The sequence below is a fragment of the Microtus pennsylvanicus genome, chromosome 13 (assembly GCF_037038515.1).
Source record: "Microtus pennsylvanicus isolate mMicPen1 chromosome 13, mMicPen1.hap1, whole genome shotgun sequence".
Taxonomy (NCBI): Eukaryota; Metazoa; Chordata; class Mammalia; order Rodentia; family Cricetidae; genus Microtus; species Microtus pennsylvanicus.
Window position 1 is genome coordinate 43342096 of NC_134591.1, and position 70992 is coordinate 43413087.

General features: G+C 43.2%; 2 protein-coding genes across 5 annotated transcripts in view; both read left to right on the forward strand.

The window, feature by feature from the left end:
• Positions 1-212: 212 nt before the first annotated feature.
• Positions 213-51206, forward strand: Ndc1 (NDC1 transmembrane nucleoporin). 4 transcript variants are annotated; one of them, XM_075945149.1, is made up of 19 exons: positions 448-546; positions 1458-1578; positions 4613-4714; positions 5824-5900; positions 7246-7420; positions 8117-8255; positions 11221-11329; positions 12235-12286; positions 15620-15755; positions 17288-17380; positions 19545-19626; positions 23381-23536; positions 24339-24578; positions 24667-24782; positions 27401-27451; positions 29288-29351; positions 30187-30287; positions 45523-45683; positions 48811-51206. In XM_075945149.1, exons 4-19 carry the CDS (start codon positions 5837-5839, stop codon positions 48872-48874), a joined length of 1803 nt encoding a protein of 600 aa, XP_075801264.1. In that variant the 5' UTR covers positions 448-546; positions 1458-1578; positions 4613-4714; positions 5824-5836; the 3' UTR covers positions 48875-51206. The 4 variants fall into 4 exon arrangements, with proteins under 4 accessions (XP_075801262.1, XP_075801263.1, XP_075801264.1 ...); XM_075945147.1 differs by lacking the exon at positions 5824-5900 and having other exon boundaries at positions 213-546; XM_075945148.1 differs by lacking the exon at positions 5824-5900 and having other exon boundaries at positions 366-546; positions 24342-24578.
• Positions 51207-67898: 16692 nt separating this feature from the next.
• Positions 67899-70992, forward strand: part of Glis1 (GLIS family zinc finger 1) — a 196868-nt gene continuing 193774 nt past the window's right edge. Inside the window, exons 1-2 of the mRNA XM_075945012.1 lie at positions 67899-68009; positions 68877-69174. Coding sequence (XP_075801127.1) covers positions 68919-69174 — 256 coding nt within the window. The 5' untranslated portion in view covers positions 67899-68009; positions 68877-68918. The remainder of the gene's footprint in view (positions 68010-68876; positions 69175-70992) is intronic.

Genomic DNA, 70992 nt, shown 5'->3' on the forward strand with positions numbered 1-70992 from the left:
AAACAAATAAATCTTAAAAAAAAGAAAGAAAAAGAAAAGAATAAGGAGAAAAAGAAAAAGGACTACAGTTCCCAGCATGCTTCACGTTACATCTCGAGCCTATACTTTGGAACTCCAAGTTCCAGAATGCAACGCTCCTCCCTTTGCGTTGCAGGGGTTGTGGAGACTACAGTTCCCAGAATGCAGCATCGCCGTCCCTTGCTTTTGGCGCCCCGATGGACCCTGCTTCGTAAGGACGTTTTGAACTCCAGAGTACGGTTCCTCGAGTCACAACCCCCCGGGGGACATGTGACTAAAAGACAGTTCTGGCCGGTCGAGCCTATTCAGAAGACGCCGCGGAGAGATGGTCTGGCGGCTGTGGAGGTCTCTGCTCAGGCAGTGTTTCGGGCAGCCCCAGCTGGGTCCTCACGGGGCCTTCCTGTCTTTGAACACTGGTGGCGGGCGTGCACTCAGTCCCCGGCACGCTTGAGAGCAGGGGCCGCCATCTCCATGGCCACGGCTCCGAGTGGGCCCTGCGTCGGCGGGGCGCGGGACATCCTTTGGCGCGTGAGTTAGCGCGCGGCGACGCTCACTGCCTCCCTGTGGTTGGGCGGGCAGGCAGGCTCCGGCCGTGTGGCGCGCCTGGCTGGAAGTGGCCTGTCTTCGGGATTGGGCGCAAGGCTGTGGGGGTGTCTTCAGTGGAAGTTAGGTTTGGGGTGTTGATCTGGAGTCCGAAGTGGAAGTTGGTCAGCGCGGGTGGGATGAGTCGAATGGGAATTTGGACAGGGTAGGAAAGATGTATTACAAAATGATAGTGATTCGAGCTGCTGCATAATAAATGCCTTGATTCCCGGGGTTGCGAAATGGGAGTTTGTGCCCTGTGCAAAAACAATGTGGTGTGGCGCCTTAGCTGACGGTGGGGCTGGGAAGAACCCAACCGAGCATATATTCTTGGTTTAAGACTGTCCCTGCATCGATTCTGTGTATGGGCGGAAAGAGAATAGTATTATTCTTTTCCAATAGTGTTTCTTTCTTCTTTTTTTAAAATCTGGAATGAACTACAATCCGATAGTGTTTCTACCTGGATGTACTGTAATCTATCCCAGGCTAAAAATAAAAGGATATTTGGGTCTGTTTGTTAACCACTTGTATCACCAGTCACACTAAATCCTGTAGAATTTATTCCCGTGTTTTCTTTTTCCGTGGACATGTGTGTGTTAGTGAGCACGTGTGTGCACCCAGAAAACCAGAAAAAAAAAAAGATGATTTCACCCTCACCTTAAATGCACTTGGTGTTACACTTGTCTCTGTCCCTGACAGTCCACGGTTCGGTAGTGGTATGTGACATTACAGAGAGTGAACTATGATTTGGATATAAATAGTAGTGGTTAATGTTAGTAGCCTATATGAAAAGGCAGGCTTTGCATAGCTAATTAATGTAACGGACTTCATGATTGAGGAGTTCTGTTCAATTGTAGGTTTTGGGTTGGAGGATAGTTAGAAGTATCATTTGGTCGGTGTTGCTTCTGCCCGTCTGTACCACAGCCTTTATAATCTTCAGCAGCGTTGATGTGTTCCATCCTATACAGTGGCTGTCAGGTAAGCGGGGAACTCTGGTTACTGCCTATATATTGTTGATCCATCAAGACGGTCACTTTTAGGTAAGGTAAAGGCACGCCCTGCATAACATAAACTGCATTTTGTTATATAAAAATCAGTAAGTGTGTCAGATTTTGTGTGATGACCGAACAAAGCTCAGTAGAAGACTACATAAATAGCTAGGTATGGTAGTATACACCTGTAGGCCCAGTGTCACTGGGGAGGCAGAGGCAGGATGATATAAATTCACTGGGACATATAGTGAGAAAAAGAAAAAGACTACACACAAATAAAGACTTGTCCGTTGTCTTTTCCTTTAAAAAGATGTATTTTTATTTTTTATGTATATAAGTATTTTACCTGCATTTATCTGTGTTCATCACATGTACGCCTAGTGCCTATGGATCTTCTGAAGCTGGAGTAGCAGATGGTTGTGAGCCACCATGTGGGTTCTGGGAACTGAACCCAGGTCCTTTGGCAGAACAGCAAGTGCTCTTAACTGCTGAGCTCTCTCCAGCCCCATTCCCCCTTCCTTATTTTTTGTTTGTCTTTTCTTTTGACAGATTCATTGATTTTTTTTTTTACCTTTTAGAGAAAGAGTACTGTCCCTGTCATCTTTTTAAAATTGTAGATAGAAACTGTGACCTATAGTCTTAAAAAAATGCCCTAACAAACTAGTTAGTGGCACATTCTTTGTTTGTTTGTTTTGTTTTTTTGAGACGAGATTTCTCTGTGTAGCTATAGCTTTGGAGTCTGTCCTGGAACTAGCTCTTGTAGACCAGGCTGGCCTCAAACTCACAGAGATCCACCTATCTCTGCCTCCTGAGTGATGGGCTTAAAGGTGTGTGCCACCACCGCCTGGCTTAGTGGCACATTCTTATAACTCAATTCTTAGAAGGCTGTAGCAGGAGGCACTGAGTTCCAGGTCAGCCTGGGATTCATATGGAGGAACTATTTCAGAAGCAGTGAGTGACAAAACAGAAGCTATATAAATATTGAAGGAATACTGCCTTCTTATTGTGGTCAACAAAGATAGAGGGGCCCAAAATAAAGAATGAGACGTAGGGGGAAAGGTAGAAGCAGGCTGAAATGTTTGTTGGGGTCTTTGAATATAAAATGAAATTAGAACATTCAGGAGCCGGAAAGATGGCTGAGAGGATAAAGTGCTTGCTGCTCAAGCGTGAGGACCTGAATTTAGATGCCCAGCACACACATAAAGCCAGGTGTGCGTCATGCATCATAACCCCAGCGTTGTGGTGGAGCTCACTGGCCAGCCTAGCAAGCTGCGGAGCTCTGGGTTCCGTGAGAGAGGTTCAGGTCAAAACATAGGGTGGAAGGCAGCAGAGGAAGAGGCCTGGTGTCACCTCTGGCCTTCAGGTGTGCACACGTGAGCAAGCATGCCCACACAAAAATAAGCTAAAGCAATCAGTGAGTTTATTGAAATGTGGTTATTGACTTATATCAGTCGTAGCCATTACTGTGTGCCAGACCCTAAATACCTTATGTTTGTTATCTCTTTCCTATATTGCTGCTTAATGAGGTGGTGTTGTATGTGCTTTGTGAATTCAAAACTAACGTTCAGGCTAACGTGATCTGTTCAATATCCAGCTAGCAAATGACTGAAGTCTCTGACTTCAAATTTGTTTTCTTACTGTGTGACATAAGAGACAGTTTTCAAAAATATTTAATTTGGGCAGTGTTAGCACACACTTTTAATCCCAGCACTCAGGAGGCAGAGGCAGGCAGATCTCTGCATTCGAGGCCAGCCTGGTCTACAAAGTGAGTTCTAGGACAGCCAGAGCTGTTACGTAGAGAAACCTTGCCTTGAAAAACAAAACAAAAAAGTTAAAAGACATAAATATTGTCAGACTAGGTTTTGAAATCTTGAAAGTATTCTTCTCTAATATTAAAAAACACAAATTCACAAATTACTTTGAGAATTTTTTTTCCAGAATATGTTCCTTTCTTTTTCTTCTCTTCTAAGAAACTGCCAGCCATCAAGGAGTTAGAATTTTGTGTTGTTTGGCCTTTGGAAGTATTGCTATTAATCAGTAGAGCCATGCTTTTGTTGATGTGTGTCAGCCTTTGCTAAGGCACACCGGACTGACGAAACTAACCCGTGAGCTAGTGCATGGCAGCTGATTAATTGTGGAGGCCTAAGAAATGCTGCAGTTAATCTTGGTCTCTGAATTCTACTTTGAAAAGTAATTGCTTTCATTATTAAGTGAGTCTGCTCAGCAAACATGTCCCATGTCTCTTTCTTTTGTTCATATTTTTAGACAGTAACATGCATAGTTTGAACTTGGAAGCACGTTGGTTGCTGGGTTACTCTGAAATGCAAGTGTTTTGGTTTTCACGGGGACATCGCTGGTCTTTGTTATTTAGCCCTTTAGATGACTTTTAAATTACACTGTTCCCATGTTACTTTGACTTTAGCTGTAGGCACTAATTGCATTTACTAAGTAGAGTTTAAAAATTCTGTTTATGTTTTGAAAAGAAACTTGGTATGTTGCTGTGTAGTTCTTCGTGGTGAGATGTTTGCATATGGTTGTATTTTCTCTGTTACTGACATCTGTGTTATTTAAAAGAAATTCTAATACCATTTTTTTCCAGTACCCAGAACAAAGTCTAAATAACTCCCTTTGGAGTTTTTGTGTCCTATTGGACATGTCAGCAGTGTACAAATAAATGCTTAAAAAAAAACAAAAAAAAAGGCAGACTTTTAATGTTAGGACTATAGTTGGGGATTCTGCTGAGATGGCTCAGTGGTGAAGGGTGCTTGCTATGTAATCATGGGGACCAGGGTGGTGTCTCATAGATGCCTGTAACCCCAGCTCTGAGGGATTCATGCTCTCTGTCCTGTGCTGTGTGCACAGGTACACAAGCATCACAGGTACACATACATTCACACAGACTTCTGCACACACAAAGTTAAAGTTAAAAGCGCTGGTTGTACTTTGAGCTCTTGTATTGCCGTGCACTGACAGAACTGTAAGACCTAATGGGCTGCACTAATTCGTTTCTTGTCTTCTAGATTCGTTCAATGACTTATATAGTTCCCGTGTCATCTTCTACCTCCTGCTGCTGTCAGTGGTAATTATAATAATAAGTATTTTCAATGTGGAGTTCTATACAGGTAGGTTCCTGAATTTTAATATTTTTAAAAGTTTGAACATCAGGGGTATGGCATGTGCTTGCAGTCCTAGTGCTAAGGAGGTTTGAAGGAGGGTCACTACAAGTTTGAGGCCAGCTGTAGCCATGTGCTGGGTTAGACAGTTGTCTAGGTTAGATGCCAAGACATTGTCTCAAAACAAAACAAAAATAATTTATTCTACCCAGGGCAGAATTTTAACAATGTGTTCCTAGTCATGTCCTGTTATTTCTTCAGTGTGACACTTACTATTATCTTGGTGTTTCTCTTTTGAAGATACATTTAGGGCTTTTATGAGAGACATTGTGTGAGTCTGCTTACAGAAGTTGGGTATAGACACTGGGCAGTCATAAAGACAGAGTGGAGTAGTGGCACCAGGGGCCGCAGGCCATAGGTCATTGGCCACTGGGTAAGGTTTGTTGGGAGGATGGAAGGGTCAGGAGGTGGTGCTGGACTGCTTGCCAGCAGAGTGAGTGTCCTCATGTCTCAAAACTGGGTATTTATAAAGGATTTAAATCATCGATTTTACTTTTAACCACATTGAAAAAATAGATGTAACCCCTTTAATGGTTCACAATTAGTCTTAAAGCTCTGAGTTAGCAAATGAATTATGAAATAATTCCTTATGGGGTACAGAACCAAATCTGGGCTGAACTCAAATTTGTAATCCTCCTGCCTCAGCCTCCTGGATACTAGAATTACAAGCTTATGTCACTGGCTTTGTGAGGTTCTTCTTCCACCCCCCACCAAATAACAAAGTCTGTAGTTTTATAATATTTAATTTTAAAAAAAATGGGCTTTGCCTTGGTAGAATCCTGGATTCCAGGGCATTTTTTACTCAGTTTATTCCTTTCTTACCTTTTTAGACTCCTGAATTTGTCACTTAAGGTTATTCAGATTATTTATTTATTTGTTTGTTTTCCATGACGTCTTTCCTCTCCTTTTAGCTTTTAGTATTAAAAAGAAAGTTCTATATTTAAAAAAAGCAGAATGTAAAATTTGAAGTCCTGACTGGATGTTGCACCATACTGTTTTTCTTTGCTTTCGTAGTGTTTCTTGCTGACTGGGTCTCTGTCCATTCTAATCTTGTTCAGAGCTCCCTTGCAGATGGGCCGTGTCCTCACACTCTCTCCTATGCTCCTGGGTCATCTTCTGTGTGTAGGTGGGCCAGGTGAGGGCGCTCAAGTTAGTATTTTTATTTTATTTTATTTATTTTTTGGTGTTTTTTGACACCAGGATTCTCTGTGTAGCCTTGGCTGTCCTGGAACTTGCTCTGTACACTAGGCTGGCTATAAACTCAGAGATCTGCCTGCCTGTGCTGGGTTAAAGGTGTGCACCATGTTTTCAAGGCCTCACTGGTTGTGTTGGCGTGTGCTGTAGGAGTAGGCTTATGCTTGTACTGTGTGTTAAGCATCATGTGCTCCCAGCTTGCTCCAGAGGGTCTGTGAAGTGTATTTGCTCACAGGTACACTGGGCAGGTACGACAGAGTCCAGGGGGCCATCTTTGACCCAGTGTGGGAGCGGCCTAGAAGAGCCAATGGCTGGACCAGATTTTGAAGGAGGAGTTGTATTAAGCAGATGACTAAGAAGAAAAATGATTTTCTAGGGAGAAGATGGAACTTGAAAGAATGTTGAGTGTCATGGCAGTGTTTGTCACAGTAGGAAGTCGGTCACATAGTTGGCTCTGGGCAGTTTTAGTGGGGAGAGGAGATGATGGCAGCTCCCTTCCATTACACTTGGTTCTTGAGCACACAGCATCTGCAGCACCTCTTTTCTCCGTGTCTGTGTCAGGCAGCCTAGATATTTCCACAGTTGTCCTCCAGGGCACTTCAGAGAACTTCTTGAAATATCCATATAGAAGCTCGTCAGCAGGCTTAGTGGGGAAAAGAGAGGGCCGGCTCTAACCTCTACATAGACCCCTTGCAAATAAATAATTTGTAATAACTATAAGCATTTGATATTCATTATTGTGATTTTTGTCTTTGTGGCTTATTTTTCAGAGATGAACTCTATAGTGAGTTTCAAATGCTGAAATAAAGGCAGTTTGGAGCTATCTTCTAAATTATTTATTTTATAGCACTTAGGAAAATGTCAGAATTAGCACTATATTAGTTACTTGGGAATATTAATTTAAAGAAGTGAAAAGGCCATATGTATGGGTGCACATCAGTAATCAGGAGATAGGCAAGGGTGGATATCAGTAGTTCAGATACATCCTCCACTCTACAGGTGGTGTGAGGCCAGTCTGGGCTACACGAGACCCCCATCTATACAACAACAAAAACAAGAAAAATGGAAAATGTTAATTATGTCCCTTTAAGTCCTCATCTCTAGATTCCCTGGTTTTTCTTGTATGTGTGCCTCTTTTTATTTCAATATTTTAAAAGCTAGAGTTGTTAGCATAAGAGCTTCCTGTACTGGATTTTCATTGGTTGGGTGTTCGCAGTGAGAGGGAAGTGAAGCTCACCAGCTTCAGGTTGCGGTCACAAAGCCACGGTGCTGTGCTTTCTCTGCAGTTGTGCCCACCATCCCCGGCTCCCGACTGGCCCTGATAGGGAGGATCCTTCACCCTCAGCAGCTCATGCACTCCTTCATCCATGCTGCCATGGGAATGGTGGTGGCGTGGTGTGCGGCCATCATCACCAAGGGCCAGTACAGTTTTCTCGTGGTTCCCTGTACTGTGACTGAGAGGTATAGTAAGTGTTTTTTCTTCTTTCTAGGAACCGTGTTTGCTTACCAAGTCAAAGGAGCCCTGTGGAGATCAGTAGTATAACGCTCTGCCTTCTAGGCTCTCACAGAAGTTCCTGTTTCTGTGGATGAGTGTTAGTGATAGTTTATGTTTCGGGAAATTAGCGAATTTTAAAGACATTCGTATGTGGAAGGGGCTGTGAGGTGCTGTGGGGTCTCTGGGAGTGATTCAGGGACAGTGTCAGCTGCTTGAGCGTTGCGAATGATAGCCATGGATGCAGATAGAGATATAATGGGAGAAGGTCCAGTGTGGTGCTCCCTGATTTCATATCTTCCCGGGAACTTTAAGGACACTGTCCAGAGGCCCAGAAAGGGATGCCCAGTTAGAGCCATGAGAAGCCCAGAGCTCCAACACCTCCACTAGGTGCATGCAGATGAAGTCAACTTGCCTTGGAAGTAACATGACTGTTGTGCACATTCTTACCTCAGATTTCCAAGGAAACAGCAATAGTCAGGATCTCGTGCGTCAAGGGAAAATGCTTTGTTAATCTTTTGCTTCTGTTTACCTAAAGTGAGTCATTTTGTTAGAATTGAGGCATTTCTTAAGTGATTAACTTGGAATCTTGCCTTCTGGCAAGTAGCCTTAAAACAGTAATGTGTTTTTGACTGTTGAATTAATAGCTTAACTTTTCCCCTCAGCTTAGATAGCCCTGCTGCCCAAACCTGCATGAATGAACATCACCTGTTTTTCCTCCTGGCTGGAGCATTCATGGGCTATAGCTACAGTCTTCTGTATTTCATTAACAACATGAATTATCTTCCGTTTCCCATTATACAGGTAAGATATAATTTGAGCATTTCCTTACCTATTGTACTAATATGTCTATACATATTGCCAACTTTATCTGATTAAGTCAAGATTTGATCAGTAAAACTGGAATTTGTCAATAAAACTCTGTGGATAAAACTGCCTGACTGCGAGTTCAGATCCCATGAGAGTGCAGTAGCATAGGTGTCTGATCCCAGTTTGCCTGGAGGACTCCTGAAGCTCAGAGGTCAGCTACCCCGGGGTGCAGGGTGAGCAGTACAGCACACAGAGGTGGTCCTCTGACTCCACAAATACCTGTTCCCACCCAGATTTGTCTGTCTTCTTTCTGTCTCTCTCTGTCGCTGTCTCTCTCTGTCGCTGTCTCTCTCTCTCTCTCTCTCTCTCTCTCTCTCTCTCTCTCTCTCTCTCTCTCTCTCTCTCTCTCTCTCACACACACACACACACACACACACACACACACACACACACTCTTTAGCACCAAAATCTTCAAAAGGCAGTTTGGAAGACCTTTGTGTCCATGAGACTTCGGTGTGTTTTGAGAGTTCCAGCCACCCTTTCCTGCTGCCACTGTGAGCATGCTGCTCCTGCTCTTGCCTTTCCTGGTAGTGGTAACGCTTGCTGTGGTCCAGCAGGCTAGAGGAGGATGACAACATTCATGTGAAGGGCGTGGGGTATCCATCTGCTTAGGGATGTGCAAGTGATTTAAGACCCTTTTAGAATAAGGCATGGATGTGTAAATACAACTCTTTCCTCTGGTTTGAGTGGTGTAGTAAGGTGTAGTTTCAGTTAGGGTGTGAGTGTTGCACAAATGCATACATGTGTATGCTTGCTCACTTGCATGTGTTGAGGCTAGAGATTGAAGATGGATGTCTTCCTCAATTGATTTTCACTTTAGATTTCAAGACAAGATCCCCTACTTAATCCAGAATTTATTTCCTGGCAGAGTAGCTGCTCCTGAGCTCCAGGGACCCTCCTGTCTTGGCCTGTGTAATGCTAAGCCCATAGGCATACACTGCCACTTCTGACTCTAGATGATGAGTGTGGGGGATCTGAACCCAGGCCCTTAGGCTTGGATGACACACAAGTGACTCACTAGGCCATTTTTCCTGCTCATTCACTAAGTTTTTTAAAAAATTTAATCTGAAGCAGGTGAGATACTCGGCAGGCAAAAGTACTTGGAGCACAAATCTTATGATCTGCACTGACTCTGGATCCCACAGTGGACCATCTTGCAAAAGTCATCTTCTAACCTCCAAATGTGCGTTTTGACACATGGCTGCTTGCAGACAGATGGACAAACTGACAGACACATACACAGAGGTTTTAAAAAACAAAAGCCACACCTATAGGAATACAGCCTGGAGCTGAGGCATGTGTTTCCGCTATTTCTGCTTGTGTTTTTATGCACTTCATTTTGGGCCTGGCTGTGAGGCCTGAGCACTGGAATTAGCTTTCGACCCAGTCTCTTCCCACTGGCTCCCTCACTGGTGGAAAAGAAGTGAGGTGTAAAGCAATCATGTGCTAAAGTGAATTTCGTCCTTGAGAACCGCGTACGAGGGTTCTCTCAGCTAACGTGTCACATGCCTGTTGCATCGGTGATCAGGAACTGCTGAGAACACATCTGTGAGAAGATCTGTCCCTCAGAGGATCTGATCCTTACCTTCCTGAGGTTGTGTGTGAAAAAGAGCTTCCTTTTTAGGAACTCTTTACGTTCGTGAAGATGGATTTTAAAAGTAGGGGTGCATCCAGAACATCTTGAAAATTCCATACAGGAACACTCTGTTGTACATGACCGTAAGTCCAAATATAGCAAATTCAGAGAAAGAGAAAAAAATTAAGCGTCAGAGAAAACTCTTTTGATCGTCTTGCTGGACCTCCAGGTGAAGTCGACCGTCTACTTAACCTCACAGATGTGCAGTGCACACAGGAGCTAATAGTTGACAATGCTGAAAATGATTGTTTCTACCATATAATGCTAAATTTTAGGACTTTTTGTAATTTCTTTTGATCAAAAGTTTATTCTGAAATAATAAACTCTCACTTCACAGTAACTTTGTAAGAATATATATATATTTAGACAGGGTTTCACTGCATAGCCCAGGCTAGTCCTGAGCTCTGGCTCTTCCTGCTTCAGCTCCCCAAGTGCTAGTGACAGGCATGTGCTACTACCATACCTAGCTTTAAAATCTTAATATTTAGCCACAATGTATATTTGGGACATCTCTTGCAGCTACAAATGTATAGCTGTCTGCCTGGGTGGGCACCGTTTTTTGAGGGTGGCAGGACGGTGGGGTCAGAGAGGCGAAGATAGGGTGATAACAGTTGAAATGATGGATCTGGGTGACTGGAGCTGTCTTCCTCCTGAAAGGCTGAGGCGAAGGAGCACGCTGGCTTAGGCTTTCCACTGTCTGAGAACATTGCACATGCATAGTGGTCTTGTCTTGTGCGTGTTGAGTTGGTGATCAGAGCAGGGTGAACTGATAAGAAACAAGAGAAGACAGGCCCATTCCTTTTCCTCTCTGCCTCTAAAGAGTGGTGAGATTCTTTAGTCATTTACTTGATATTGTCAGTGTTTTTACTTCTGATCTTAGTTATGGAGTATAAAAATTAACTATTTAAACACTAGAATAGTTTGTCTTATTGCACAATTATTGTGGGTTTTTAAGTTCTAAATTACATTTTTATTTCTGTGTGTGTGTATACAACTTGTACCATATGGGTCTCCTGTGGCCTAAAATGCAGATCATCAGGCTTGGCAGGAGGCGGCTTTATTCACTGAATTATCTCATGGGCTCCCAGTTAGAGTTTGTTTTGTTGAGGTTTAACTCTTTCTGGTGGTAGTACAGGCATGCTCCTGTACCGTCTAGCTGCAAACCTCACTCTTACTGATTGTGTTTCAGCTTCTGCCTCTGCTGGAGTGTCCATCCCAGAATGATACTGAATGTGTCCTTTACTTTTTTCTTGTTTTCCACAGCAGTATAAATTTTTGCGCTTCAGAAGATCGCTCCTCTTACTAATTAAACATAGCTGTGTGGAGTCCCTGTTTGTGGTCAGAAATTTCTGCATTGTGTATTATTTTTTTGGTAAGAATTTCTACCTTCTAATATAGTATATTATTATATATATAAAATGTCAGTTGCAAAGTTACTCTTTAATGAATTAATATTTTTTATAGTTGTGCTTGATCAATTAAGGGAATTTTAAGGAAATGTGATATATGCATGTAAAATATTCGTTAAACAGAGAAATCTCTTATGTTGCAAAACAACATAAGCTGTTCACTATTGTGTTCATCTCAGAAAACCAGATGCTGCACAAGGCAGCCAGGATGGAACAGTGGTTCTGAAGGCTGAAAGCTGGGGGAAGGGGAGGGGCTGTTAAGGGTGAAGTGTTCAGGCGTGCATGCGGTGAGACAGTTCTAGAGATCTGTTGCACAGTGTTCAGTCAACAGCTCTGCTGCACGGCTAAAGATAGTAAACATGGCAGGGTCAGAGGACCGCTTGCAAGAGTTGGTTGTCTCCTGTCGTGTGGGTTCTGGTGCCGAGCTCTTCCCTGCTGAGCCACTCACCAGCTCAGAAGCAACACAGCTACACAGTTTGCTCTGTGTGAGTGAGAGACTGACGAGTGACTGCTCACCTGTGGATCTGAGATGGGGTGATGGAATTGGTCGCAGTGCATGGCGTGCATCTGTTAGCCACATGTATCGTGTACTGAAGAGTTGGAAGTGCTACATATAGTTCGTCACAGTTGTCTTGCCTTTCTTTGTTTTTAATAACCATGGTGACTAAGACTTGAATATCTTACAGTTGTACAGTGGAAGGACTTCCAGTGTTTAGGAATTAATTCTCTTTAACTCTCCATCTCTAATCAGACAGCCTAACATTTTAACTGAGGGTCTCCTTGTATACTTGAACCTTGTAGTCTAAAGCACGCTGAAGAGTTGTTACTCTGACTTCTCATGTTCCTGTCTTGGTGTTGTTCTCTGCAGGCCATATTCCCAAAGCTTGGATTAGCACCGCTATGGACCTTCACATAGATGAGTAAGCCAAGTCTAATTTTACATCTCTTTCCTTTTAAATTTTGCTACTTTCTAGATGCTTTGTTTAGGTTTTTCCTTTAATTTTTTCTTTAAATTGAAATAAGAAATGGCAGAAAAGAGGTAGGTGCTTGGTGTAACAAGGTGCTGACTCATGTCCTGTCCTGTATGGAGGCTGGAAACTCCACATTACTGCTCCCACCCCTTAGCAGCCACTGTGGGGTCAGGTGAAGTCTGAGCTTACCTTGATGCTGCCCCCTTCCTGGCTTCCCCACCAGTCTCTCCTAAGCTAGATGTCTCAGCTCCTTATACTTAAGTGTGGGTGTTTAGTGCCATATATTGTGCCCCAGTGGGCTTATCTGCTTCACTATAACCCCCTAAAGATGCTAGAAGTTACCTAATCTTTCCAATGTAGGCTTGAAAATTAAATCATTAATTTTCATAAAATTTCTGAGTCATGCACCCATATCAACACAGTGAGACTACTGCCCATCATATCTATAATTTATTAAAAAATAAATGCATTTTTTAGCCAGGCAGTGATGGCGCACACCTTTAATCCCAGCACTTCAGAGGCAGAGGCAGGCAGATCTCTGTGAGTTCCAGGCCAGCTTATTACACAGAGCAAGATTCATGAATTTACACATGCATACAGTTCTCATATAAAAAAAAGTGCAGGGCTGGAGAGATGGCTCAGAGGTTAAGTGCACTGGCTGTTGTTCCAGAGGTCCCGAGTTCAATTCCCAGCAACCACATGGTGGCTCACAACCATCTGTGAGATCTGGTGCCCGCTTCTGGCGGGCAGGCATACATCCAGACAGAACATTGTATACATAATAAATAAATTTTTTAAAAAAAAAAAAGAAAAAAAAGTGCATTTATTTTTCAATGCATGTGGTTCCCATAGTTTAAGGATATAACCCATAGCTTTAATCCCAGCACTCTGGAGCAGAGGCAAGCAGATCTCTATGAATTTGAGGCCAGTCTGGTCTACATAGAGAGTGTAAGGCCAGCCAAGGCTACATAGTGACATCTTGTCTCAAGATCCTAAAACCAAAAGAATACTCCTATCCTTCTTTGTCCTAAGAAATAGCCATCCATTTTGTTGCTGCTGCTGTTAGGAATCTTTCATACTAAAGGAAAGTGGGCTTTCTGAGTTGTGTAGCCAATGTCTGTCGTTGTCATTTATTATATGTCATAAAATTTACCCTGTTCATCTTGTTTATGATTTATTTAAAAAATAAATGGATTTATTTTTTTAAACTGGGCAGTGGTGGTGCTTGCCTTTAATCCCAGTTTTTCAGAGCAGAGGCAGGTGAATCTCTGTGAGTTTGAGACCAGCCTGATATACAGAGCAAGTGTCAGGTCAGCCAGGGCTACACAGAGAAATCCTGTCTCAAAAAACCACAAATAAGTAAATAAATAAACAAATAAATGCAATTTTTTTCCTCATAGAATTTTTTTTTTTATTTTTTTATTTATTTTTTTAACATTTATTTATTTACTTAATGTGAGTATGTGTGCCCATCAGAGGCATCTTCTGGGAGTTCTGTCCTTCCACAATGTTCTCTTACCATGTGGGGTCTGGGGATGAAACTTGGGTGTCAGACTTGGTAGTGATGCCTTTACCCACTGAGCCCTACCACCGGCTCTCTCAGAACTTTTAATGATAGTTTAATTGTCAAATAAATATGGAAAAAAGTTAGACACTAGTAATGTGTCATTCTTTCACTTTGCCTATGACACGACCGTAACTGAGCAAGGCGTCAGCTGACGGAGCGCTGGAGTGCACTGTTTTAGTTACCTCACGCATGCTTTGCCCACAGCCGAAGGGTTCATCTGTGGGTGGAGGGGCGTACCTGTGACCCCAGGTCTATCGGGGCTGAGGCAGGAGGACCATGAGTTTGAGGTCAGACTGGGGTATACAGAGAGATCCTGTTTCAAATAAACAGACCATAAAGGGTTTACCCTGTCATTGCTGGATAAAATCAGCTTCTCTGTGCGTCCTTTTGATTTTGGTTATTTCACTGTGAGACTTGTATCATATGTGGAATTCACTAGGTTCGAGTTTAGAGAGTTGGGATTTTGACATATCTTGAAACTTTAGAGGTACTGTACATTTCAATTTTTAAAAAATAATTTTTAAAATTTTTTATTTTTTTATAATTTATGTATGAGTGCTCTGCACACCAGAAGAGGGCATCAGATCCTATTGTAGATGGCTGTGAGCCACCATGTGGGTGCTGGAACCTAAACTCAGGACCTTTTCTAGAAGAGCAGCCAGTATTCTTAACCATTGAGCTATCTCTCCATCCCCAGATTTTAATTAGTTTTAAAGTTCCTAGGTAAAATTTAGTTTTGTCCTCTGCTTAGTTACTAGATGAAAAACCAAATGCACAGGCCGTGTATTCGGTTAGCCTTCTGTGCAGCCTGAGTCAACTGGAAAGAGAAAAACAATATTTAATAGAAATTTAAGTTTTTGTTCTTTCACTCAAAAAAAACTTATAATATGGTCAATTATTCTCCTAATATTCTTCTTTCATGCAAGTCAGACCCTCCTCAGTCAGTATTTACTTAGACGCTAAACATAGTTCTGTCATGTATTGGCCTTCCACACAAATACCAAGCACAGGGTGGTCAATCCTGTTGTAAGGTGATGAAATCTTGTGAGCGCCTGAAGAGTCTGAATGAAGACATTAGACTCTGTTCTATGGATAAGGAAAATGAAGATGAACATATGGTTATAGGTGGCAGTTTATCTAACAGCAGTGTGTAGGTTGTGGTCAGATTCAAATCCTGTTTTTGTACAATTGCTAGTTTTGTGATTATAGGATTTATAGAAGTACTAACTAAATCACTTAAGGATTTGTAGCATTCTAATAGTTTCTAAAGTCGTTTAAAAAGCAGAGATCATTGTTTTTGTAACGTGTGCAATACTCTGAAACTGTTTATATGCCATATACACAGAGCTGATATCTGATCCACAAGTTTCTGAGACTATGACGGCCTTAACCTTCAAATCCTCTTGTCATACCTGCTCCCCAGACATGTAATGGTTTAAAGAATCAAGCCATGAATTAGCATTAATAAGTTTCTGCCTGTGCTAAACAGGCTTATAGACATGGCTCTGACTTCCATAGTAAATGGTACTGCAGATTTAGAACTCAGGGACCTGCAAGGCCAGTTCCTGCCAGCATTTTCCCTATGGCTCCCCTGCATACCTCTGAGGAAATGTTTGGGAAATAGCTCTAGAAGGGTACCGACAAATAGGGTGTGTTTCTCAGTATGGAGTCCTTGTCTTTGCCGTGGGAATTAATGGTACTTACTGTCTTTATAGGCAGGCTCACAGGCCTCTTGACACGATAGGCGGCCTCCTTAATGTCTCGTTACTCTACCATGTTTGGCTCTGTGGTGTCTTCCTCTTGATGACTTGGTACATCTCATGGATACTCTTCAAAATCTATGCCACAGAGGTCAGTATTTGTTTTTTGTTAATGTTGTGTTTCAGAGTATAGGAAGTTGTGCTTCCAGCAGATGACTGCTCAGAGCCGTGTTCCTTAGCTGGTTTCAGTTTCGTCATTGACTCTCTGTTTCTAAGGAACAGAGTTGGTGCTCACAGAGTAACTGGGCTTAAACAGGATAGTATTTGCTATGCTCTACTTAAAGCCTGGCTTTCTTCCTGGTTATTTTGAGTACAAGTTGGGACTAGATTTTAAATTAATTTTACGTGCTATTGAAATAGATACTATCAAAGTTTAAGTATGCAGTTATATAATATTTGCTTTTTGAAAAACATCTTGAAATTTATTAAGAAATTCTGAAAATTGAATTAATCTGGACAATTCTCACAAAAATACTTTTAAAAGATTTATTTTATGTGTATGGGTATTTTGCCTGCATTCATTTATGTGTACCACATGCGTGTCTGTTGCTATGGATACCATGAAACTGGGATTACAGATAGTTGTGGGTTGCCATGTGGAGGCTGAGAATTGAACCTGGTTCTCCAGAGGAGCAGCCATTGCTTCCAACCGCTGAGCCATTCCTCCAGCTTCACAAAAATTTTTGTTTTAAATTAATTTATTTTTATTTCATGTGTATTAGAGTTTTGTCTGTGTGAGGATATCAGATCACCTAGAACTGGTGTTGCAGACAGTTGTGAGCTTGCCTTATGGGTGCTGTGAATTGAACCTGGGTCCTCTGTAAGAGCATCCAGTTCTCTTAACTATTGAGCCATCTCTAGCTCCACAAAAATCTTTTTAAGTGAAGGATTGCCATTTTTAAAAAAAATCATCTATGTATCTGTTACAGAAAAGAAGTGTTCTATTTGATCTTACCATCTCTGGTCATTTTCAGTGACTTCACAGAGTTTTTGTTCCTGGAATTTATTTCTGTTAATAGATGTCAGTTTGATAAGATCGGGACAGTGATACTTTAGAAAATATATTTATTTTTTATCTTTATTTTGTTTTATTTGTTTTGATTTTTTGAGACAGTGTTTCTTTGTAGCTTTGGAACTCACTCCCTAGAACACGTTGGCCTTGAACTCACAGAGATCCGCCTGCCTCTGCCTCCTGGATGCTGGGATTAAAGGCATGTGCCACTACTGTCCAGTGAAAATATATTTTTTATTTAAAACTTTTTGTACATATGAGTGTGTTTTGCATGCATGTATACCTGCATTCCATATGAGTGCCTGGGGTCTGTGGAGGCCAGAAGAGGGTATTTGGTCCCCTGGGACTGGTGTTAAGGACACTTACATCCATGCAGTATGCCTGCTGAGAATCAAACCAAGATCCTCTGAAGAGCAGCCAGTGCTTTAACTGTGAGCCATCTCTCAGCTCCTACAGTAACATTTCTTGAACAGTGCCTTTGTTTGCAAGGAACACTGAAGATGTTGATTTGACTGTATTTGTCTCTGTAATCTCAGTCAGCGCTCTCTGATTATAACAAGGTCATGAAAAGAATTCCTTTCACATTCTTTGTATCTGATTGTATCCAATAGGCTTACGTGTTCCCTGTTCAGCCTCCATTTGCAGAGGAATCGGATGACTGCCTCCCGAAAGTCCTGAACAGCAGTCCTCCTCTCATCATAAAGGTACCAGAAGTGTGCAGCTTCAGTTTCCTTTGCCTTACCTAGAGAGTTTGAGGCAATAGTTAGCACAGCTAAGCCTTTAGATAGACTTTTTGAGCACCTTGAACGGGTTCTCAACCTGTGGTTGAATGACAGGGATCACCTAAGACTGTTGGAAAGCATAGATTTTTTTAATGTTAGGATTCATAATAGCAAGGTTACCGTTATGAAATAGCAACAAAAATAATTTTGTGGTTGGGTCATCATAACATGAGGAACTGTATTCAAGTGTCTCAGCATTAGGAAGGTTGAGAACCACTGGTCTAGAATATTCTAGTGTTGGTATTGTAAACATTACCTACTTGCTAATGGCGTTTTTAAAAAAAATTTATTTCAAGTGATTAAATACAAGAGTAAAGTGCCCTATGTATGCACCAACTATGTGCGTATGTTTCCCAGGACAGCTTTGAACTCCTGGATTTATCCTGTACTCCTGTCTCGGCTTCCTGAGTAATCGAGACCACCAGCCTGCTCCACCACACTCAGCTGAGCTAGCTAACTTTTTATAAAACACGTACAATTCTCTCAAGCATAATATGCAGTGGTAGCCAGCTAAATACATAATCTTCACAAACCATTCCTGGCCATAACACAAAAACACTGGTGAGTCTTTACATTGCAGGACCAAGACACACTTACTCCTGCGGTGTTTGTTGTCTCCAAGATAGTGTGCTTAGTTGTATATTGACATTTGAATTACTGATAATTCTGAAACAAATCATAATCATAAAAGTTAAGGAAATTTATAAATCAAACTAAATGAGAAAAATTTAACAGTATATATCTTATCCTGCTAAAAGATCATTGGGCCTTATTTATTGTATTATTTTGGTTATTTTTGAGACAGGATCATGCTATGTAGGCCAGGTTAGACTTGACTTTTCAATTGTCTTGCCTAAGCAACCTTCTAAATGCTAAGACCCAGGCACGTATCAACATGCCCAGCTAGCTTACTAATTTACAAATATTTTTAAAAAAATGGTTGAAACCCATTGTTTTTGTCATTGCTTAGAGAAGCTATAGACAAATAAGAAGATGATTCTTTGAGGCACTAATTGTAAGCGTTAGCTACTCATTTGGCTACTCACTAAATCTTTATTAGTAGGCAAGTGTCAGGCACTGCTGGTTGCATTGGGTAGAGCGATGACTAAGACATAGCATAACCTAATGGAAAAGGCAGACACACAGCACTGCTAAATTAATACTGGCAAATGCAATGGTGCCACTTACTCCCTGTGGTTCCAATCCTAGGCTGCTTCTTAGAAGGAACAATGCTTTGGAATACTTTAGTAAAGAAGCTTGCCAGGGACAAGGTAGATTTTCAGTAAAAAGCAATAGCTAATGTGTTTTATGTGTTAGGCTCTGCCTTTGTGTTTGGCAGTGAGCAAGATAATGTCCCTGTGGGTCTCATAGTGGGGTGAGTAGGTGCAGAAGAAGCAACAGGTGGAAGTGCCACAGATGAGAGCTGTGAGTATGTGTGGGAGGACAGAGAAAATTCCAGAAGTGCTGTGGAAACTGCTCTTGTACACTGTAAAGATTTGTCAATCATATTGGGTTAATAAAATACTGATTGGTTAATAGCCAGGCAGGAAGTATAGGTGGAGCAACCAGACTAAGAGAATTCTGGGACGAGGAAAAATAGAGTCAGTCACCAGCCAGACACAAGAAGAAGCAAGCCTCTCTGATAAAAGCTACCAAGACAGTTGGCTCAACATAGACAAGAATTATGGGTTAATTTAAGTTGTAAGAGCTAGTTAATAATAAGCCTGAGTTAATAGGCCAAACAGTTTATAATCATTTAAGCCCCCCTATGTTTCTTTGGGACTGAATGGCTGCACAATCAGGCAGGATAGAAACTCGGTTTATTACAGAAGGAAATGATATCAGAGTTTTCCATTACAGAGTATAAAATTATAGAGCTTTGTAGTTCTTGTATGTAGCTGGAGCTTACAGTGTATAGGGACGTAGAGGCAAGAGAGTTCCAGGGATCCAGAAAAGAAGGTTGTGGTTCTGTAATATTTCTTTTTTTAAAAAGTCCATCTGATTTCTCCTTGGTTATGTAATGAGTCTAGTTCTTACGTATGATTTTGTTAAAGTTTCAACATCTTTCTTTCTTTTTTCCTTTTAGTATTTGGCCTTACAAGACCTGATGTTACTTTCTCAATATTCTCCTTCTCGAAGGCAAGAAGTTTTTAGCCTCAGTCAACCAGGTATTGCTGAGAGTAGTAGACTTAAATGGGTGCACAGGTGTGTGTGTGTGTGTGTGTGTGTAGTGTGTGTGTGTGTGTGTGTGTAGTGTGTGTGTATGTAGTGTGAATTCTAATTGGTCTTAATAATAAAACCTGGAGTCAAATATTAGGGTGTGTAAGTTGAAAGATCAGAGAAGCAGAGCAGTTCTTATTCCCTACCGAATCCTAAGGCCAAATGGACGATCTTATCTAGGAATCCTCAGACTGAGTGTACTGAGCTCCTATCTTCTCCCACCTTATATTCCTCTCTCCACCCAGCCATATCCCTTCCTGTCTTCACCTTCCTCGTACTAGGATTAAAGGTGTAAGCCATCCTCACCTGGCTTTGTTTCTCTTTTAGTCTGGATCAATCTCACGTAGCCCAGACTGGCCTTGAACTCATAGAGATCTGTCTGTTTCTGCCTCCTTAGTGCTTGGATTCAAAGGTGTGTGCCACCACTGCCTGGCCTCTGACTGACTAGTGGCTTAGCTCCGCACTCTGATCTTCAAGCAAGTTTTATTTGTTAAACCACAAACAAAATATCATTGCGCACGCGTGTGTGTGTGTGTGTGTGTGTGTGTGTGTGTGTGAGTGTGAGTGTTAGTGTATTGTGTGTGTGAGTGAGAGAGCACTAAGAGTACTCCAAACTTTTGGAAGAGAAATGTAGTTCATCCACACCACACATCCTGAGTCCTTAGAAGAAGAATGAGTGAAATCTTACATGAATTATATGCTATAGGTAGAATTTATGTCACCAGGAAAAGTGTTTATTTATTTGTGGATATTCATTTCTTTCAGCTTTTTAAATACCTGAACCTGAGGAAATTATGTATTAAGTGTCTTAGCAGAAAAGTGAGCTAAGAATCTCAGCTGTTTTAATGCTGTTGAGGACCTTAAGAACCAGATGGCTTCCTTCCTAGATGGGAGTAAGAACTGGAGTAAGATTTTTGTTATTTGGTTCCATGGACAGAGCTCTCTGCTCCTGCTAGGTTACTCTGCCTCCCTTAGAAGAAAAGGTAGACAGACTGGCTCTCATAGTGGCAAGTGACTCTCTCCTGTACTTGCCAGGCAACTTAAGACTGACTCTGCTAGAGCTCTTGCTGTGTTCTTGGCAGGGAAGTAGTCCAGCCCCAATGGGAAAGAGCCTGGGTAACCTTCATCTGCTTTCTAACTAGCTCTCCATTATTTTGCTTAACTCGCCAATTCCCAGATTGTAAAAGAGTTATATAAAAATATAGTTGGTTAGAGCTGCTCTCTTTTTAGTGATGAGAAATCCAGAGCTGCTGTTGTGGAGACCAGGCGGCTGCTGTGCTTTTCTGTCACACTTGGGTTCGTCTTCCGTATGTTATTTTTCCAGAGATCCAAGTGACTGACAAAATAGCATGTGTTCTGCTGAGAACTGTTCTGGGGCATGTGATCAAAATCTGTTTAGAATATTATACAGCTCCCAGCTGTCCTGAGTTACCAGTGCAGTGCATCAGTCTACTGATGACAATGTCATGTGTGCCTGCTGCTTAGGTGATGGTCCCCTTACAGGATACGAAAGGAGCATAAGAGTAATCCACGTGACAAGGGAAGGAATGACATGAGATGGGAGAAGTTTACATTGCTTTTGCTGTTCTTAACACGTAATGGACCATGCTTGGTCTTTATGTGATAGCTGAAGTAGACAAAGGTCTTGGAAAATCAAAGACAGATAGATGAGAAGATATTTTTATTTTTTAAATAATGAGAATTGTTAGTTCATGTTAAATAGCATTATAGCACATCCGTAAACTATAAGTACACAGAATTGAGTTGTAGAGTCTGGGTCTGCTTGTTCTTGGTGTATGATTTTTTTGGCCTCTTTTTAATATAATAAAGTTTAAAATCAATTTTAAAAATTCAAAAAAGATCATTATCAAATAGCCAAGTCACTCCTAGAGATATAATAGCAAATGCTGGTTCTTTCTCCCTTTTCTTTTTAATATTTGAAACATTGGTCCCTTTCTAGTCCTGGCTGTCCTGGAACTAGCTCTGTAGGCCAGGCTGATGTTGAACTCAGAGATCTGCCTGCTACACCACCATACCTGGTGCAAATACTCGCTCTTATACATGGTCTCTCTCTTATCAATGGTACATGTTCCAAGGCTCCCAGTGGTACCTAAAACCATGGATGGTGCTGAGCCCTCTGTACCATGTGCTTCCCAATGTATATATACTTGTATACCTATGATAAAATGTATAAATTATGCACTTTAAGGTATGAACACCAATAAGAAAAGAGAATAATTTTACTAATATACTATGGTAAAATTGGTACTGTTGCTACTCCTGTACCATGGGGCCGTTATTAAATAAAGTAGGGGTATTTGAACACAGCATTTTGATACTATGACACTCAGTCAGATTATCTGGATGATTACTTATTGACTGCCTAGCAGGTGGTGTATGCAGCATGAATGTGTGATGTGGGAGGGTCTTCTGTTTTGTGTTGATTTCATTGGTTAATAAAGAAACTGCCTTGGCCATTTGATAGGCCAGCCCTTAGGTGGGTGGAGTAGACAGAACAGAATGCTGGGAGGAAGAGGGAAGTGAGGCAATCGCCATGCCTCTCCTCTCTGAGTCAGGCAGACGCCATGAAGCCAGCCTCCAGGTCAGACATGCTGAATCTTTCCCAGTAAGCCACCACCTCATGGTGCTACACAGATTACTAAATATGGGTTAATAAGATGTGAGAATTAGCCAATAAGAGGCTGAAACTAATGGTGGGAGCTGCGGGCCGCTTCCCGCCTCCCAGCTCCCGGCCCCCAGCTAGCTTTACCCAAAATAATTACACGGAAACTGTATTCTTTTAAACACTGCCTGGCCCATTATCTCTAGCCTCTTACTGGCTAACTCTCATATCTTGACTAACCCATTTCTAATAATCTGTGTAGCACCATGAGGTGGTGGCTTACCGGGAAAGATTCAGCATGTCTGACCTGGAGGCTGGCTTCATGGCGTCTGCCTGACTCAGAGAGGAGAGGCATGGCAATTGCCTCACTTCCCTCTTCCTCCCAGCATTCTGTTCTGTCTATTCCACCCACCTAAGGGCTGGCCTATCAAATGGCCAAGGCAGTTTCTTTATTAACCAATGAAATCAACACAAAACAGAAGACCCTCCCACATCATTTCCCCTTTTTCTGGTAGCAGGTGTGAGCTGGGTTAATGTCCCAGGCAGTTAGTTATCATTAATGGCACTAGATTAAAAAATGTTATTCAGAATACCTGATTTAAAAACCTAAAAATTATTTTTGAGCTTTTCTATTTTTGGGTTGTGGTTGACTGGGGAAACACATGGTACAACTGTGGATGAGGAAGAACGCCTATGAATGAAAACGTAAGGAAGCAGCAAACAGCCAGCCAGTGGAGCAACCACTGGAGTATTTTGCATCCTAGCTTTCATTGCCTTAGTTCGTTTTTCACAGACTTAGCAGTTTTCAGCATTTCTAGTGAAGTAACTCTGGTCTTTGAAAAAACCATGGCCTAGTACTTGACTTAGTTTTGGCAGCCAATTTGGGAGCTTTTAAGAGTAAAATCCAAATTCTTGTTTGCAGACTTCTGAGCAAATCAATTGAACCAAGCAGTTGTTAAGCTGCTGTGTATAGATGTCATGACTACCAATAATAGCTTAACTGAGGAAAGTGGGTCCGAGCTTTGAGAAGTGAGTACAGTGTGTTTTACATTTTAAAAGCTGTTGTTTGGCTATCCTAGGTGGACATCCTCATAACTGGACTGCCATTTCGAGGGAGTGTTTGAGTCTATTAAATGATATGACTCAGAAGCTGGTTCTCTACCAAGAGGCTGCTGCTACAAATGGGAGGATGTCTTCATCATACTCAGTGGAGCCCAAGAAACTGACTTCCCCAGGTGACTCCTAGTTCTAAACGGGAGGAGAAAAACGTATCTATTTCCTAGGAAAGTGCAGTAGTTAATTCCTGGTTATTTGCATGCATGAGGTTTATATGTTTAGCTGAGATTGATCCAACATGACAGCAAATCCCGGATGTCATACGGGACTAAAAGACATAGACCTTTGATATTGTAGATTGAAAAGCAGCAAGTCATTGAGCATTAAAAAAGATACAGTTTTTCATTTTCCAGTTAATAAAATGCTTTGAATTATGTGGCTATAGGCTAGTGAGGTGATTCAGCAGGTAGAGGTGCTTGCTGCGCAAGCCTGATAACCTGGCTTTGACCCTGGAGCCCATGGTGAAAGGAAAGAACTAACTCTCAAAAGTTGTTGCTTGACCTCTCCACATGTGGCTGTTCTTAAACACACATACACACAATAATAATGCATAAAACAAATCTGCTGGGCGATGGTGGCGCACGCCTTTAATCCCAGCACTTGGGAGGCAGAGACAGACGGATCTCTGTGAGTTCTAGACCAGCCTGGTCTACAAGAGCTAGTTCCAGGACAGGCTCCAAAGCCACAGAGAAACCCTGTCTCGAAAAACCAAAAAAAAAAAAAAAAAAACAAATCTAAAAATCGTGCAGTGGTTCCTGGATCACAAAAATAAAATCTGGACATTGGGACTTAAATCCAAACAGAAGCCGTCCACTGTGCTTTGGTTTAATGCTTTAAAGGGGGCAGGGTGTGTAATTGAGACCCTCTGCTGGCCTGCCTGGGCCGTGTTGCCTCGTCTGCATTGCATCTGTTCTTTTACAGAAGAAACCACTTTTCAGACACCAAGATCTAGCCAGATGCCTTCAGTGCCACCGTTAGTTAAAACATCACTGTTTTCTCCAAAATTATCCACGCCCGATGCTTCAAATCCTTTTGGAACCCCATTTGGCTCCAGTGTAGTGAATCGAATGGCTGGAATCTTTGATGTGAACACCTGCTATGGGTCTCCCCAAGGTCCTCAGCTGATAAGAAGAGGGCCGCGGTTGTGGACTCACGCTTCTGGTGAGAGTTGTTTATTTTCTAAAATGTGAAGTCTCACAGTTGCAGGGTCATCAGCCTAAGTTTTCATCTTAACTTTTCTTTTTAATAGATCAGCAAATGTCTGACTTTTCTAATCCTTCTCCTTGTACCTCTGTCACTGCTGAGCGTAAGACAGTGAGACAGCCCAGTGTGGTTTACTCATGGATTCAGAACAAACGTGAACAGGTAGGATGATAGATTTATAGGTTTCATAGTTGCATCACTGTAAGATTAAGGATCTCACAGCTGTAATAGCTTTTTGTTTGTTTGTTTTATGCTTCAAGTGTCAGATTGACTCGTGAAAGCACCAGTGTTTGAGTGTTTTAAGTTATAATGCATTTCACATGACTTAATTCTTTAAGAGATAGTTGGGTTTTAGGGTCCGGGTTAAACAGCAATTAAAGTCCTTCCCATATGTTTATATCTTAGTAAAGGAAATAGATGAGTAAGAAAATATATTACTCTATATTTCTTTTAATGTAGAATGCCACTAATTGGGTTAATGTAAGAGCCGTTCTGGGATCTATTAAGGGCAAACATTGCTTCATACTGTGACATGCTGTTAACACTAAGCTGCATCCTAATAGAGCAGGACCAAGATAGGAAAAGTATACTTGAAAAGAATTTTGATGTCTTAAGTATTATATAGAAAAAAGTAGAGCAGGTAAGACAGTACTTAAAGGAGGGGGTACTGTTTTATGTGGTCTGGTTAGAGAAGTCTCATTGAAAAGGTGACACTATGAGAGCAGAAGGGAGGATCAGAAGACTCACAGACCCAAGGGAGGAAGTGTGCTTGGCTTGTGTGAGGAGCAGCGGGAACTAGTGTGCCTGGAGCAGGGTGAGGGACAGTTGTCAGTACGCAGGTGAACTCAGAGAGGTGGCAGGCTCCAGAGTAGCGTTTGATGGTGCTGAAACTGTCCTTTTCTCTCAGTGAGATGGAAAACCGCCATACTGTTTTGTTCATAGGATGTTATAATGCCACTTTCATTGTGAAGGAGCTATTACATAGTGGGTTGAGGTGAGATTATCCTTGTCTGGACTTTGACTGCCAAGCAGGCATGGAAGCTGAGAGCCAGTGCAAAAGCCGCTGCAGTCATCTAGTGGGAATGGTGGTGTGTGTTCATGGGGTTATAATGGCAGCTGTAAGGTATGATCAAGGTCTGGATACATGTTTTAATAGAACCTGCCCATAATGTGCTTTTGGTATGCAGGAGAAAGTGTCAGTATTCACTCCAAGGCTTTTGGCTGAGGCACTAGATTTTCATAGTAGCAGATGACTGGGGCAGTTTACCACTGCAGGAAGAGATAACAGAGGTGAAGTGGAGACCTTAGGGGTTTGGTTTTGGATGTGGCAACTTTGAGATACCTGTTTAGAAAAGCAAGTGGAAATTAGATGTGTATCTGGAACATAGAAAATTCTGGGGTGATAATGTGCTTTTGGAAGTCATCAGGGTACAGACAGCATTCAGAGCCTCAAGATTCAGTGCTATTGAGTGTGGCCACTAAGGAAAGAGCTCTAAGCTGGACCCTTGACTGATAAAGGGTCAAAGAGATGAGGGAATAGCAAAAGACTCTTAAGGAGCAGCAACTGAGGTGAGAAAAGCACATTTCTCAGAGTAGCCTCAGCATGGGGTAGGAGAGATGGGGTAATGGGGAGCAAGGGAGTGGGTCACCAGGTCCATTGTTGGGAACAGAACCCAGTGAGCTACATCCCAGCCCATTTTTATTTTTTTTAATTATTATTTTTATTATTTATTTATTTATTTATTTATTTATTTATTTTTCATTTTCGAGACAGGGTTTCTCCGTAGCTTTTTGGTTCCTGTCCTGGAACTAGCTCTTCTAGACCAGGCTGGCCTTGAACTCACAGAGATCCGCCTGCCTCTGCCTCTGCTGGGATTAAAGGGTGTGCGCCACCACTGCCCGGCCGTTTTTATTTCATTTGGGACAAGTTCTCCTAAGTTGCCCAAGTTGGCCTCAAATATTCTCTGTAGCCCAGTCAGGCAGTCTTTGAACCTCAGTTTCTGAGACTTATAGGTCTGAAGCATCTTGCTGAGTTTTGACTGGAGCTCTTAGGTAGAAAAGGGTGGGCCAGGAGAGATTAGGGGAGAATACCTCCTAAGAAGCCAGTCTTTCAAGGACTTTTGCCTTAAATGGAGAGAAAATGTCTAGTAACTGGAAGGAGTTGAAGGGTCAAGGACTTGAAAGAATCTACTTTTTTAAATGGGAGACATAGAAACATGTTTGCTGATGAGATGATGAGGTTATGTCGAGTAAAGGAACTGATGAGACACAGTACAGTCCTGCTAGTTAGTATAGTAACTGGACAAGTTCTGCCTCACACATCCCTGTGGCTTAGTGTGGCTTTGGGTGAGAGTATAACAAGGCATAGATTGATTTTCAACTCGGTGATTTAGAGTCTGATATAAGAGAACTTACTTTCTGTAAATGTCACCTTTAGAAAAATGTCTTGGAGGGGGTGTTAAAAAGATAGCAGTTATATTGAACTAAGAAAAGAAATAGGTTTTAAAAAGTTCTACCCAAACATCTTAGATTTCCTCCTATTACGACAAGGCTGTAATTGGGTATTCAGTGCATGTACATGGAAACACAGTTGAGGTTAGGTGGCCCTCATGTTTATCCAGTCCATAGCACAGAGTTATTACTTACATAGGGCATTGTAAATATTGCTCACTGCTACATTTCCATTTAGAAAACTCTTCTGCAGGAAGAACTTAGAAATGTATATGATGCTTGAGTAGACTTGAAAGAATAACCATTTAATTCTTTTTTTTCCAACTCAGATTAAGAATTTCTTGTCAAAACGGGTGCTGATAATGTATTTTTTTAGCAAGGTAAGAATAGAAAATGACAGAGTTGAATGGGTTGAGGAAATGAAGTGGGAGGTAGCAGGGAGGATCTGCCTTGTAGTATTTCATAGACACAGTCTCAGCAAGCCGTGCTGAGAACACTGCTCTGTATTTGGACAGCCCTCTCCCTAGGCACACATGTCACACCACGATTCTGGGGCTTGACTTGATAGTTGTTTCCCTGAAACTTTGTGGCTGCTGGCAGCATTGAGCCTTCCGTGCTTACTGGTGAGCAATTGAGCTTTCTGGTGCCTCATGACTCATTTTCCCGTTCACATCTTTGTGGTCTATTTGGTATTTGAAGAGAGGAGACTGAATTAGATGACTTAGGTTGAATTTTTGGTGGATTAAAACATTACCTTTCAGGCCACGAAGTTGCATTCTGTGCTAGCATTGTGGCTTACATTTGTAATCCCAGCACTCCAGATGCTGAGGCAGGAGGATTGAGAGTTTGAAGTGAGACCTGGCAATTTGGGAAACCCTATCCAAAAAAGTCCAAACACCAAAAAAAAGAAAAAAAAAAAACCTAAAAATTTCCAAAGAAGTAAACAGCCCTTTCAACTGTCCTGCCACTTATTTTTGCTGTCCCTGGGTAGTAAATCTCAGTTGCAGAAACCAGGTGTAGCGGTTTTGTGTCAATCCTTAAACCAAACCTTTGTCCACATAGAGGACTGAGTACTTTTGCTTTTAGTGTTCAAGTCTTACCTCTCTCTCTGTATGTACTGCAGGATTAGTGAACGGGCTGATGGAGCCTGCAGCACATATAAGCAAAAGTTTTCATCACCCACTTGTACTCTCTGCAGCCACATGATGATGGCAACAGAGCTGAGCAGCCCTGATGCAGAAGCCATTTCAGCCTCTTCACTACAAGCGAAGGGGAGATCTGCCTAATGGTCAATTACCTTTCCAAAAACAGTCTACCTAGGACTATCTTTTAGCAACAAGTGTCTTACCCTTCATGAAGGGATGAGAGTTCTCTGGAGTTTTACTGTTCTTGGTCTCCAGAGGGGAAAGCAAACTTACTTTGAGTGTCTTATGTGTGACATGCACTTTCTTAAACTCCCTCCTGTAATTCTAACCGTGGTCCACTGGCCTCATTTTATGGAGAAGAAAGTTTCTGCTCTGGGCAGAGTCTTTTCCTCTGTGAGTGAGTATCTGTTCCATTCTAGTTCTGTAAGAGCTGTTGTGAAACACTGTGGGCGGTGCCGTATAGTGAAGATGCCGACAATTGAGAGTCGTTGTAATGAGCCCAGGCTCCACTGGGAACTTTCGTAAAGCCAGCGTGCTTGTTTTTACTTTGGGTTTTGAGATGGTCTCAATAAGTTGTGGTTGGTCTTGAACCACATGTAGGCTTTTGACCTCTGCCTTTGCCTCCCTAGTAGCTAGGATTAGAGCTCTTGCAGCACAGCCCTGCTAGCATTATTTAGCTAGGCCGGTTGTTGTTCCATGCTGCCTATGCAGAGCATAATAAAGGAAGTCTCATAGGTTTTCTTTGTATTGGGTTGAGAGGAATAGACAGTCTAAGAGAAGTAACCCATGGTTCCGAGGTTCTTTTGTTTTAAAAAGAGCTTTAGCAGCTCTCCTTGAGTGATCACTGTGCTGATCGTCTGGGGTGGACCGGATCGATCATAGGAGACACTGAGGCTTGGGGTTGCACAGTAAGTTTGGATGCTCTGTTGTACTTAAAATTTATATAAGAAATTATTTCAGTTTTTAAATTTTGGGAGCAGCTGTGAGTCTTACTGTTACAGATCATACAACTGGTAAAATGGCAGTTTTTGCACAGGGAACTTTACTTAAATATTTTTGTTTTATTTGTAGCACCCAGAGGCCTCCATTCAGGCTGTTTTTTCAGATGCCCAAATGCATATTTGGGCTTTAGAAGGTAAGAAGCATCTTTGAACTATAATCTATAACTGACTTTAATCAGTTAATTTTGAAGTCTGGTTCATGAGTGATTACTTCTGGGATTTGACTCTCAATCCTTGAATTTTCAGATATATATTTATCTTTTTATATGGATAGTTTTCTTCCTCCCTGGCTTGCCAGTTTTGGGGCAGAACCCAAAGCTTCATACCTGCTAGGCCAGTGCTCCCACCGAGCCGCGACTACAAGCCTAGATGGGGTTTGATTTGGGTAGAATTTTTCCTGTATGTAAATAACGATGTCTTTCTATACTTAAAGTGCAACCAGTAGATAGTGTTTACCTTATGGTCGCTTACATTGAAATATGAAAACTTAGCTGTTAAAGAACTAGTTCACCTTATAGACACTACCTTCTCAGTGCTTCAAGGAGCCAGGCAGACCTGTCTAGATCACTCCATGGGAAGTGTCCTAAGGGCTGTCAGGCCTTGATTTTTTTGTATGTTTTGTTCTTTGATGCTAAGGCAATTGAATACTTTTTAGGGCTTGTTCATCTTTTTTCCAGTTTTGTTTTGTTTGGTTTTGGTTTTTGAGATAGGGTTTCTCTGTATAACAGTCCTGGCTGTCCTGGAACTCACTCTGTAGACCAGGCAGGCCTTGAACTCACAGAGATCTGCCTGCCTCTGCCTCCCAAGTGCTAGGATTAAAGGCGTGTGCCACCACTGCCTGACCTGTCCAGTTTTGTGTTACAGCTCTTATTTGTAGTTCTCTTTATATCTAGACTATCAGCGTCTTCTCAAATAGACATAGTCAGGTGGGTTTGTCTAATTTTGCTTCCGTTTTCTCCTCCCCTTGAGGTCTGTCTCACTTAGTAGCAGCATCGTTTACAGAAGATAGATTTGGAGTTGTTCAGACTACACTTCCAGCTATCCTTAATACTTTGTTGACCCTGCAGGAGGTAAGTGATATGTCTCCATGTTGGGTATGGGTGCAGGCTCTCCTCCAGTGTCCTGTGTTTCTGTTTGTTTCTCCAGTCCAGTAACAAAGTGTCTTAGAAAGTAAGATCCTGGTTCTGTTTTCACCCTTAGGAAATTACAATCTAAAAGAGAGAACAAGAAGAACAACTTCATTTGCTTAAAACTTAAAAAGAAACTGGAAACTTTTAAAGAACCTTACTCTGTGGTAGGCTGCTGGAATCTGGTAGATAGGCTATTTTGTACAAGTTGGGTTCTGTCTTGGCTTTTGAGACAAGATCTCATATATCTCAGATTAGCCTTAATTAAACTCACTATATGCCAAGGATGACATTGAACTTCTGATCCTCTGCCTCTACCTCCCAAATGCTGGAGTACTAAGTGTAAGCCGTCATACTCCACTCCACACTCAGTTTTATGTGGTGCTGGGAATCAAACCCAGGGCTTCATATATGATCAGCCAGCATTTTGCCAGTGGAAGTACATTCCCCAGGCCAAGAGCTGCTGAAAGTGGCATGTGACTTCGTCATCCAATCAGTTAAGTTCCCTGTTGACCACTGGCTCAACAGCTAAGGCCACTGGGTGTCCATCTCAAGGTGTGGTAGTTGGTTTTCACCACAGGCCTTTTTAGTCCTGTACTTATAGGAAGGCAGAAACAACAAAACCATATTTCCTGATTTCCAGCAGGCTTCCTCCCCTCTTCCCTCCTTCCCATTCTTCCTTCTTACTTCTTTTTCTTGCTATGTAGCCTTGAATTTCCTGGCCTCAAACTTTGCTTCTGAGAGCTGTGCCCAGAAGGCTTCCTTTCTTTTTTGTTCTATTTTACATTTTTTGTTTTGTTTTGGTTTTGAGGCAGGATCTCACTCTGTGTTCCTGGCAACCAGTACTCATAGAGATCCACCTCTCTGCCTCCTCAGTGCTGGGATTAAAGTCAAGCGCCACCACAGCTAGCCTTTTCTTTCTTAATCTAAATGATTTGTTTTATGCTACCTTTTGTTATTGTGGCCATGGGAATAAACAGAGAGCTTGGGGCTTTTAGAAATAGTGTTTGGGTGCAGTAGGCTCTTTGTAGGAGCTGCTTAGCTGGGCCTGAAGAGTAACAACTGTTGGCATTTTTCCGTCTTGGGAACCTTTTAGGAAAGGAGGGAAAATCTTGCTCCACAGTGTATTGTTTAAAATGTAGTTCATATCACCACTTAAGAAGTCATAATAAAACCATTGATTTTTTTCCCCCTTTTTATTACTGTTGTTGCTTTGAATATTTTGTTTGAGTTTTTTTGGGGTGTGGTGTGGGGGCTTTTGAGATAGGGTCTCATTAGGTAGCACACATGTCCCGATAAAGTCCTAATCCTGCTGCCCTTGCCATCCAAGTTATGCACCACCCACTCTTAGTCCAGCAGTGCTTAAATGTACAGCAGGGCAGCAGAGACTCGGGCATGTTTTCTGTCCTCAGACATCTTCATTTCTATCTTGTGAAGTCAGTGATAGCTCTGAACAGATATGGGAGACTCACTAGTACAGTGACGCACGTCTGAGTTTACACACAAACTTCAGGGATGGCAGAGCTAGATCCTGAACGCAGGCTAACTGCATGGTATTGACAGTGCAGAGGCCTCAAGGAGAGTAGCAGATTCACATCCCTCGTCTTTGACCCTGTCTGGCATCGTGTCCTGGGAATCCCACTTAGGATTCTTGAGAGAATGATTCTCTTCTTGAAACTTTTTGGCTCATGATCTATAGTATGTTATGTTCAACTTATATGTGTATGTGTGTAATAGGAACAAGATTCTTGGCACAGTACTTAACTTTAAGTATGCAACGTATCTTAATATTTTTTTTGTTTAATTTCCTTAGAACGTGCCAACTGGAACCCATTGTAATTGAGTAAATGCTGCCACAAGTGCGCTAGATGACCTCACTGACTGCACAGATCTCTCACTGCCCACCAGTGTTCTGTGCTGCAGCTACACTGCTCACCCCTCCCCCACTGTCAGAATCCCTACTCTTCAGAGTTTACTAGGAGACCAGTCTATTTATGTGGGTTGCAGTTACTCGTATATTTGGGTGGGAGGATGAAAATCTCAGATTTGTCAAATCTCAGTCCTTTCTTTGAAAACAAAGGAGTTGAGATGGAAAATACTGTTGAAAGGTGGAACAGGAAGAGGCAAAGAAGCCTGTGCTGTGCAGTTGAGAATCAGAGGACACTTCCTTTGTGAGTGTCGTGTATTACAGACAGTCTTTCTGTCGTACTCACGATAGTCTCCGCCTGCACCCAAACACTCCTGCCTGCTGAGCCATCTGACCAGTCCAAGAATGTCCTCAAAGTTCATAGGGTTAGAAAGGAAAGAATTATATTGCGTTGTAATTATCAAGATAGGAGTTTATGCTGTAGTGCTGTGTGCTTTCTGATTGTTTCATTGAGTAGGAGGTTCTGTCCGTGAGCTAGCGTTTTGTCATCATTTGAAGCGGTAATAAGATGAATGGTATTTCAGGAATACTGCAACAGCGGGACTCAGATTTGGAGACGGTGCTGACTTCTTTGATACAGAAACTGCGAGTTACTGTGATTTGATGTCCCTATAATTAAAGCCAATGCTAAATTTTAATTTAGAGCTTTGGGAGGGAGCCCTTACTCTGAGCATAGCCCTCTTCCTCTGGTTCCTTGCCCTCTCGTTGCCTTTCAGCTTCTTTTCCTTTCTAGTTAGGCCTAGTTTGATGCTTTATCTGCTTTAGTACTAGATCTTTGAGTCCTTTATCTTTGTATTTTTAAGTCCTTTCCCACACTGCAAAATTCCTATGTCTGCTACCCATCAATTCTTTAACCATCATTCCTGACCCAACTTTTCTTCAGGCCCTGAATTATTACTTCAGCTTCTCACCTGGGATCCCTCTCATTTTGACACTAGATTCTGCCCTTCCACCTTGAGCCATCTGCTATAGAACGACCGTTCTTCAAGGATGACTTCCTTTCTTACATGACTGTTATTTTCTGTTATATTTATTTATTTATTTTTGTCTAAAACACGCTTTTCTTATTTCTTCTGTCTCCACTTTGTAATTCCCATGCCAAGACGCAGTTAGTCAGAATAAAGGCTGGGATTGATGTTGTCTTGTTTTCATACTCCTAGCATGTGATACCTGGCAAATGACAGGTGCTTATTATTAGAATACTCGTTGAATGCCTGTTGATTTGCTTGTTTGCTGGCTAAATGAGTGACGTCATCTCTTCAGGGCCTTGAATTGAGTGGCACTTCTGTTGCAGTGGGCTGATTATAATGACTGCTTCTTTATTTTGAGGAGGCAGAGATGTTATGTGAGTCATCTTAGTTCTATTTTATGTTCTGTGATCTTGAAGGGATAGTTGTTCATACTAAAGAGCAATTTCTAAGTGTCTCTAATGTAAGGCAAGTTGTGTAGTATCAGCTTCTGGCTCTTACTAAGGGAGGTATGTGTGACATTGTTAACTTCTCACAGTCAATAGTATCAGTCATTTAGCTATGAATCATTAAAGGCCAAATGAAAAGGATGGGGAGGCTCTCACTCTTCCAGCTATCCAGAGGGCAAGGAGTGGAGAGATGGGTACCCAGCATCCTGCTGGTGGCCACACCATCCTTCTAGGTTGCGGTTACTTCAAGTGACTCACAAGTTCATACACATCCTTGCCATCTGAATTAGTTAACATGTACCCTAACATACTCAGTTGTTTCCCAGAGGTTTTTGTATGCAGTTTTGGTTAGTTAAAATAGAAATTCCTATGAGAGCATTACTGAGTTCATGGTAATTTGTTATCAATGGGTATAGTCTTCTTGTTGAAATTCAGTCATTTTGTTGCTGTCTTTGAAAGAGGTCCTTAGAGGTAAAATGTTGTAGGCCAAGATGAATATTTATTAATTATAAAATTTTTAAGTTATGGTAATGTATAATATAAAGTACACCATTGAACTATTTTGATGCCAGGCATGGTGGTGTACATTTTTAATCCCAGCACTCTGGAGGTAGAGTCCAAGGGCAGCCTAGTCTATATAGCAAGTTCCAGAACAGCCAAGACTACATAGTGACATCCTGCCTTTAAAAAATTCCATCTTGCCGGGCGGTGGTGGCGCACGCCTTTAATCCCAGCACTTGGGAGGCAGGGGTAGGCGGATCTCTGTGAGTTCGAAACCAGCCTGGTCTACAAGAGCTAGTTCCAGGACAGGCTCTAAAACCACAGAGAAACACTGTCTCAAAAAACAAACAAAACAAAACAAAACAAAAAAAATTCCATCTTTATCGCCGTCTTCCTCTTCCTCCTCCTTCTTTCTTTTTTTGTCTTCTTCTTCCTCCTTCCTTCCGTCTTCTTTCTTCGTCTTTTTCCTTCTTCTCCTGTTCCTCCTTCTTTCTTTTCTTTCCTTCTTCCTCCTCCTTCCTTCTTTCTTCTTCTTTTTGGTCAAATTGGGCCTAATGGTGCAGGCACAAAATCTCAGTTCTTTGGGAGGATGAGATAGGATAATTGCAACTTTATTGCTCACCTAAGCTATAAAATGAATTCAAGATTGGCCTGGGCAGCTTAATGAGACCCTATCAAAATAAGAGTATCAAGAGGGCTGAGGATTAGCTCAGTGGTAGAGCACTTGTTTAATATGTTCAAATCCCTGAGCTACATTCCCCAGTAGCGGGGGAGAAGAGTCAGTGGACAGTTGTGTGGTCTAGACTGTATTTCTTCACACTGTGTGACCACTCGCACCATCAAGCTCCCGGTCTTGTTCGTCTGGAGAGCATGGTACATTAACAGTCTCAGAGAGCCTCGTTCTGAAAAGACAGTGTCACTTTAATACAGGGGGTCAGTCCTGTAGTCTTTTTGCCTCATCTTCTGCAAGTTAGATTTTGATTTTAGAACATTAAAATTTATTCCATTCACAGATCTTTTTATCTAACAGATACTTAACTATCTAGGAATTACCATGGAATGACATACAGAGTAGAAAAGACACACATGATTCTTTTTCAACAGAAGCTTGCAGGCTAAAACAGCCACACCAAGAACTGATTACTGAAGTTGGGGGGTGGTGGGACACCTTTAATCTCAGTATTCAGGAGGCAGAGCCAGGTAGATCTCTCTTTCTGTGAGTTTGAGGCCAGCCTGGTCTACAGAGCAAATTCCAGGACAGTCAGGGAGGGCTACACAGACTAATCCTGTCTTGAAAACCAAAACAAAAACAAACAAATAAAAACAACAGCAAAACCTAGTTATTGTTATAAGGATTCTATTCATAGAAATGCAGAATGGTGACAGAATGTAACTAAGATGGGGGGGGTCTTACGTTTGAGTATGTGTATTTATACATGCTTGCATATGTGCCTGTATGATGCAGGTCAGAAGACAATTTGCAGGAGTTGTTTTTCTGCTACCATATGGGTCCCAGGTGCCAAATTAAGTTCAACAAGGTTGATAGCAAGTACCTTAACCCATTGATCCATCTTGCTGTCCCTAAACTAAGATAGTTTTGGAAATGAGGCATAGAAATGAATTTAAGGGGCTAGAGAGGTAGCTCAGCAGTTAAGAGCACTGGCTGTTCTTCCAGAGGACCCAGGTTCAGTTCCTAGTACCCACATGGCAGCTCACAACTGTCTGTAATTCCAGTTCCAGGGGATCTGACTTCTTTACACCAATGCACATAAAATAAAGTAAAATTACTTAAAAAAAAAAAGAAAAGAAAAAGGAAAAGAAAGAAAAAGAAATGGATTAAAGTGGCCAATGGCTTCCTTCAAGACAAAGAAGTTGGGAAGAAATAAAGGTGGAAAAATATACGTTCTTGCAGGCCAGAGCTTTAAGTTTGAAGGTATATTATGTTAATTTTCTTATTACTGTGACTCTGACAAACAGCGACTTAAAGGGAGGAAGGGGTTGCTTGGGTTCAGAGGCACACAGTCCGTCTTGGCAAAGAAGGCATGGTGGTGGGAGCAGCTTTGCCCATGGTACAAACCAAAAAGCAAAAGAGCCCGCCAGTGGTCATTTGTTAGTCGCTTTGTCCTCTTTATTTAGTCTGAACATGACTGTGTCCCTGGGATGGTGCCACCCACATTCAAGGCAAGTCATCCTTCCTCAGTTAAACCTCTGGAAATCCCTCCCAGATACACACACAGAGGTGTGTCACCTAGGTGATCCTTAATCCAATCAAGTTGACAGTGGAAATGTCAGTTTCATAAAGGCCCAGAGAGTTTTCACCAGTAGGGTGTATATCTCATTTCTCTAGGATCTTATGCAGTTTGTCCTAACTTGTGTGTAATACTCCAAAAAGAAATGCTTTATGAAAATGTTTGTAACAGCTTGGGAAGTTGAAACAGGGCTTGTTTTGCACGACTGAATTCCTCTTGAAAGACATATTGCTATGATTTATTCAATCAAGATCATACCCAGTAAGTGGTTGAGTCAGAATTGGCAGCTGGGCTTAGGACTCAACATATCAGATTCCCTCTTGAAGGCTTGGCAGAGGTATACATTTCTTCACTTCCTTTCTTAAGACAAGTGCCAGAGTGTCAGATCTGGACTCAAACATAGTTGGGTTTTATTGGAAAAGATGTTTTTTGCATTTCTTTGCATTTAAGATTGCATTATCTGGGTGGGAGTGGTGTACACCTTTAATCCCAGCACTTGGGAAGCAGAGGCAGGGGAATCTCTTGAGTTCTAGGATAGTCTACAGAATGAGTTCCAGGATAGCCAGGCTATACAGAGAAACTCTTGTCTCAGGAAAACAAAACCAAAGACAAGACTGCATTAATAATTAGAGGTTCCAAATCCATGTTAGAAATTAGGAAATATATAAAGGATGCATTTTAGGACTGGTGTATCCCAGGGTACATATCTGGATGATGTGAGTAGTTCCCGAGGTGTGGACGGTGAAATGGACCACCCCTGCATAGGGCTCAGCCACTCAGTTTGTGCCCACCACTGTGCTGTCATCACTCCACTGCTGGAGGACAGGGCTCTCTGTGGAAAAGAGCTTTGAATTAAAAGGAACATTTTTCTCTAAATTCCCAAGAACCTTTGTTAGTGAGTGCTATAAGGAAGTAGTCTAGGAGACACAGCATGGGACAGCTCCACATTCGTATCCAGAGTTCACTGCTTTTTGAGATCAGTGCCTTGTTCATGTCAGTTCTCACTTCTGAAATGCTTGGTACTGAAAGGGTTTCAGGTTCTGGAGGGGAAATAGTTCAGTCAGTAAAGTGCTTCTCACACAAGTGTGAGCGTGTGAACTTGATCCTCAGCCACCACAGAACAGCCAGTGGTGCTTTTTAGTTCAAAGATGACATCCTGGGGCTCACTGGTCAGCCTAACTCCACTCGAGAGCTCCCCCACCCCATGAAACAAGGTAGACAGTGGCTGAGGAATGCCGCCTGAGGTTGAGATTTTCAGATTTCAGAATATTTGGATAGACTTTAGTGGTTGAGGGTCTCTAATCTGAAATAGCCCCAAATCCATTTTGGAGCATTTCAGGATTTCAAAATATTTTGGACTTCTAAATTTTAGATTGTGATATTCCTATTTCTGTACTTTACATAATCATGAGGATTATTAGAAATAACTATAAAGGGTCTAGAATGGTTTATTGAGGAGCTGAGAGTATGGTAAGTAGCAGGTGCTTTTGGTGTGAGCATAGCTTGTTAACTGCTATAGCACATTGTTATTTGAGATGACGCTTTTGAAGCACTCCCTCAGATGCTGGTACACAGTAATTGTAGTCATATTTTAGCCAAGTCAGTACTAAGAGTGCTTTTCAGCCAAAGGCCCTTTTGTCCTCTTGGAGACATTTAGCTCATGTACAACCGTGTGGAAATTAAATGGGCAGTTACTTTCAAAATAGTCCTTAGGCCCAAAGTGTAAGCAGCTTTAAACTTTTCTCTAAGGATGTTGTTCTAGGTGTTACTGCTCACTCTTCTTCATCAGAGATACTCGTAGTCATCTGAGTGGAGAGCAAGGACCACGTTCAGTGCATAGAAGACGTACTCAGTGGATGCTCATGCGAGTCACGGCTGACGAGAGTTTAGTTCTAACTGTAGGTAGCGCGTTGGTTGTTGTGAACCACAGTTGTCTGTGCTGAACCTGCTGCTAAGCCACCTTCATACATTTGACTAGTCGCTCCTCACCACGTTCTTCATTGTTCTAGCCCTCCTTAGTCACTTGAGCTTTTATCTATTTAGTAGTTTAAGTCATTCCTTTTAGCTAATTACTTAAAGAAAACATACCTATTGTTAAAAGGAGGAATCTAGTTTGACTTCCCATAGGTAGAATACAGGTCTAAGATACTATGGTATCCCAAGCCATATTATATATTTTAGAATTCAGATTAAGAATTCTTTTTTTTTAATCATTATTTTTATTTTATGTGCATTGGTGATTTGCCTGCATGTATGTCTGTATAGAATCTCCTGGAGCTGGAGTTTCAGACAGTTGTGAGCTGCTGTGTTGATTCTGTGAATCAAGCTCTGCTCATCTCTCCGGCTTCTAAAATTCCTTTGAAGTGTGCCATTTTAGGGTTAAACATACTATATTACCTTCCTTACAGTGTCTGAGGTAGATCCCCTAAGAAAAAAACTAAGTGGTTTTTCCTCCCATGAAGTAGCTGAGCACGTGTAGTGGGTGGGGTGTGGAATGAGGACTATAAATAACCTGCGTCAGCTCGGGTCAGGGTTTTCTGCCACATGAGGTAAGTTCAGGTCAGTTTCTGCCACCAAAGGAGTGGTAAAAGATTTTAGTTTTCAGGGTTGCTTGTTTGTTTGTTTGTTTGTTTCTTTCTTTCTTTGGGATTGTGGTTTGTAGTCTGGTTTTCTATGCTTTGTGTTTAAAAACCACCTATGAGTGAGTACATGTGATAATTGTCTTTCTGTGTCTGGGTTACCTCACTCAAATTATGTTTTCTAGCTCCATCCATTTTCCTGCAAAATTCAAGCTGTCGATGTTTTTTTCTGCTCTGTAGTACTCCATTGTGTAAATGTACCACATTTTTCTTATCCATTCTTTGACCGAGGGGCATTTAGGTTGTTCCCAGGTTCTGGCTATGACAAACAATTTGCTATGAACATAGTTGAGCACATGTCCTTGTGGCACAATTGAGCATCCTTTGGATATAAACCCAAAAGTGGTATTACTGGGTCTTGAGGAAAGTTATTTCCTAATTTTCTGAGAAATCGCCATACTTATAGCCAAAGGGGCTGTACCAATTTGCACTCCCACCAGCAATGCAGGAGTGTTCCCTTTTCCCCACAGCCTCCAGCATAAGTTGCCATCAGTGTTTTTGATTTTGGCCATTCTTACAGGTGTAAGATGGAATCTCATAGTTGTTTTGATTTGCATTTCTTTGATGACTAAGGATGTTGAGCATTTCCTTAAGTGTCTTTCAGCCCTTTTAGATTCCTCTGTTGGGGGTTCTCTATTTAGGTCTGTATCCCATTTTTTAAATTGGATTATTTATTGTTTTGATGACCAATTTCTTGAGTTCTTTGTATATTTTGGAGATCAGCTCTCTATCCGATGTGGGTTTGGTGAAGATCTTTTTCCCATTCTGTAGGTTGCCATTTTGTCTTGTTGACTGTGTCCTTTGCTTTACAGAAGCTTTTCAGTTTCAGGAGATCCCATTTGTTAATTGTTTTTCTCAGTGTCTGGGCTACTGGGGTTATATTTAGGAAGTGGTCTCCTGTGCCAATGCATTCAAGTGTACTTCCCACTTTCTCTTCTATGAGGTTCAGTGTGGTTGGCTTTATGTTGAGGTCCTTGATCCATTTGGATATGAATTTTGTGCATGGTGATAGATATGGGTCTTATTTTCATTCTTCTGCGTGTTGATATCCAGTTATGCTAGCACCATTTGTTGAATATGCTTTTTTTCCCATGGCTTTTACAAAGTTCTTTAGCTGAGTGTGCTGTGCATCCCTTTAGTCCCATCACATGGGAGGAAGAGGCAGGCAGGGTCTAGATAGCAAGTTCCAGCATAGCCAGTATCACATGTCTCACAAACAAACAAAAAGCCCCAAATTTTTAGAGTTTTTTTTTTTTAATGTGTATGAATGTTTTACCTACATGAGTATCTGAGCACCATGTAGGCCAGAAGAGGACACTGGAGCACCTAGAATTGGGGTAACAGGTGATTGTGAGCTGCTATGCCGTGCTGAGAACCAACCTCAGTCCTCTCCAAGAACAGCTAGTGTTTGTAATTGCTGAGCCATCTCTCTTATCCTGAATAAAGAATTTTCTTTCTTTTCAGAAACAGCAGCCAAAACCTTGTGTTGGGAATGGCAGAGGATAGTGCCACTCTATTGCAGCAGTTACTTAGACAGACCAGAGAGTGCAGAGCCAGGCAGGAGTAGCTCATCTCTGTAAGGTTACATTTGCTAGTAGTTACATAAACAGGCTGTAGTTGTTAATAATGGAAACGAGTGTTAATTTATTTTACTTAGCTCAGTCATTTTATTGTAATCAGGATAAATTTGCTTTTGTGTGGGTTTTTTATTATTTATTTCGGTTTTTTGAGACAGGGTTTCTTTGTGTCATAGCTCTGGCTGTCCTGGAACTCGATTTGTAGATCAGGTTGGCCTTGAACTCACAGAGATCTGCGTGTCTCTGCCTCCTGAATGCTGGGATTACAGATGTGTGGCACAACTCTCTGGCAGGTATTTTGTGTTCTTTTTTTTCCACACTTCCTTTGGAAATCTCATGTGTTGCTCACGGTACAGCTTATCTCAATTTCGTGCTGTCACAGCCAAGTTCTCGGCAGCTATGGCTGACTAGTGGCTGTTGGGTTTGGCAGCATGGCTCTGAAATCTCATGGTTTTGATGACACTGATCTTACACGAATTGGAAAGCAGGCATGCAGGTGCAGCCTGTAATCTTACCACTTGGGCAGCTGATGCAGGAGAAATGCTGGTTTGAGGCCAGCCAGCACCGCTCATGAGCTACGGATGGGCTTCCGAAGCATAGAAAGACCCTCTCCAGAAATGACAGACAGGTCTGGGGAGATGGCTCAGTGGGTAAAGCACTTGCTGTGTAAGCATGTGGGCCTGGTTCAGATCCTTAGAGCCCGTGTAAAGCTGAGCACAGTAGTGCACATCACTTTCTTCATTATTACTAAGAAATGATTCTGTGTGTATGGGTGTTTTGCCTGCATCTATGTCTATATACCATTTGTATACTTGGTGTCTGCAGAAGCCAGAAGCGGTTGTTAGCTCCTGGAACTGGAGGTTATGAACTGCTGTATGGGTGTGGAATTATACATTGGTCCTGGAAGAGCAACTAGTGCTGCTGAGCTATCTCTCCAGCCTCAGTCTGCATCTTTAATCTCAGTCTGATTATGAGAAGATGGGAGGCAGGGACAGGAACATTCCTGAAAGTCCCTTGGCCATCTGACTTAGCATTTGCAGTAACAACTGTCTTAAGGTGGAAGGTGTGGTCTGACACCTGAGGCTGTCCTCTGACCTGCACAAGTACACCATGTCATATGTGTCATTTTTATACATGAAAAAGACTTCAGACAGAATGGTGTTCTCTCTCTCTCTCTCTCTCTCTCTCTCTCTCTCTCTCTCTCTCTCTGTGTGTGTGTGTGTGTGAGTGAGTGAGTGAGTGAGTGAGTGAGTGAGTGAGTGAGTGAGTGATATGTTTACACTGTAGAGGCCAGAGGATATCCTCAACTTTCTTTTTGATACGGGTTCTTTGTTGGCATGAATGACCATTGAGTTCCAGGAGTCCACCTGTCTTCACAATTATAAGCTTGTGTCACTATTCCTGGCTCTAGAACAATTTATATTTTAAGAAATTTATTGCACTTTTTGTGTACGTATATGAGGTGTCTATGCCACTTTAACCATGTGGGTCCTGAGAACTGCACTCATTCATCAGCCTTGGTTTTAAGTTCTTTTACCTGCTGGACTATATTGTGAGCTCTAGAATAGTTTTTGTTTTCATCTTATTTTATTTTTGAGACAGGGTTTCTCTGTAGCTTTGGAGCCTATCCTGGAACTCACTCTTTATACCAGGCTGGTGTCGAATTCACGGAGATCTGCCTGCCTCTGCTTTCTGAGGGCTGGTATTAAAGGCGTGCGCCATCACCACCTGGCAAGAACAATATATTTTTAAGAAAAATGGAGAATATATATGGTAGTCTCACTAGCGAGTCACTCAACAGGAAGAACATCCCATAATATTTTTTTCTGGTCTTACAATATTTTATAAAGTAGTCGTCTGTTCTGCAAAGACGATACATGGTAGTTTTCCTTCATCTTATATAATATTTGTGTACCAAACTTAACATAATTTGCAAGAGCCTAGCAAATAATACAGTTGTTCAGATAAGAAAAGGGGCGATCATGAGGTGATTGCAGTCCTTGTATGGGTCTTGTGGGTTTGTATTTATAAACCTCACAGTGAAGTTGTTTGTAATTATATTGCAAAGGAAATGTCTGTGATGTCTTCAAGATTCTGAAATTGAACTATAAGTGTATTTTGATCTACAAACACAACAGCTAGAACTATTTGATGCACTTGGTCCTATTAGGGATATGCTTTAGATTTTATTTTATTTTTTTTTTAAATTTATTTATTTATTAAGGATTTCTGCCTCCTCCCCTATGCTTTAGATTTTAAATCAGCACTTACGGGATTTTTTTCTTCTCCTTCTCTCTGTCTCTGTCTCTGTCTCTCTCTGCCCCCGTTCTCCCTTCCCCCTTCATAGCCCCCTGAATAAATATTCAACCTCACCCTGAAAAAAAAAATCGGCACTTACGGACAAGATTTTGCATGGCCGCTGTTGGGCAGCTAATCGCCTACAGAGGGTATTTCCCATTTCAGGTGCATCTTATCTTACATCCTGAAAAATGAGCCAGGTGTGTGAGCCCAGGCCTTAGAAAGCGGCAAACAAGAGGCAGAAGTGGGTGATCTCTGAGTTCAAGGCCAACTCGGTCTACACAGCAAGTTCCAGGACTGTCAGGATTGTATAGTAGCACCCTGAATTGTTTTTGCTTTTAGGCTAAAACTGTAAAATATGGGATAAAAATTGAGTTTGCTACCTCTATATTCTGACTTAGTTTGCATAGTTATTTCACATTATCATGTCATTCTTCTGTTGGTGTATTAAAGGCTTGTGTGTGCCTGTGCGTGTGTGCGTGTGCAAGTGCCTGCACATACATGCTTACGTGTGTATGGTACTAGGAATGGAATCCAGGAGGTGATGTAACTAGACTATAAAAGTCACAAGTTCAGTGGATCCAGGTTGTAAAGGATGATGGCTGTTTTTTCTTGGTATAACAGCATGAAATCAAGTGTGTGAGGAAATTACAATGAGAATAACCTCTCCATTATAACTCAGTGTTATTTAATATTGCTCAAGTGTTTCTCTGAACACCACCTCCCATGCTGCCTAAAAGTATTTGAACTATGCCCAGTCTTAGGAAATAGTTCTTATAAGTTACCATTGTGAAAGAACAAATGATTGGGCTTGAAGTTACCAGGATACATTCAACATGTGCATTAAATTTTGTTCCTTTTCCAAAATCCTAGGGTATGGTAAAAGAGTTGTTAAAATACATAATCCATAAGCAGTGGCGGGATCAATAGCAGCTCAGTTTGTGGAGCTGGAAAGCAGATGTTGATAGGTGTAGCAGACCCCAGAGGCGGGTCCTAAGTTGGCAGTGGGAAGGGCTCTTGTTACCTTTGCAACCAAGGTCAGGCACCCAAAGGAGGTTCAGAAACCAACCAGTTAGGACCTAGGTTCTCTGCTGCTATTTGCTCCTTCCCCACCCCAGCCTGATGGTCATCCTCTAGAGGCCAGAAGTGGGCCTGGACTGTGCACAAGGTGAGTTCCACTGAACATTGGGGCCCAGCCCTTCACACAGGATAGTAGACGACTGTTCTCGGGGTGATCTAGGGATAAAGACTTGAGATGACTGAGTCTGGCGTTCACCTCAGAGTCCATGCTGATCACCTTCCAGGAAGCCTGTCAGCTCCGGGAAGCTTTAGTCAGCTCCTTGGGAAGTTCCACTTGCACTCAGGAGCCAAACAGCTCCAGCTTTCTGAGGAGAGGCTCTAATATGGCTGATAGAGACCAAGGGAAGAAAGTATTAAAAAAAAAACCAACAAAAACCAAAGAACTGTCATCAGCATCCACAAAAATAAGGGATAGCATATCCTTGAGCAAAAATAGGGTGCTAAAATAAGAAAGAACAACAAGATGACATACAAGGGCTCTTGAAATTCAAAACACAATGGCTGGGGTTACTTCAGTCCTGGTGATTGTCTGTGGCTGTGAGTACCGGCCCATGACATCCTCCTCACCGTAGGCTAACATCCTTCAGCTGTGCTTCTCTCTCCTCTTACTGTAATAACTGCTATCTTAAAATTATATTATTTGGGCTGGAGAAATGAGGCAGTTAAGAGCACTGACTGTTCTTCCAGGGGACCAGATTTAATTCCCAGCATCCAAATGCAGCTAACAACTGTAACTCCAGGATCCAACAAGCTCACACAGACAAAATATGGGCAAAACATAAAATAAGTATAAAATAAAATAAATGCACATAAAATAAAAATAAATTTTAAAAATTAAATTATTTGCTCTTGGCCTCTCAAAGACTTTACGCTTTCATTTTTTAATTGTATCAACCATAAATAAAATGAGTTTCACTGTGTACGCTCTCTTGTCCCATGTACTACTACTGCTCACTGGCGCTCATCCTCTAGAACTGTAAAACCTAATTTAGAATTAAAAAGAAAGAGAAAAGTAGCATAGTCATGGCTTTCTTCTGGTCCTTTTTGCTGAGATCAGGATTAAAGCCATCCCCTGTCACCAGTGATAAGCAGAGTATGGGGTCTTGCAACTTCGCTGGGCCCTGGAAACCTGAGATGTCCTGGACAGCTGTTTTCAAAGTGTTGTGACTGATTCACTGAAGAACATACATGACTTTGTAGATGTGTACATTATCTATAATAAAAATTTTGTTAGACTGACTTAACTTTTAAAATTTTTATTCACTCATTCATTTATTTATTACATTTATATGTGTGAACAGGGCATGAGGAAGTCAGAGGGCAGCTTGTAGTAGTCATTTCTCTCCTGTGTGGGTCCTGGGGAGTGATCTCCAGTGAGCCTAGGTCATGCAGCTTTACAGCAAGTGCCTTTACCCACTGCGACATCTCAAGGCTCGCCTACCCTGGCTTTCACAATGATCTGAACTGTGTTTTCTTTCTTCCTGGTCTAGGCTGTCGACAAGTACTTCAAGCTGCCTCATGCTTCTAGTAAACCACCCCGAATTTCAGGAAGCCTTGTGGACTCCTCCTACAAAACATTAAGATTTGCCTTCAGGGCCTCACTGAAAACTGCTATCTACCGCATAGCCACAACGTTTGGTGACCATCTGAAGTAAGTTTACCCATCTGATCCACACTGATGGCTTATCTCAGGAGTTCTGAGAGCTGGCTACAAGAAGGCTTGCGGATTGAAAGTTTTCTTATAGGTTTTTGATGGTTCTCTGAGAGTAGAGCTTACATATAGACTTGGTATTTGTGTTTAAAATTTTTGTTTATGATTATCTTTGGGAATGTCTTTCAAATGATAGAAAGTTGTAAAAGCAACAAATACATATATATATATATATATGAATCAAATCAAATATATGAATGATATATTTGATACATTTAAGTTACCAAAAGATACTTAAAGGAGAAAAAAAATACTGAGTGCCTTTCCAGAAAGCATATTAAAAATAATTCTCTTTTTACATTTTGGTCAGGAAACTAAGACTTGGGTAGTTGGGTGAGCAGAATATTCCATAAATGAGGCTGTGGCACTTTGTGAATCATGCTGGAAAAACACCGGCAGATCACAACACCTTCAGAAACTGAACCAGAGAGAAACCACAAATGCCAGACCTGTTTATAGTTAGTTTTCATTGATGTTTACTGCTTCGCTCTCATGAAATGCTCTAGCTGGACAGGATGAAGGATACTGGTTTCCTAACTAAGCCGTGTTTATTGTAATTAGTTCTAGAGGGCATGAGAGGTTGTCCCACCTTTCTGTATGCAGTCAGTAACAGAATACTGTATACCGCCTGCTTTGGTTTTCTTTTGCTTCCACGGCACAAGGCAGTAGCAGTAGCAAATATTCCTGGCACACGTTGGTTCTGTGTAAGAATAGAAAAGAACTGTAAATGACCCTGTATCATTGAGACGTTTATTTGTTTAAAAGCAAACAAAAATTATGTATTAACTTCCATACCTTTGCTGTCCAATATGATGGCATGGATTGTAGCTTTTTGTTTCTTTTCTAAACAGTTTTGTGAGGGACAGGGGTTATCCTAATTACATGGGTGTGTCAGCGGAGGCACAGAACAGTTACGTCTTGTCAGATAGCACAGTTATACCAGAACGTGAATCTGCCCTCTTTCCATTTACAGCACTAGTCTGCCTCTAGGATGTGAGCTGGCATATAGGATGTGCTCCCAATGTCCTCACTGGTGATAGAAGATGAGTAGGTGTGTGTGTGTGTGTGTGTGTGTGTGTGTGTGTGTGTGTGTGTGTGTCTACTGACAGCCAAAGTGGACACACAGGGCTGAAGTTCTGTTTTTCTCTTTCCTCTGAGGAAAGCTATATTTTATGTCACTGACACCGATGAGCAAAGTCAGGACAGAGCCGAACAATAGGAAGAGTCTTAGCTCTGGAGTTGCGAAAACATGTGGGTTTATGTCTGGTTACAGGATTGCTGTCTGTCGTTGTGGGGAAGTTCCTGAAGCAGGTTAGCCAAGGTTGGGTCATCCAGATAGCCAGTTATAGAGCCAGCATTCAGACCAGATCTTGCTAACTCTGGTTCTAGCTGCAGTGTCTGCACTCTTAACTAGAGAGTCATGTGGTCCCTGTAGATGAACCGGTAGATGGTATTAGGCTCCCGACTTTGCTTTGCTTTTTTGTTGATAGAGGAAAAAAATGGGATCATTTATCTATGTAAAGCCCAGCATCAATATGTGTTATGCCTGTGTAATTACCTGTGTGAGTTCACCCAGAGCTCTGCCCTGAGAACCAGATACAGATGAGGGAAGCTGGGTTTTTGAGATAGGGTCTCTCTATGTAGCCCTGTCTGTCCTGGAGCTTGCTATGTAGGCCTGGCCAGCCTCCAACTCAAAGCTCTGCCTGCTTCTGCCTCCTGATTTCAGGGGTCACAGATGTGAGCCACTGTAGCCAGCTCCATTGTCTCATAATTAGGCAAATTTGGTTCACTTCCAGCTTATAGCATCAAAATGTACTTGAGTGGCAGAGCTTAGAACAACTCTACCTTCTAGTGGAGGGAGAGTTAAGGGGCAAGATGTTGGTTAGTTAGTGACAGCCACCTCATGAGTACCTCCCTAGGTGGCATTTTTCACAGTGAAGTGGCTTTATTGGAGTTTCTTTGGGGATCAGGAAGCAGAGATGATAAAGAGGCATTGTAGGATAATATGTAGCAAAGGCATTAAAACAGGACTTCTTTGGTACTGAAAAGGTTGATCTTCAGGTGTCTGGAATCTTAATGAAAAATTAGAAGCTGGGCGGTTGTGGTGATGGGCACACTCCTTTAATCCCAGCACCCAGGAGGCAGAGGCAGGTGAATATCTGTGAGTTCAAGGACAGCCTGGTCAATAAGAGCTAGTACCAGAACAGGTCCCAAAGCTACAGAGAAACCCTATCACTCTGTCTCGACTCCCCCCCCCCAAAAAAAAAGCTAGAAAACCACTGGTCGTGGCAGTACACACCTTTAATTCATGAGGGAGAAGCAGGCGGATCTCTGAGTTTGGGGCCAGCCTGGTCTACAGTGCGAGTTCCAGGACAGCCAGAGCTGTTACACAGAGAAACTCTGTTTCAAAACAACAAGAAAAAAACTAGAAAAATCAACATTTTTGTTATATTCAATTTTTGTTCAAAAGTTTACAAAGAAGTTGTGTACTAGTTGTAGGTTGTATTTGCCTGCAATCTGCCAAGATAACATGCTTTTGTGAGGGAGAACTGAGTCCCCATTCATAACATAGTGTATGTTCAAAGGGAGAAATAAATCCAAGCCACCAAGCTGTTACCTTTGAAAACGATTAATGGAATCTATTGTGTTTTAACCAAACATTTTAGTTTAAAGGATTTTATATTAAAGGCAATTCAAATACTCCACAATTCAAAGATAATGTTTGAATCTGGTTTGAATAAAATAATAAAATCCAGAAAATCTACTGCAGGGCCTGGAACTCTGCACAGCAGGTTCCATAGTAGAGCAGGTTAGAGCGATGCCTGCACTTGTCAGTCTGAATTTGCTCTGGTCTTTCAGACGGTAGAAACATGCCATTGCCCGATGCAAGCCCTTGCCTTCATTAGATTGAAAAAGGTTTTCATCCAGCCTTTTCAGAAGTACTAAATAAGTGAAGATTTCTATTCATTTTTAATTGTTTTGAAAAATATTGACTCTGTGCTCTGTGGTTCACTTAATATGCTTAATGTAAAATAAAGCTTATGCTTTGCATTTATGTTTCATTTAGTGCTGTGCAAGCATCTGCAGAACATCAGAAAAGACTTCAACAGTTCTTGGAGTTCAAAGAATAGTTAAGTAATATAAACTGTGTTCATTACCCTGCTGATACAACTACAGATGGGACAGTAAATGTTCAGCATTCTTGGATCAGAAGAAAATGGACTAATTAGATGCTTCCTTTGTCGTGGTGCTTGCTTTGAAAACTATACTTTAATGGGAGAAATCATGGAAAGAAATTCTTAGCAGAATAACCGAAAACTGCCTTTTCTGTACCAAATGCTTTTTGTGTGTGTGGTATAATAAAATCTTTATTCAGTTTTACAGGAGCATCTATGGCAGCCGAGCTGTCTCTCGCTCATATAACTTGATAATAATTACTCACTTTTTTTTAGAATTAACTTTTGAAAAGAGTGGAGCCAGCTCAGAAGTTAAAGTAGGGTGACTTGATACAGTCTTTCCTAATCGCTTTAAGAGTTTAGCTCTTTGTAAACTCAAAATACGTAAACTTAAGATTAGTTTGTTTACTAAAGGATAAAAATGGTAACAGTGGAGAAAAATTCACAGTAAAAATATTGTCTACAGGACATGTTTTGTTAATCTGTTAGGTTGTGTTTTTGTTTCCAGGGACAAATTAAATTTGCATGATTGTCCAAAAAGAGTCTCAATTTACAGATGCTAACTCTATATAAAGGAATGTGGAAAAATCGAGTTCTTAAGTTACACGATTAAACATTCACATTTGGTTTTTGAGAAATAATTGAGCAACATCTATGAATTCATTTGTTTTATGCTAGTAAACGATGAGAATATGGGCATTTTCCAGCCAGTTTTGCTTTCTTTTTTGAAACACCGTTAGACAATTGGCAGAGGTTTTCAAATGAGGGAAAAGGTTTTGTAAGAAGATCTTGGAAACTTCTCATTCCCCTACTGTTTGTCTTTACCAGATCAAATTATGTTGTAAGTCTAGTCTGTCTTCATACAGGGAGCAGCCTCAGCCGTGTTAACTGGCTAATTAAAATATAATAGGACAATCTTTAAAGCCAGAAACTCACAGTCCTCAAGTAACGAGTGAAGCCAGTATGTCCGAGGCACACTGTACTCAGGAGCGTGTATGTCCCAAATGTGCATGTGCTCATTTTATGACTTATTAGATCATTTCTTTGGAGATAAAACATTGGAGGTCCTGCTGGTAGATATTCACTGGACTAGCTTTGGACTAAATCCTCCTTCATAAATCAAATCCTTTCCTCTTATCTTTTCCCTCTAGTGTCCCCAAAAGATTTCCTTTAAAGTCAGCACTGTATTGTGTATGAATCTGAAATGTGATATGTATGCCTAGCCTTTGTCACTGACGTATTATGTCGTTATGGTAGTGTATTTTAACTCCAAAACTTGTCACCCCTTCAAACAGCACACGGCAAATTATAAATGAACCCTGCTAGGCTTAAAAGTCTCCTTATGGAACAATTCCCCAATTGTCAGGTTTTGGGGTTTTTTAAGTATCCTTCGACCTTGTGTATGAAGTTGCTTCATGCTTTTTTCAGTGTGAAAGTTGGATTTCCAGTGTGTTAGTTTCTTAGAGATGACCAGAGAAGCATGGCTAGATAATGGGGAACTGTTGTGTTCTGTGAATTAAAGCCATAAGCTTCTTATATTCCCTGACTGCCTCTGACGGCAGCATTTCAGGAGACAAGCCCTTAATCTTCTGTTTCCATAAAGAACCGTGGCATGTAACTCACAGGAGAGAGCGATTCCTTTAAACTTTGACTTCTACAAAATGCCTGGTTCGGTTTAGGTTCTTCCCATTTCCACGTCTTCTGGGTGAAAGTGTATTTGATAGCAGTATGAATATTTCTGGATGTGCTTGATGTGTATGAGATAGAGACCACAACACTGCCCCTCCCTTCAGATCTGCATTGCATCTGGAAGGTGGCAGGGGCTCAGCCTTTTTCTCCATTCTCTGTTGGTGGGCAAGGGTATTCTTAAAAGGCACCTTCTTCCTGCACAAAGGAGGACCTGAGGGAGGCCGAGAGGAGAGAATCATTTCCTTTGGTGAAGTTGCTTCCTGATGACAAGTCTACTGATGTGATGGCCTGAAAAATCAGTCTTTGAAAACCTTCCTCTGGCTGTGAGTACAAACATGATTTTATCAGCACCTATGTTGGCGACTCTAATGGGACTTTGAGAGCCACAAAGCTGCTTTTGCCGAGTCGTGGGAAGCTTGTAGAATAAACCTTATACTGGAGAGTAGACATGGAGAAGGCACACTGGGATCCTGTGCTGGATTTCTTCATGAGTGTTTGTGTGTCTTCCTGTTACTATTTATGATAATCTGTTTATATCCTTTTGTATGTCATGGATACTGAATTGGTTGAAGAATAAAATGACAATTCTTAACTGAGACTGCTCATTGGAGTCTGAATCTCTGTGTGTTTCCTTAGCCATTGCAGGTTAGCCTCGGAGTTGTTGATATAAAACCTGCACAGGATTTAACTGGAGTAACCAGCTTTTGCTCTTAACCAGCTGGTCTGTTGGGTGATCTGCGTTTACTAGTACTTTCAAAGAGCCTGCATTCTGCGCGCGCTCTCTCTCTCCTTTTTTTGTCTTGGCTTTCTTACAGAACTAAACAAAGAGTGCAGGTGCTGAAAGCTGTCTCTTAACAGAGGTTTCTTCTCTTGCCAGAATAGTGTTTCTAAACAGACCGGATTCCCCAGTTAACAGTTCCTTCTGTCGGCTTTACTTAATTAGTTTGACCTTCACCTCTAGGGAGCTGGGCGGTAGGTGTCTTGCTCCTCCAACTCTCAATCATCTTTTAATCAAATCACTTTACATAGTCATCAGTTACTTTTTTATTTTTTTATTTTTTTTGGTTTTTTGAGACAGGGTTTCTCTGTGGTTTTGGAGCCTGTCCTGGAACTAGCTCTTGTAGACCAGGCTGGTCTCAAACTCACAGAGATCCGCCTGCCTCTGCCTCCCGAGTGCTGGGATTAAAGGCGTGCGCCACCACCGCCCGGCGAAATAAAAAATAAAAAAAAAATAAAATACATATTCATCAGTTACCAATCCAACTAGGATTAGCAAGTTGTTTATTACCATTCTAATTTTTATGACTTTTAGCCTAATTAAGTAGTTTGTAGACAGAGCCTTCTGTGTGGCCAGGGCCGGCCTCAAGCCATGGTAATTCACCTGCTTCAGCCTCCTCAGTGCCAGGTTCTGTACAGGTGTGTTTCATGCCTGGCCTCTGCCCTCATTTAAAAGTAAGCTGAGGCTACAGGAATGTGCCACTGTGCCCAGTGAGAACTTGCTGTCACAGCAGTTATGAGACTCTTACAACCGTTAGGAACTGATCCTTGTTCCCTTTACCTGACTTTTGCTTTTTGCAAATTTTTCTTTTTTCTTTTAAAATTTATTTGTGTGTGTGTCTGTGTGAGTATATGCCATGTGTACACAGATACCTGTGGAGGCCAGAAGAGGGCACTGGACCCCCTGGAGCTGGTGCTACAGGTGGCTGGGAGTTGAACTCAGGTCCTCTGAATGAGCAGCAAGCTCTTTAGAATGAGCTTTGACTTCCCACATAGTTTGTGTATGTCAGTATGATCCCTCACCTCTCTGCCACACACTGAATGTTTGGACATTCTTTTTTTGGGCCTAGTTGGTATTACATCAAGCTGAGCACAGATTTGCCTCCCCTTGGACACGAGATGCTCTACTCCTTCCCTGGTTTCCATCACTGCCCTCAGTACACTTTCACCTGCAGTCCTGAAACACAGGGAGAGTTCATTTGGATTGTCAGCCTCTCTTCCCGGAGCTTTTCATCTTTAAACATGGAGTGTCCTTAGGTGTCCTGGTGCTAGCCCACTCTGCTGGGTTTAAGCAGCTGTGCAGCTGCTACTTGTCAGTGGGTGCTCGTGTTCCATCTGGCTTGCACCCACAGCTTTTCCTGGATACTGTTGAGCTTTCCTCAGAAGTGATCCTGCTGGTAGCGTGGTTTGGGAAATCCTACGGGGTATCACTGACTGAGAAACAATTGGGAGGTGGCTTCTTGGTCACAAATCTTTACCTGGATGGCTTTTTGAAGTTATGTTGGCTCTTGATTTATTCTTTTGTCTCTGAATCCACTGGTTCCTTTCTCACAGTATCGTTGCTCTTAGTTACCAGACCGTTTCCACCCCAAATCAGCACAGGCTGGACAAGGCACAGAAAACATCAATGAGCCAAAGAATAGGTTGCATCTAGGCCCCCTGAAGAACTCGAACACTCAGTATCTCCATGTGGTTCTCTGCTTTCTTTTCTTTCCCTCCGACTGACTTTCTACTCCTGCTTCAGCTGCCCTCTAGCTCCTGAGTTTTCATGTAATGGAAACTGACCAGCTGTTTCTGAATGTCAGCCGAATTCCTGATGGAAAGAAATTGGTCCACGTGGATCAAGTGTCCAGTTATGCTTGAGGCCAGGTCATGCATTGCTAGCATGGCTTCTGAAAAGTCTATCTTTACTGATGAGAGCAAGGTGGAGGGTAGAAGTGGGTCCCTCAGGATAGGAGCCTCTCAGGATAGGAGACAAGATTTGGGGCTCAAGGCCTTCAAAATGGACTTTGTCCTTTTTCAAAAGGGCAACAAGACCTCTAGTTAAATTGAATTAAAATGATCTCTCCCAGTCCCTCCAGGTTCTAGCAGAAACTGTGACTGTCCTCTGGAGGAGAGCAGCTCCCTGCCACTGATTCCCACAAGCACCGGTTCAAAGAAACCAGACACAGGAAGATGGCAACTTTAGTGAGAACCAACAAAAGCAACAGGCGATCCATATAGATGCAGAGGGTTTCCCAATAGAGCTGTCAGACATACCAAAGTAATTAAGATTCCTCGGTGAAATTACAATTCAGTAGAGAACTGGAAACCATGTATATACACAGAATTCATGTAATTCATTTTTGTTTATACAAACAAGATTTGAAAAAGCCATAAAAATTCTGGAATAGAAAATTATCCTGAAAGGAGTTTATTAACCTAGTATTTTATATTCAGTTTTTGTTTGTTTGTTTTGAGACAAGTAGCTCAGGCTGGCCTCCAGCTTCTTGTCCGCTTGCCTCCACCACAGGCACCTGAAACCATGGTGGGTTTATGTCGTGCTAGGATTGAACCTAAGGCTTCGTGTGTGTTAGGCAAGTGCTCTACCAACCGAGCTACATCTCCAGGTCCCATATCCAGCATTTGTCTTCAAATATGGTGGGGGTAAATAAAGACATTTCAGACAAAAACTGAGAAATTCTTACATGAGAAGCTTTCTTAGGAAGTAGCTTTTTTCCCCTTCAGAAAAATGGAAGGATGGTGAGGAAAAGAGAAACAGAGAAACATGAGCACTGATTTAGAAAACAATGTCTCGCAGGCTTCTAATATGTAGAGAATTAGTATAGACTCAGAAAGACAGGTGAGTCGGCACTTGGGAGTGGAAACGCTCTCAGATCTTTACAGTGTCGGGAAAGACCAGCGGTAGGCTGTTGGTGAGGTAGACTCTGCGCTGTGTGCTGTGGAGCTGCCGTGATCGCCAACCTGTGCTACCATGACCAGCATGGCAGGCTTCGATAGTTAGAAGAGGTGCATTGTAGTGTAGGGATAACCACTCAAAGAATAGAAAAGAATGAATGAATGAAGATCTTAAAGCCAGGCACAGTGGTGTATGTTTTAGTCTCCGCACTCAGGAGACAGAGGCAGGCAGATCTCAAGAGTTTGAGGCCAGCTTGGTCTGCAGAGAGAGTCCCAGGACTACACAGAGAAACCCTGTCAAAAAAACCAAAACCAAGAACCATCCTTAAACAATTTAAAAATCTTTTTGCTATTAATGAGAGACACATGTAAAAGTATAAGGCTGGATATGTTGGAAATAAAAGGCTAGGAAAAGATAAAGATGACAACATTTATAAAGCCAAGTATTACATATCTTGACAAAGTATACCTTAAGGCAAAAAAACAAAAACTTGCTATAAATTAAGAGAAGTGCTTCAAAAAAGATTCAGATTTTCACAAAGACCTCAGTACACCTGGTAACAGCCTCAAAGTACAAAAAACATTAGCAAAACCAATTTACCTAAATTGCTCAAGGAAGATAGGTGTTCAGTACTGGCTAGGGAGATAAAAAATGAAACTCATGAGATACCTTTCCATATTCATCAGAGAAGGACCGATGTGGAGAAAGTAAAACACACAAAATGGTTGAAAGGAGTGAAAAAATGGACAAGATCTCTCCTAACACTCAACAGGACCTTTCAGTTCCACCTACTGGTAAAAGCCCAAGGAAATCAAAGTGTTGTATGCTCCAAAACCATGTATGTCTTCAAGATGCTTCTGGCAGAATTTCCCCACTAGTCAGAATTGCAGGATTTGGGTATGTAGCCTTGGCTGGCCTGGAACTTGCCTCCGTCAAGAAGACTGACCTTACCTTGAGTTTGCAACGATTGCGCTCCCTCTGCCTCTGGAATGCTGAAGTATAGGTGTGTACTGCTTTTCTCGTTTCTTTTTTTTTTTCTTCTTCGATTTTTTGAGACAGGGTTTCTCTATGTATCCCTGGCTATTCTGGAACTCGCTCTGTAGACCAGGCTGGCCTTAAACTCACAAAGATCCATCTGCCTCTGCCTCCCGAGTGCTGTTTTTTTTATTATTATTTTTTTTTAAGATTTATTTATTGTGTATACAACATTCTGCCTCCATGTATGCCCACATGCCCAAAGAGGGTGCCAGATCTCATTACAGATGGTTGTGAGCCACCATGTGGTTGCTGGGAATTGAACTCAGAACCTCTGGAAGAGCAGCCAGTGCTCTTAACCTCTGAACTTTATCTCCAGCCCACAAGTGCTGGGTTTCAAGGTGTGTGCCACCACTGCCTGGCCGTTTCTTGTTTTTTAAAACCACGATTTCTCTTTGTAGTTGAGGCTGACTTAGAAATTGCCATTCTGGGCTTACAGGTAAGCACCACCGTGTCAACTAATCTCGCAGTGCCAATAGTCATCCAAAGAGCAAACTGCAGCAGTGTAAAAGAACCACTTAGACAAGGGGATGCATCATGATTGCTTTCATATGTGTTTCAAGAAAAGGTAAAAGTTAATGGTAACAGAAGTCAGGATGGTGCTAGGGGAGGAGGTTGTGTACTGACGTGGAAAGGAATGAGACAAACTGAGCTTCTGGAATGTGTGTCTTCACTTGAATCACCTGGGTGTTTACCTCATTGAATTAAGAATGTAACGTTTGTATACTTTGACATACATAGTGCCTCAAGGAAAAAAAATACACGAAGCCTAACAAAATTACAAGGAAAGGCATTAGAACAATGTTCTGATGTTCTAATGTTCATTCATTAGAACAAGGCATTTTATCTTTTCCAGTTCTAGATGGGACATTACTTTAGGAATCAAGGTGGTGGAAAACGACCTAACGATTCACACGCCGCACTGCACCTGCCTCCCGAAGAACCGCTACTCTGCAAGACATTCATGTAGCATATTCGCAAATCCGGCCAGATGTTGGTTCAAAAAGCAAGACTCAACCAGTTTCTGAGGATTTAAAATCACTTAAAAGTATGCCTTTAATTTCAGTACTTGGGAGGCAGAGGCAGGTGGATCTCTGAAGTTGAGGCCAGCTTGATCTACATACAGATCGAGTTTCAGGGCAGCTGGGCTGCACAGAGAAACCCTCTCTTGGGAAAGTAAAAAAATGAAAAAAAAAAGTTTCAACCTGGCATGGTAGCACACACTTTTAATCCCAGCACTTGGGAAGCAGAAGCAGGGCAGAACTGTTGGAAGCTAGCCTGTTCTATCTACTTAGTGAGTTTCAGGACATCTAGAGCTACATATGAGACCCTGTCTCAGTAAATCATAGATGCCTCAGTAAGGGCACCAAGGTAGATCCAAATGATAGAGTATCCAATATATTTTGAAATTTAAAAGCTTTGCTTTTAAATCATCCACAGCCCAAGAAGAAAATTTGGTATATATTAGAAGAACTATTTTTCAATGAGTGATTATGTTGAAACTTGTGAGATTTCTTTAAATATTATTAGAAAATAATATACTAGAAAAGAAAGGCTGGACATGAATGTGTTAAGTATGACTTCAAAAAGCTAGAGGCAGTGTGCTCCCTGCAGTCTGCCGTCGCTTCCATTCCGAGCATTGCACTCTGTGGTCATCAGGCTGGTCTCGGAGTTCCTTGGGTTCAGGGACCGTGGCTCATTCATGTCCCTAGTGCCTACTAAAGTACCTTGCACGTGGTTGATCTTTGTTCAGACTCAGTCTCGTCAGCGTGTTAGGGATGTTATTAACCCAGGGTCTCAGACACAGGATGAGAATGAGCCGAGTGAGGCTGACTGTGCAAGGGGCAGGCAATTTGTTTATGGGAAGGCAGAAGGCTGAATCATGATACAAAGTTTACACTTTTATCATGCCAGACACTAAAATGACGATGGTGGTGGCGATGATGCTGATGATACTACAGTGGCAGCCAACCTAAAGCACAGCCCTGTGATGCCAATTTACCGCTCCTGTTGGACTTCACACTTTAGGAGATGGGTGTAAACATCCCAGCTAACAGACTGCCTGGAGGAAAGGGTCCTGACTGCTTCCTAGCTGGGTTTCTGGGCCCTCTGTGAAGAGGATTGCGGGGCTTTTTAAAGCCTTTGTAGTGAGCTGTTCACTCCAGCTGAGTCAGACATGGGCTCCCAGGGATTTTTCCTTCCTTTTGTTGTAGCGTTCCTAATGATGCGTTCTGACTTTTTCGCTCTGTTTTCTACACATTTGTCACCACTCTGCGTTTGGATCTTCATGCTGGAAAATCTGAGGCTTACATGGAAGATTGATTTTTAATGCCCCTTGTGTTGTTTTTCTGCTATAACATTTGCATGCAATTATGTTATTTTAAAAATAGGAGACCATGGAGCTTGAAAGAAAAAAAAAGAATCTTCTGGGTGGATGAGCAAATGGAAAGGCTGGCCTTTAATTTTGTTAACACCCCAATTACATCGTGGTAACCCTTATGAAGATTTCTGTCCCTTGTAATGCAACACCTGGTGTTTGTTGCAGCGACAGGGACTGGGGTCTTGGTAGACTCATCCCTTGCTCAGTCATGGAAGAGGTGATCATGTTTCCTCTGGCCAGCAGAGGTCACTATTTCAGAGACCTTAGAGGAAAATTTTCCATAGTTCACATGCCTCTTTTGTTTGCAGGAGAGAGGTTTTTAAATTCATCCCCCCACCCCCGATTTCTAAGTACTTTACAAAGTGAGTTATTCATATATATTGTGTTGAAAAGTGGAGGAAGTTTGAGAAGGCTTCTCTAGGCAACTGCTTACACAGGGATAATAGCTACCATTTATCAAGCACCTACTACATGCTGAGGACCCATGCTCCGCTTGCTACAAACATTATCTTTATGTGTGTAGCCCATCTGCCTTTCAGGTTTCTTGGGTGACTTTGGGGAAGACGGTGGGGAGGGGAAGTGAAATGATTTGTTGGGTGGATTTATGGAAACTATTTTACCAAAGGAATATTTTAGTGGAGCCAAACAACAATCACACAGCATGTATAAGGTACGTATATTCTTTTTCCACTTTAAAAATATTTATTTTTATTTAGAGGTGTGTGCGTGCGCATGTACGCATGCCACAATGTATGCAGGTGCTTAGTGAAGCTGGAAGAGAATGTCCGAGCTGGAGTTGGAGTTACCAGTGTTTGTGAACTGCCCAGTGTAGATGCTGGGAATTGAACTCAGGTCCTTTTGAAGAGCAGTAAGTTCTTTTAACCATTGGGCCATTACTCCAGCCCTTTAAAACAAAACAAAACAAAAAATTAAAACCAACCCCAGTGATTACAGGACTTTGTGTATACCAGGTAAGCACTCTAACACTGACTATATTCCCAGCTCTATTTTTTGCTTCGTATTTATTTTAGTATGTTTGTGAATGGCGGTGGGACATGTTTGTGTGAAGGCCAGAGGACAGCAGTAGGTATCACCCTCAGCGAGTACTGTCCACACTCTTATCTCATTGGCCAGAGTGAAACTACGTGGCCATATCTGATAACCAGGGTCTGGAAAATGTCTTTTAGAGATTGCAGCCCGTCTCTTAATAAAGCCGTGGCTTTCTTGTCCATAAGGAACAGTGGACAGCCAGATGGGTTGCCAGTCATCCCTCCTAGAATTAAGTCTTGGAAGTGAGTTTTAGTCTCGTCTCTGGCCACAGCTAGCTGCGTGACCTTGAACTGCAATTCCACCAAAGTCAAGAATTGGACTGAACAGTTTGGAAGTTCACTTTCAACTGTAACATTTGAGTCCTTGGGCTTTGCGTACAGATGGCAAACACAGAGTTTATAAAAGAGATAAGATGTGTTGGAGAACGGGCTTGTGCAAGAAGATGTCAATCAAGCCAGCATGGTGGCGTGTGCCTGTAGTCGCAGTTATGGGAAGGCCATGACATCAGGGCCAACTGAACTCATGAGTTTAAGGCCACTTTGGACCGCATAGCAAGAGCCTGTTAGGAAAAAAAAGAAAGAAAAACGTTTTTCAAATGCCTTAAAGCTGATTTTTTAAAATAGATTTTATAATTGTACTCAGACTTACTGATGCATACAGTTTGATCTTCATTTGGAGAATGCTTTGTGCGTGTGCAGAGGACTAAGATGTGCCTGGAAAAGGCGTGTGAATAACAGTTCTGTGTGCTCTGTTGTGTAAGAGGAAAATGAGTGAATGCGAGCTGTAGGCCTTTCTGCTTCCTCGCAGAGGCACCGCTGCAGCCTCACCGACCTGCTTTTTGACCTCATGAGCCTATCTGCTATGTAGCAGCCTTGTTATGCTGCCGCTCCCACCACCCCTGCCGCCTTCGAGGGAGCTTTGGTTTAGCATCAGCAACACAGCAAAACCACACACAGGTTTGTAACCTGGCAAAAAGCAAGTGTTTTTAGATGGCTGATGAAGGCAGAATCCCAGAAAGGGGTAAGGACGGAGGCTGTGTGCCTTTGGCTTGCTGCTGGGATAGGAAAGCAAACTGTGTGGATAAGTCATTAGGAGTACTGGAGCGATGGGGGTGGAGCAGCCAGTCAGGAGGACTAGAAGGGCCTACTTCAGCTGGACACAGGCATGATGGAAAGATGGTAGTATTTCAGGCTCAAGGTGACCTAGGGCTGAACCCTGAACCTACCCATCTCCAGCTCTAAGTGTTTGGAGCTCCCTTTGTGCGTGTGTTAGGAGGCAGTGCAACCCTTGCCATTGCACTGCTATCTGAACGGAAGGTATATGGTCGTCTGCAGTTGGCTGTGGGATGGTACCTGCCGTGGGGGCAGTGCTGCGATTCCATGCCCCCCTCTCCTTTATGGGCAGCTTTGATTGCCCCTCATCGTTTTTCAAGCTGTCAAAACCTATTGTCTCCGTTAGCAGTATTTGATGTGTATTCTGTATTGTCTTACTCTGTTTTCCCTGTGAACACAGTGACTCGCTGAAAACCAATTAAAATTGCTATAGAAAAGCAATAGCATGTAACGAGCGTGAGGAAGGGCTCTGCCTTCTGAGCCTGTTGGCCGTGACATCCCCTTTGCTTCTGGAAACCACTATTAGGGCTGGAGAATGCCTTGGGCCACCCAGGGACTATTCCAAACTTCTGTTTACCCAGGTCCCCAGCCTCTCTTCTCCTCTCGCCCGTGGTTCAGTGTGTCAGGCTTGCGTCTTCGGACCACCTCCCATCCCCACTACTCCTGGTGTCCCGTCCAGGCTCCTCAGCACCTCTCTTTGGCCTTCTGCCTACTCTTCCCACACCCACTCTTGCCGCCTTCTCTCGCCATTTCCCACATGACAGCTGGGCTACTATTTTCAGAACAGATCTGATGGTGTCTGTCTCCAGCCTCCAGTCTCTCTGCCTCTAGGACCTGGCCTGCCCCCTCCCCCAGTGTCATCTGGTGTCCTGCTGCCCTCCTGCCGTGCCGTTCACACTGCGCCACCACTGCCGCCCCGAGCTGCAGGGCCTGCATGCCTGTTTTCCAGCTAGCTGGAAGACTCCACGGCCCCTAGCCATCTATCTTCAGAGGTTCCAGTTTAGCCCTTGCCTTCAGATGGGGTTTCCCTCTCCAACTCACATCTCCTCAGCAGGGCCCATTTCTCCCGCTCCATCTGTATGACTGGCTGAGTGTTTGTGTCAACCGTCACACTGCCGTCCTCTGGACATGGTCGTGGTAGATGTGCAGCAAAGGCTGTCAACGCTGCCGTCTTCCTCTGTCCCTCTTCACCTTATTCTCAGAGACAGGCTCTCTTAGGAAACCTGGAGCATACTAACTAGCTAGACTCCTGGGTGTCAAGCCCCTGGCTTCCTCCTGTCTCTCCTTGTGGCATGGGAATTAGGGGTGTGCGTCATGCCCAGCTTCTGTGGGCTTGGGGGTCAGAACTCATGTCCTTACACAAGCATGGCAAGGCCTTTAACTCTTAGCCCGAGGAGGCCTCTTACTTTTCTGAGATTCTGCGAGACTTTCTGCATAGATGACCATGTATGCCATCTGTCAGTAGAGTCTTGTATCTTCTTCCTTTCCAACTTGTACACTTTTTACACTTTTCCTTGCTTTCCTAGACCCGCTAGGACTTCCGGGGTGCTGCTGGAGAGGAACGATGAGGTTCGACATCCTTGCCTGTTCCCGATCTTAGGGTAAAGTAGTCTTTACACTAAGTAGTGCAGTGTACATGAGTGATGTTGGCTGGAGGTTCAGTGATTTTTGTTGTATGTTGTTGGGGTGTTTGATCAGGAAATTCCCTTCTAGTCCTAAGGTAGTTCTCAGTCTTTGATCATGTGTGCATGCGTATCTTAAACATCCTTAGTAGCTGTTTGCAACAGTGATTTATAAAGAGCTATTCCGTGTGTGCGTGCGCATGCTTGCGTGTGCATGTCAGAGGTCAATATCAATGTCTTCCTCTGTTGCTCTCCACTTTATCTATCTTTTGAGACAAGGTAGCTCATTGAAGCTAGAACTCATTGATTGGCTAGAGTAGCCGGCTAGCAAATACCCCCCTCCCTGCCCTTGGTATTCTCCTGTCTCAGCCTCCCTCCATGTCCAGCCTTTTAAATATATGCTGGGGGTCCAAACTCTTGCCCTCATACTTATACCATACTTATACAGCAAACACTTTACCCACTGAGTGACCCCCCTTTTCCTGCATTTTATTTTTAGAGTATCTTTGGTGTTGGGGCGATGGTTCAGTGAGCAAAACGATGCTGTGCAAGCCTGATGACCTCAGTTCAAATACCCAGAACTCATGAGAGCAGCCCAAGTGTGTGTAATTCAGGCACTTCTCTCTGGGCAGAGACAAGCTTCACTGGAAGTATGGGCGCTCCGGGCACACAAGCACACAGCATTTTTGTTAGATGAATATTAGAATGGTGGGTGGGTACTTTATTAATATTAACCATCTCTCATCTCCTGGCTTGTTTTACTTTCTGCCTTTGTGTGAAGTCCATGGCAGCCCCGTTGGGTCAGGTATTGCCATCTTTATTCGGCAGGAGTAGCATTCAGGAACCAGAGATGGGCTTGCACACGGCCCCATCTGGATGGCATCACAACCATTGTAGAAGCCTTGCTCTGGGCCATTCTCAGCAAATGCCCACAGTGTAGTGATGGGAACCCTGGCTTTGGACTCGGGCACACTTTGTTCTTCTTAACTTTAGAAAAATTGGTTTAATGCAGTGACATTCACATAACATAAAAGTAACAATTTAAAAGTGGGCAGTTTAGTGGCATTTAATATATTCCTGGTGTTGTAAAATGCCACTTCTATCTAGTTCCAGATTTTATTTTCAGGACCTAAAAGAACCCCATGCCCAGTAAACAGACTCCCCCTGACCCCATCTCCTCACCCCCGACAACCACCCCTGATTTTTGTCTCCATAAAATACCCGATTATTTCATGTAAGTGGAACTACATAATTTAGGACCCTTTATGTCTAGCTTCTTGCACTGTGTGTTTCTGAGGCTCATTCACAGTGTGGAATAGCTCCATGTTTCTTCCGTGTGGAAAGGGCATTGCATCCCACTGTGTGTTTGTAACGGTTTATCAGTACACCCGTTAATCAGCATCTAGGTGGCTCCTACCTTTTGGCTGCTGTGAAATGAGCTGCAATGCACACACTTGTACGTGTATTTGTTTATGTTTTTAGTTCTTCAGGGTTTACATCTAGAATTGGAGTGACTGGATCACATGATAATTCTGTTAAGTCTTTGAAGGACTGCCAAGCTGTTCTCCATTGTGGCTGGATCATTTTACACTCCCACCAGCAATGGATGAGGGTTCCCATATCTCCACACCCTCCCTCCTCCCCCATCTCCCCTTTGTGCCATTTTATCAGATTTAGAGTGATGTTCCATTGTGGTTTTGCATTTTCCTAATGGCCAATAACGCTGGGTATCTTTTAACATGTTTGTCAGTCTTCTTGATGAGATGTTAATTCAGATCCTTTGCTTGCCCCCCTTTTCAGTCCCAAAACTGAGCCCGTGGCTTTGTGTGCTAGGCAAGCTCTCTACAATTGGGCTACATTCCCAACCAAACCTCTTTTACTTTTTATTGTGAAAAAGGGTCTCACGAAGCCACACATGATGGCCTTGAGCTTACTCTGTATTCTTGTCTTTGCATCAGGTCAAGACTTTGTCATTTATAAAAATTGGATTGAATTTGGCTTTGATTTTTTTCTTTGTAGGAGATGTTTATTTGACCTCCTGAGTGCTGGGATTAAAGGCGTGCGCCACTACTGCCCGGCTTTTGAAATAGGGTCTTAAAATGTAGCTCGGGTTTGCCTCAAATTCCTGGTCTTTTTGCCTTAGCCTTCCATGGATTGGAATTAAAGGCCTGTGTCAACACACCTACCTCTATAAACTTCTGACCTTCCTTCCTTCCTTCCTTCCTTCCTTCCTTCCTTCCTTCCTTCCTTCCTTCTTCTTTTTTTGCAGACTTTCACTCTTACACAGCAGCACCCAGCTAAGCCATCTTTTCACTCTCTTCTGATGTAGAAATGTTTTAAATTTGGATGGCATCAAGTTTATCTAGGTTTTCTTTGGTTGTTCATGTTTTTAGAGTCCCATAAAGAGTGCACTGTCTATTCCAAGGTAAAGACTTATCCCTGTGTTTTCTGGTTTTCACGTAGGTTTCTGGTCCATCCTAAGTTCCTGCTTGTCAACTGTGTGAGAGAGCAGTTCCCTCCTCTGCATGTGGCTGTCCTTTGTCCTAACAGCATTTTTGAAGAGAGTATTCTTTCTTCAATGAATGGTATTGGCGTGTCCTGAAAATCAGCTGTTCCCAAAGCCAGACACTCTGAACTATGAGACCTTTGATAAATTTTTTTTAGATCTATTTATTTATTATGTATACAATGTTCTGCCTGCACACATATTTGCAGGCCAGAAGAGGGCACTAGATCTCATTACAGATGGTTGTGAACCACCATATGATTGTTGGGAATTGAACTCAGGACCTTTGGAAGAACAGCCAATGCTCTTAACCTCTGAGCCATCTCTCCAGCCCCTTTGATAAATTTCTTAATCATGAGCTTTTATTTCCTTTATGATGGCCTCTTATTTCAGAGGCCTGTCAGGACTGCATGAAATCACACCCCGGGCACACAGCAGGTGCAGACAGCAGAGGCAGAGTAAGCAGTGGGGCATCCCTCGCCTCTCCTTCCTGGAGCTCCAGGGGCATGGGAGACTTTACACATAGAACTGTCTGCTTTTGCCCCGTTTCCTGAATGTAAGCTTGCCCTGGAGGATGCTTACCTAGCCAGGTGGGCACAGGTGAAATAGTGGTCCATCTTTAACAATCCAGCTGCTCCATGCTGACTTTGGGCATGGGATTCTTCTAGTCTTCGGGATATACAGGCTAAAGATCCCTCTGCCTCTGCAGGACTCTAAGATCATTAAACAAACAGCTAAAACAGTGCATAAGTGTGAGACAGATTCAAGCAAAGGGCTCTGAGTGCGTGCGTGGAGAAGTCCTCGCCGGAGGACTTGGGAAAGGGCAGTTGAACTGGGCACTAGATGATTTGTGGATGGAAGTGTGTAGTGTGGATAGGAGGGAACCGTGTTAGCGTAGGAAACAAGCCCCAGCTATAAAGGCATCCCTGTAAGCTCTGGGTTCTAGATGAAAACTACCCTACTTAGGTACGACTAAGGGTTAAATAGCGCTCTGATTAAAGACCATGGCGCTGGCTCAGTGGGTAAAGGTGCCAGCTGCGAAGCCTGATGACTTCCACATGGTGGAGAGAGCGCTGAATCCCACAGGTTGTCCTCTGACCTCCACATGTTTTAAATATGATTTTTATGGGTATGGAGATGACTTAGTGGATACTTGCAGGCCAGGCTGACATCTGTCCCGAGTTCAGTCCCACAAGGTGGCAGAAAAGGAGGGACTCCCAAGAGTTGCCCTCTGACCTCTGTACATCTGCCATAGAACATGTGCACCTGTGTGCACACACACACACAGAGGCATGCACACACTAATTTTTTAAGTCTTGATTTTGGGGTTGGAAGGGTAGCTCGGTGGTTAAGAGCACTGGCTGTTCTTGCAAAGGACTTGGGTTCAGTTCCCAGTACCCACATGATGGCTCACAACTATTTTTAACTCCAATTCTAGGAGATTTGAGACCCTTTTTTGCCCTGGGATACCAGGCATGCATGTGGTACACAGATACATACTGCAGGCAAAATGCTCAGGCACATACAATGAATAAATCAATTTGAAAAAGCCTTACTTTTATTTTTAAGACTATTGGGAGCTGTTGGTGAAGTTTAAACCAAGAAAGCTCCATGGCCAGATCTGCATCTCAGACGGATGGGGAAACCACTGTGGAAGACAGAATATTAGGAGGAGGAGAATGGAACACTGAGAAGAGGAGGAAGAAATACAGCAAGGATGGGGATGAGGGGAGCCAGCCAAAAGTGAGGGTGCAGAAAAGACTAAGTAAACGAGCTGTTGCTGTGTTGGGAAATTCGGAGAGCTTTCGCCTGCTCGTCCAGTTGGCTAAGTGACTCATCTGGCAAATGTTTTCAGTCTGAACTGAATGTACAGTGCTCTGTGTGTGTGTGTGTGTGTTGGGGGTATGTGTGTGCATTGGGGGTATGTGTGTAGTGTGTGTGTTGGGGGTATGTGTGTGTGTGTTGGGGGTATGTGTGTGTGTGTGTGTGTTGGGGGTATGTGTGTGTGTGTGTTGGGGGTATGTGTGTGCATTGGGGGTATGTGTGTAGTGTGTGTGTTGGGGGTATGTGTGTGTGTGTTGGGGGTATGTGTGTGTGTGTGTGTGTTGGGGGTATGTGTGTGTGTGTGTTGGGGGTATGTGTGTGCATTGGGGGTATGTGTGTAGTGTGTGTGTTGGGGGTATGTGTGTGTGTGTTGGGGGTATGTGTGTGTGTTGGGGGTATGTGTGTGTGCTGGGGGTATGTGTGTGTGTGTGTTGGGGTATGTGTGTGTGTGTTGGGGGTATGTGTGTGTGTTGGGGTATGTGTGTGTGTCGGGGGTATGTGTGTGTGTGCTGGGGTATGTGTGTGTGTGTTGGGGTATGTGTGTGTGTCGGGGGTATGTGTGTATGTGTTGGGGTATGTGTGTGTTGGGGGTACGTGTGTGTAGTGTGGTGGTGTGTGTGAGGGAGCAGAGAGCTCACCTCCTGGCCTCACGGTAGGGCAGAATAGGCGAAGCCAGAACTTCCTTTCTTGCTTTTTGAGGGATAAAGTAAGTAGGACTATTTGTCTAAAGCCACGTGCCTGTTGGTCAGAGCCACGACCCACGCTTCACAAGTGGGGGGTGGCTCGAGTACTGGGTGTCCAGTCGGTGAGCTATTCTTCCTTTCTACTCTTCTTCCATCCTGTCTTCCAAGCCACAAATTCCCAGAAAGAGGCAAGACCTCTGAGGTGCCTGTGCATCTCTGGGCCTGCGCATTACCTGAACAGTCGGCTGACACCTGCCCTTGGTAATGTAAGTGGTAAAAGACATTGGTGTGGGAGTCGGGAAGCCTGCTCTGCCACACCCTACTCTGTTGCGGCTGGCCATGAGTGTGGGGGTGGGTTTAAGTAAAACATCGCGGTACTTCCCATTGCCCATGCTGTTTGGAAGTCTTTACATAAAGTATCAGAAATTAAACGTTAACAAAATTTTGTGGCTGGAAAATCTTGTTTTACCAAGATTCCGGAAATACTGCTTGGGTTATCTTCCTGTGTAGAATCCCAGTCTAAACCCGGACTGTTGCAGGAGCTTCACACGTTTTCCAGTTTAAGGCTAAGGCCAGAGACCATTCTCAAACAGTTTAAGACCGTCTGGACTGGTGGTTGTCATCAGTACATAGAGGGATGTGTTGACTGTATGTAGAAACATTTTGAGGCTTCCTTGGATCCTCAGTAAGCCCCAGAAGATAGATGAGACCTGAATGAACTCCCCATTTTGCAAAGCTTAGAGATGAGAGCTGAGCTACTGTGTCCAATAACTATGGAGCCTCATAAGGGCTCTTCCTACACATTGAGCAGGGTCCCTTGAGACCCTGATGAGGGAGAGAGGACGAAGCAAGGAACGGCAGGGGTAGAGGGGAACTTTGAGATCCACACCCCACCCCCTACCCCGTTTCTTTCTACAAAACATCAAGAAGTAAAATCGTGAGAACGTGGTTTGAGGCCTGGGTTCGGATCCCAGCTTTCTTATTGACTTGCCGTGAAATCTGTGCGACTTCTTCGAGTGAGCTGGTTAGAGTCTTCAAAAACAAAACAAAATAACTTGTCAAGCACTTTTGCAACTGTTACCTCCGTTTTAGCTGGTACTGTCATTCCCATTTACCAGGGAGAAGCAGTACCCCGCCTAGGAGGGGACGAAGCCGGGTTGTCCTGGCTCTGCTTTCGGGTTCCTGCCCTGTTCCTCTCGGCGCCGCAACGTCCAGCAGAGTCCCAGCAGCGAGCGTGCCGGGCTCCGACCGCTGTCAAAACCTCAGCCCCGGCGCACGCCGCCCCGCCCAGGCCCCCAGGCGAGCGGCACGCCCTCGCGCCGCCATTGGCCTGGTCCGGCAGCCCCCGAGAGTCGCGGCCAGAGCGGTTGTGGGCAGCGGCGGGCCGCCCCGCCCCCGGGGTGTCGCCCCGTAGGACGCGGCGGCCGTGGCGGTGGCGGCGGTTGCGGGGGCTGCGGCGCCAGAGGAGGCGCGCCGTGCTGTGCGCCCCGCGAGCCGCTGCGCCCGCGGCGAGGTGAGAAGGGACGCGGCTCGCGCCCGGGACCCAGCGGCGTCCAAATTCGCGAGCTCTGGGGTGGCGCGGGGCGCGCCGAGGGGGCGAGGCGAGTTTGGGGGCCCCCGAGGCCTCGCTCTCGCGGGAATGATGCTGGAGATGATGCCGTGGCTCCGGCGTGAGACTCCTCGCTGCGGAGTGTGAGCCGGTGAATGGGTGTGCGTGTCGATCCTGCGCGAGTGTGCGTGGGAGCCGGCGTGCGTGGGCGACACTGGTTGTGCGTGCTCCCGCGCGCCGGGTTTTAGGGATGTGTGTCTATGGGGTGTGCTTTGTGGGCTCGCACAGTGGGCGTGCGCGCTCATCTGCAGCTGGCCTCTGGCGAGTGGCGGTGCTCGCGGGAGATCTGCTTTTACACCCCGCGGTCGTGCGTGTGCAGTGCGCGGGCTCTGCTCAGCCTGCCCTGGAGCACCTGGAGGTGCGCAGCCGGGGACCCATCTGAACCCACTCCGGCTCTTCCCGAACCCTGCTCAGGGAGTCCCAGCTGCTGCCCTTCTCCCTGTCCCTTTAGGGAACTCCGGACAGGCGCTCCCATCCTACCCCAGGCCTTGGTTTTGCCGTTCGTCCGAAGAGGGCTGACCCTGGGTGGAAGCAGATTAGGGTGGTAGGGCGCAGGGGCTTCTCCGGAATGTGCGGGGCCAGGGCGATGGCAGCGAGAGGGTGACGACCACAGTGCGCGGGGTCAGGTGGTTCAGGAATGGGGTTGGTGTGGTGACACTGACAAATTTTAGAGATCAGGACTAAGTAGAACATGACTGCCCAAACTGTGATCCCAGGACGGAGAACTCAGCTTCCCGCATTCTAAAGCCCGGTGCTTTCTCTCCTCCGCAGGAGCCTGGCGCGACCCCCAGTTGTGCGCCCCGCCCCGGCGCCATGCATTGCGAGGTGGCCGAGGCACTTTCGGACAAGAGGCCAAAGGAGGCCCCTGGTGTGCCCGGCCCGGGCCGCGGGCCCGCTGGCCTGGGAGCGCACATGGCCTTCAGGATTGCCGTGAGTGGCGGCAGCTGCGGGGATGGGAACCCGCGAGACCTACTGCCTCGGCTGCCCGTGCCACCACCACGTGTCCACGACCTTCTCCGACCCCGGAGCCCTCCAGACTATGGCGTGTCCAAGGCCGGCGGCGGCAAGGGTGAGTCCGACCGCACCAATGTGCTGACCGTGGGCATGCTGGGCTGCGGTGCCTGCGCTGCTGCCACTGACTCTTTAAAGATTGTCTGGAGAACTTCGTGGAACTTTTTCTTAAGAGTTCTCAGTATTTCTGCAGTTGATTGGGACTTGCCTGTCAGTCTGAGCCGATGCCTGGAAGCTTCCAATTTAAACCAGATAGGCGCGTTTTGGGAGGAAATGTGTATATAGAAAGCTTATATTACATAATTTTGCTTCTGTATGTCACGTGAAACGCCAAAAATTTATTGTACGTTAGTGTATCAACTTTTGTGTCTAGTAACTGTTTCCAAACAGCTGAAGGCATGTCCCAATCGCTCTTAAAAAGAAAGGAAGAAAGAAAACAGAGGACTCTGGTACCGTAGGAACCTCAGTTTCCCCGTCCGTCAAGTTAGAAATTTATTATGATTTCGTGACTCCTGACAGACGTTTTTCTGAGTCTGTAATCCAGTCTGGGCCAAGTGTTGACTCAGAAATGGCTTTTCTGTGCTTGATGAAGCCAAACAAGGCAAGCTCAGAACCCGCTATGGGCAAATTCAGGGACAGGTGCTGGTATTCACCTGGACATATTCACCCAATCAAAGTTAATTATTACTGGCCTGTTACGTATAGGTTTCGTGTTAACAGATAATTAACCAGACATTAGAGAGACTGTTAAGGGATGCGCCATTCTGCTCTGTGATTCCCCATCAGCCGAACCAGCAGCTTTGGGGTTTGATTATGTCAAGCCTAGGACCTCTTGATTCTCTTCCCAGGTGGTTTGCAAGGAAGTCAAAGTCAGTGTTTTTTAGTTTTAGGACCCTCTTAGCATCAGCTTAGGCCAGCTTGCTTCCCAATCCCAGCTGGAAGGAAGAAGTGTACAGAGGGTTTTTTTTTGACTTTGTAGGAGAGAGGCCCTTCTTGTCTTCAGTCCCTTCTCCAAAGAGAAATCATTTTTAAAAGGAGGATGGATATGGGAAAATGCTTATAGAATATTTTTGCTAGGATGCATATTTGAGGACTCTTAACAGAAAAATGGGTGTGTGTGTGTGTGTGTGTGTAATGCTTGCTACAGAGAACTTTCTGGCTTGCTGGGTTCCATTAAAGGTCCTTTCTTACACTGGTGCCCGTCATCTGCAAATCAAGTCCTGCACAGCCCTTCTGATTGCTGTAGCTCACACAACCTGTGTTTCATTGTTGACTGGAAGCATTTCACGTGATGCTTTGCATATTGCCTCCATCCTTCCCAACCTCAATTGTGTTTTACCCACAACGCCTTGCCCCTACATAAAAGGTTTTAGTTAAAGTCAGGGCTGCATTTGGAAAGGACAGAGTAGGTAAAAAACGATGGGAGAAACAGTCCCTTTCTTGATACCTTAACCTGGTGTTTCTGGTTACAGTATCTCAGTGGCTTCTAAATTGTTTTCCTTTACAGCTGTGGGGCTGTCGGGGTAGAGTAGATGATACCCATTTGAAAGGTGAGAACACTGAGGCCCACAGGTGGGGTAGCGTCTGCAGCTCTGGGAACTGGCGCTCTGGCATAACTCCGGTTAGAGAAAGGAAAATCTCTGCAGGTTCTTCAGAGTCAGGCCAGGCAGTCTGAGAGAAGAGCAGCTTCCTCCCTAGTCTCCTTAGGGTGCCATCCTAGGAGTATCGTTGAGGAACCGACACCTTCTTCCCAGGCCGCCTCCTGCCAAAACATCCCCCGCCCCAACTACAACCCTTTGAATGTGTGGCGTCCAGCCCCATCCACTCAGGCTTATTAGAAACAGACTAGCGGAGATACCAATGGAAGCATATTTAT

Bases quoted from the DNA above. Each gene is read 5' to 3' on its own strand.
- Ndc1 (XM_075945147.1), top strand. From the start codon at position 490: ATGGCCACGGCTCCGAGTGGGCCCTGCGTCGGCGGGGCGCGGGACATC. The intron at 1,579-4,612 runs GTAAGCGGGGAA...CTTGTCTTCTAG, and splicing joins TCCTATACAGTGGCTGTCAG to ATTCGTTCAATGACTTATAT. The intron at 45,684-48,810 runs GTAAGTTTACCC...TGTTTCATTTAG, and splicing joins ACGTTTGGTGACCATCTGAA to TGCTGTGCAAGCATCTGCAG.